Source organism: Panicum virgatum, chromosome 9K (assembly GCF_016808335.1).
Source record: "Panicum virgatum strain AP13 chromosome 9K, P.virgatum_v5, whole genome shotgun sequence".
Lineage (NCBI taxonomy): Eukaryota > Viridiplantae > Streptophyta > Magnoliopsida > Poales > Poaceae > Panicum > Panicum virgatum.
In genome coordinates this window covers 16,564,333-16,632,617 of record NC_053144.1, presented here as the reverse complement: position 1 = coordinate 16,632,617, position 68,285 = coordinate 16,564,333, and the positions used below count along the sequence as shown (strand labels likewise).

At 45.1% G+C, this 68,285-nt stretch overlaps 7 protein-coding genes, 1 long non-coding RNA gene and 2 pseudogenes across 25 annotated transcripts; 3 read left to right on the top strand and 7 right to left on the bottom strand.

Moving 5' to 3' along the window:
• Positions 1–6,230: 6,230 nt before the first annotated feature.
• LOC120650431 ((-)-alpha-terpineol synthase-like) lies at positions 6,231–10,889 on the bottom strand. Of its 4 annotated transcripts, none has more exons than XM_039927573.1 (7): positions 10,517–10,889; positions 9,965–10,223; positions 9,166–9,541; positions 8,852–9,070; positions 7,449–7,587; positions 7,068–7,316; positions 6,231–6,824 (listed from the first exon to the last, which is right to left on the bottom strand). In XM_039927573.1, exons 1-7 carry the CDS (start codon positions 10,715–10,717, stop codon positions 6,531–6,533), a joined length of 1,737 nt encoding a protein of 578 aa, XP_039783507.1. In that variant the 5' UTR covers positions 10,718–10,889; the 3' UTR covers positions 6,231–6,530. The 4 variants fall into 4 exon arrangements, with proteins under 4 accessions (XP_039783507.1, XP_039783506.1, XP_039783508.1 ...); XM_039927572.1 differs by having other exon boundaries at positions 6,231–6,827; positions 10,517–10,831; XM_039927574.1 differs by having other exon boundaries at positions 6,231–6,827; positions 9,965–10,452; positions 10,517–10,662.
• Positions 10,890–19,644: 8,755 nt separating this feature from the next.
• On the bottom strand, positions 19,645–23,518 carry LOC120650430. The gene is made up of 2 exons (XR_005665600.1): positions 23,415–23,518; positions 19,645–19,924 (listed from the first exon to the last, which is right to left on the bottom strand). It is a non-coding gene; the product is annotated as an uncharacterized LOC120650430 (long non-coding RNA).
• LOC120650429 (zealexin A1 synthase-like) lies at positions 23,324–25,948 on the top strand. Of its 2 annotated transcripts, none has more exons than XM_039927571.1 (2): positions 23,324–24,420; positions 25,037–25,948. In XM_039927571.1, the coding sequence occupies exons 1-2, from the start codon at positions 23,433–23,435 to the stop codon at positions 25,543–25,545; spliced, it is 1,497 nt and encodes a 498-aa protein (XP_039783505.1). In that variant the 5' UTR covers positions 23,324–23,432; the 3' UTR covers positions 25,546–25,948. The 2 variants fall into 2 exon arrangements, with proteins under 2 accessions (XP_039783505.1, XP_039783504.1); XM_039927570.1 differs by having other exon boundaries at positions 23,330–24,416.
• An 11,307-nt stretch (positions 25,949–37,255) lies between these two features.
• LOC120650426 lies at positions 37,256–39,204 on the top strand. Its single transcript, XM_039927567.1, has 3 exons — positions 37,256–37,555; positions 38,446–38,540; positions 38,716–39,204. Exons 1-3 carry the CDS (start codon positions 37,471–37,473, stop codon positions 38,992–38,994), a joined length of 459 nt encoding a protein of 152 aa, XP_039783501.1. The 5' UTR covers positions 37,256–37,470; the 3' UTR covers positions 38,995–39,204.
• Positions 39,205–39,420: 216 nt separating this feature from the next.
• Positions 39,421–40,424, bottom strand: LOC120650428. Its single transcript, XM_039927568.1, has 3 exons — positions 40,132–40,424; positions 39,985–40,051; positions 39,421–39,875 (listed from the first exon to the last, which is right to left on the bottom strand). Exons 1-3 carry the CDS (start codon positions 40,268–40,270, stop codon positions 39,731–39,733), a joined length of 351 nt encoding a protein of 116 aa, XP_039783502.1. The 5' UTR covers positions 40,271–40,424; the 3' UTR covers positions 39,421–39,730.
• A 276-nt stretch (positions 40,425–40,700) lies between these two features.
• LOC120650427 lies at positions 40,701–43,171 on the bottom strand (annotated as a pseudogene).
• A 174-nt stretch (positions 43,172–43,345) lies between these two features.
• LOC120650424 lies at positions 43,346–48,853 on the top strand. 11 transcript variants are annotated; one of them, XM_039927559.1, is made up of 4 exons: positions 43,346–44,496; positions 44,731–44,780; positions 45,018–45,113; positions 46,402–46,649. In XM_039927559.1, exon 1 carries the CDS (start codon positions 43,496–43,498, stop codon positions 44,441–44,443), a length of 948 nt encoding a protein of 315 aa, XP_039783493.1. In that variant the 5' UTR covers positions 43,346–43,495; the 3' UTR covers positions 44,444–44,496; positions 44,731–44,780; positions 45,018–45,113; positions 46,402–46,649. The 11 variants fall into 11 exon arrangements, with proteins under 11 accessions (XP_039783493.1, XP_039783491.1, XP_039783492.1 ...); XM_039927557.1 differs by having other exon boundaries at positions 44,731–44,822; XM_039927558.1 differs by having other exon boundaries at positions 43,346–44,500; positions 44,731–44,822.
• On the bottom strand, positions 45,020–48,364 carry LOC120647762 (annotated as a pseudogene).
• A 585-nt stretch (positions 48,854–49,438) lies between the features above and the next one.
• LOC120650423 (factor of DNA methylation 1-like) lies at positions 49,439–54,722 on the bottom strand. 2 transcript variants are annotated; one of them, XM_039927554.1, is made up of 9 exons: positions 54,573–54,722; positions 54,313–54,393; positions 52,460–53,380; positions 52,081–52,262; positions 51,860–51,949; positions 51,502–51,792; positions 51,215–51,418; positions 50,782–50,837; positions 49,459–49,651 (listed from the first exon to the last, which is right to left on the bottom strand). In XM_039927554.1, exons 1-8 carry the CDS (start codon positions 54,685–54,687, stop codon positions 50,796–50,798), a joined length of 1,926 nt encoding a protein of 641 aa, XP_039783488.1. In that variant the 5' UTR covers positions 54,688–54,722; the 3' UTR covers positions 49,459–49,651; positions 50,782–50,795. The 2 variants fall into 2 exon arrangements, with proteins under 2 accessions (XP_039783487.1, XP_039783488.1); XM_039927553.1 differs by lacking the exon at positions 50,782–50,837 and having other exon boundaries at positions 49,439–49,955.
• A 3,391-nt stretch (positions 54,723–58,113) lies between these two features.
• Positions 58,114–59,131, bottom strand: LOC120650422. Of its 3 annotated transcripts, none has more exons than XR_005665599.1 (3): positions 58,964–59,131; positions 58,770–58,854; positions 58,114–58,682 (listed from the first exon to the last, which is right to left on the bottom strand). XR_005665599.1 is itself a non-coding variant. In XM_039927552.1 (3 exons), the coding sequence occupies exons 1-3, from the start codon at positions 58,992–58,994 to the stop codon at positions 58,249–58,251; spliced, it is 441 nt and encodes a 146-aa protein (XP_039783486.1). In that variant the 5' UTR covers positions 58,995–59,131; the 3' UTR covers positions 58,114–58,248. The 3 variants fall into 3 exon arrangements, 1 of the variants encoding a protein (XP_039783486.1); XM_039927552.1 differs by having other exon boundaries at positions 58,114–58,573; XR_005665598.1 differs by having other exon boundaries at positions 58,770–59,131.
• Between the last annotated feature and the right edge of the window lie 9,154 nt (positions 59,132–68,285).

Genomic DNA, 68,285 nt, shown 5'->3' with positions numbered 1-68,285 from the left:
TAGATCCACTAGGACACCCCTAAGGCTCTCTACATAGCCCGTTGGCCCGCATTTAGGACCGCGCCTCAATGACCAAAGCAAAGAAGGTAATTGGCTTATCCTTATCATTAATTTGGATACATGGTAATATGATAAAATGTTGAAAACCAACATCATCCACGGTCCTCAAAACCCAAGCTTTACGAATGCGATCAAAGATAACCGGGTAAGTGCGATGACTCTAAACCATTCATCATTTTCTTATCAAGTGATATAATCTCTAAGCATGACTAAGCATCTATTCAAGTTGAGTAAATAATTGACCAACATGTGACAAAGATAAGGATAAACAAAGTCAACAAAGGGTAATGCATAAAAGTAGGTAGAAGAATGCAAGAAATAAATAAAATATAATAAAATATATTTTATATTTAGCACCCAGGGGGCTGAATAAGTTATTTAGCACGCTGACTACCCATCGAAATAGGCGTGAGCCATGGATCAAGCTGAAACCGAAAAAAAACGTTATCCCGAAACCGAAAAATTCTTCTTTAAACCCGAAAAAATCCAAGTCCAACCAGCATCCATCCCACAACCGGAAAATTAGGAGATTCAAACCGGAAATTATTCTACATAACCGGAAAATTAAATAACATATCCGAAAGCCAAGTTACTCCGTGATAAGAAAATTAAGTTAACCGGAAAGGTAAAAGTTCCTAACCGGAAAATTAAGGTTCAAACCGGAAAATCAATGTGATCGAGTTGAAATTTTGGAAATCGCGCCAACTCCAAACCATTTGTGGGACCGGTATGCGAAGCGGTTCTCCTGCGCGCGTCGTCCGCCACGACGCGTCGACGCCCACCTTCTCGTCTTCTCGGCGGACTCGTCGCCGCCCACCTTTTCCTCTTCACGGTACTACTGCAGGAAAATTAAACGCCATCGTGGGCACGTGGGGCATGGAGCAGTTTCGTCACTTCCCATTTCATCTCCAGATTATTTTTTCCCCTCTCCGTTTGTTTCTCATCCCTGAAGATGGTCTAGGGGGACGGGACCCTCCGTCGGCGATGAACCCATGGATCGGAACCTCGCCTCGGGTTCCTCCCTGGCTCCCTCCCTTCGGCAGTACTCCGCCGCCGCTCATGGCCCGCGTGAAGGAAGGAGTGAGATCGATCTGGCGCATGCGCCACATCAGAGGAAGAAGGGCCTGATGCGCTCTGATTTGGGACGGGGTATAACTACATCCTCTCCGTCTCGTTATTTGGTCTTTATTCACCAGATTGATGCATATTCTCGCTAGCACCGCAGCAGCTTCCTGCATCGACCGTGGCCCCGTGCATCATCTCCATCTAGTGGATCCCGATCTAAGTCTGCTAGGCATGGCGGTGGGTACACATCCCGGCGAATCACCAATCTGGCAGGAAGGAGTGGAGGTAAGGGTCTGCTTGAAGGAAGGAGTCGAGATCTGGCTGGCGCGGGGCAAGAGCAGCGAAGCCTATGGCCGGATCAGGGGAGAATGGCAGGTATTGCGCTGATTCAGTTGCGGCATTATAGTTTTTCAGTTCATCGTAGCGACTCTGGCATCTCCATGCATCCTTGCCTCCAAGATGCGGAGCAGCAGCAATATCTGTAACTGTAAGCGCAGGCTCTAATCTTTTGGTTCTGGCGTTGCAGGAGAGCTGCGTTGGACGTCCACGCCAACTACATTCATAGAAGCAAGGATTTATCAGTTGGAGTCACTCAGCAAGTACATACAGGTATATTTGGGCATTATAAGTGCTCTTAGTCCATCCCAATCCCTGTTACTTTTTTTTCTCCAATTTTTGGCTAGGATCCGCAGCAACGTAATTGGGAGCACTCCCTGTCTGTGCTCCTTCCCTAACTAGAACATAGGAGATTCGTAGACCCCATCCACAGAAATTTTTTTATTCACAATTGCACCAAATGACCGAGATTGTCTGACCTGAATTTGTCTTAGAATATGGCCCTGAAGTTGACAAAAAAATGATTCATTCTTGTTGACCAATTTTGCTGGTACTAGTTTCACCAAAGGTGTACAGCCGGCCATTACTGCAGCTTCAAATATTAATCATATGCAACCTGATAAAAACATATTGAATCTGACAGTCTAACCCATAAATTTGGTAAATGAGGCAAATGCAAAATTGTTACTCTACGATGAAGAGCTGTGTGATCAAACAATTGGAAGCACATGTTATAACTGTGTATTAGATATTTAGATATAAAGCTGCATTTGTGTACGTCGTAATTTTCTTGTTCAATATGTTACAGCAGGTGAACTGAAGAAATTCTTTCTTGTTCTATATGTTACATCAGGTCAGCTGAAGAAGTTCCTTGAATTTTACATTTGCAGTGCTGCCGCTGTGACGTCTGACTGCAGTTCAGTTGAAAGGAGGCACATTAGCACATACACTGTCAATCTTAGTTATCTTGTATAGGTGGTGTGCTGGTAATCCTGCTGATGCGTGTACAATCTTATGATCCGTGCATGTACACATTAACTGAATTTTAATGTAAATGATATTTCATTCCATGCGTCTCGGGTATTGCTTGTCTGAACGTGTTCGGCGCACTGTGACATTTTCAGTTTTCTCAGTGCCATTAACATCAAATTAATTTTCCGATTACGACCACTATCTTTTTCCAGTGACACCAATAAGATTTCTGATTATGAATTAACTATTTTCCAGATGAACTAAGGCATAAATATCCTGATGGAATAAACTAGAATATTTCCTGGCAAACATGATCTGGTTTCCAACTAAAACATTCCGGTCAAGATAAGTTTCTTTCCAGCTCCGTTTCAAATTATAGATCGTTTGATTTTGTTTGACATCAAGTTTGACCACTCGTCTTATTCAAAAAATTTATGAAAACATAGTCAAATTTAACTCATTCTTAAAGAATTTATATTGATGAAGTAAACCACAACAAAAGAAATGATATTTTACATAAATTTTTAAATAAGACGAATGGTCAAATTTAGAGTAAAAAAAATCAAACAACATATAATTTGGAACGGAGAGTACCTTGTTAACATTCGGCCAACTAACATTTGTTTTTTCCGGTCACATCAAGTTTTTTTTTTAACCAGACCGGAATACTACTTCCTCCAGACAAGAAAAGACTAGTCCATGTTTCTGATGGACCGGAACATGTTTTCCGGTCGCATGATCTCTCCTTCCTGCGTTTTTCCGGTTGCAAGTATCCTGATCAGGTCTTCCTGCCAGGAGGGTTTTACATGTATACTATTGTAAAAGTTGGCCCCGACGTCCATGCCACTAAAAAGTTTAGAGACACATCTATATCATTGCGTTTTTTCGTTTTGACATACACGTCATTCCGTCCACCTGCTGTTAAAACTTAACGGATTCTCAGTCCTGACAGTTGGGACCCCCCTATGGAATTCTATTGTGCCCCTTACCAAGAGCTTATACCAATAGCGCGGGCAACAACGTCGTCCTCTGCCTCCTCCTCCTGGCCATGAGGCAGTCCCCTGCGGCAGCGCCGACCAAGAAGAAGAAGCTGTGTCGCCGCCCAAGAGCAAGAGGAAGAAGAAGGGCGCGTCCGCGCCTGTGTCCCGGCTGCCCAGGCCCCCGTTGCCAAGAAGCACGAGGCCGCCGACGCGCCCACCACCGACGCCAAGGCCGCTGCGCGGCCCCTCCCTCGCTGGCCCACACCCTCGAATCCCGGCCACCAGGGCGGTCGCGGCGAGGGCGGCCAGGCCGGGCCGCCGCGGGGCGCGGGCGGCCGCGGCGACGACGGCCGGGGCGGTCCGCCGCGTGGGGAGGGTGGCCGTGGCGAGGGCGGCTGGTGGGGCCGCCGAGCAGCGAGGGCGGCCGTGAGAGGCCGGCCGGGGCGAGGATGGCCGGGGCAGGGCCGCCGCGCGGTGAGGGAGACCCATGGCGGTGAGCAGGGGCGGCGCCCATGGCCGGCGTGGGGCAGGGAGCAGCTGTGGCGAGGGCCCGCGTGTCCGGGGCGGTGCCGAGCTCTTGGTCGGGCCCATGCTCCTCGAAGCCGCCTTCTCGCCGCCGCCGCCCACGCTCCTCGACGCCGCCCGTGCCCGAGCCCGCCGCCGCCTCCCACTCCTCGCCTCCCTCTCCGGCGCGCGGCCCATCCTAGAGCTTGGCGCAGCTCGGCTCCGCCGGCCATGTCGCACGCCGTGGAGAGCAGAGGTCGGGCGATGCAGGCGGCCGTGGGTGCGTGCAGATTGTGCCGGTGGTGCGCGTCGGGCGGCGACGGGGCCGGCGAGCACGTCCTCCTCCCTCCTCTCCCCTCCGCATTCCTCCTTCTCCCTCGCGCCGCCCCTCCTCCTTCCTTCCTCCCTACCTGCGGCGCTGCCCCTCATCTCTCGCCTGATCCCCACGGCCATCGCGCAGCGGGGCGGCCATCATGCGGCGGCCTGTGGCTCGCTGGCCAGAGCGCGGCGGGGCGGCCTCCGCCTGCGGCCCGTGGCGCACAGGCCAGGGCGCTGCAGCGTGCGTGGCAGCCCTGGCCGACGCGCCGCTCCTCCCTCGCCGGGCGGCCTCGACCTCGCGAGCAAAGGCCGCCCGCGAAAGCATTGCGCGTGGGGGGTGTCGTGTGCGCCATCGTCCGGCTGCTCAGCGAGGATCTCGCCGAGTTCGAGCACGGGCTGGCGCTTGGTCGTGCCCTTGGCCGAACAAAAGCCATCGTCGTCGACGGCCGCGGCAAGCTGCTGTGTGGCGGGCAGCGGGGCAGGGCGCATAGCGTGCAGTCGGAGGCTAGAAGGCAAAAGGGTAGCAATGTCTTTGTGCATCTCTGTTAGTTTCAGTTAGTAGTCATTCTGTCTAAAATGGCGTGTATGTCAAAACAAAAAAAATGCGATGATATAGAGGTGTCTCCAAACTTTTTAGTGGCATGAAAGTCGGGGCCAATTTTTGTAATGGTATACATGTAAAAGCCTCTCCTATCAGAGCATGCCGCAGAGTAACTTTATTCCGGTTGCGGATAGTAATTTCCGGTCGCGGAGGTTGTTCTGGCTCGTGGAGGATCAATGGGCTGCTAGTGACGCGCTGAATAACTATTTAACACCCTGCGCTGCTAACATATTTGATGTTTTAGTTTTAGGCATTGTTATTTCAAAAGGAAACACACCCAAAGATATTTGAACATCTATGCTGCATCACAATTATTTATATTTTTAACATAGTATATAGAGAGAGAGACGCGGATGCTCGTATATATACACATGAATAATCACCCCTTCTGAATGCGCTCACGCACATCCTACCTCTAGCATCTCAAACATCTTACTATTACTAATTAGAGGCTCCTTTCGAAGCATCCGGGTGAAGCCACCTAGGATCCTAGGTGGACAGTCTAAAAAATATAGAGAAATTCTACAAATTCTCACAAAAATCAGAAACATCCAGCCATTAATTCGGAAACTCTAATCATAATAGTCATTGGATCTGTTATCTTTTTTAATAAATTACCCACATTTGACATTATAAATATAGACTAAAGTAACCCCCTAAACATGTATCTAAATTACCCACATCTGCCATTATAAAGAACTAATCTAAAGTAATCCCCTAATCTTCATGTAAATTACCCACTTATGCTATTATAAAATAATATTAAATAATCTAATGATAACATAATAAAAAGTTAAAATAAACCCCAAATCTGAATCAAAATTATGTTATTATAATAAAATCTTAAAGCCCATCAATATAAAATTCTAAAGTACTATTCATATCATTATTAATAAATTATTTATACTATTATTTATATATACATACTAACCATAATGTGTTTCTCACCATATATTCATGTATAAGAGAATAGATAAGAATACTAATTTTTATGTTGTTCACATAGCTCAAATAAAATGTTCAATTAAACACATATAGAACATATATGGAGGTGTGATGTGAAGTGAGAAAAAAATATTAGTAACTAAAACTATCACATTTATTACAATTACATAATGATAAATATGTATCTTTGCAGTACTAGATTAGAATATTTAATTAGTTAAAGAAAGTGTGAGATATATAATTATTAGATATCTCTAACTAGTCCGTGCGGGAGCACGGGTTGATAGACTAGTTAATAGTCTAGGCCGGTGGATATGGTGTTTGACGAAAATAAGTAACCAAAACAATAATCAGGAAAATGATGCCAAAACTAATTACTAAAAATACGAGCATTTGTGATAAAGTTGAAAACTCAATGTCAAGTGGTCAGGGTGTTTGACGAAAATAAGTAACCGAAACACTTGAGGTAGTAGAACCTCACTTCTCCATTGATTTATCTCTTCTTCTGATGACATTTGAGAAAGTTAAAATTACTTTGACACCAACATCTTGTTATGCATAATTGCATTGAGCCATGCACACAAGCAACCAAACGCCAACATCTTGCTGTGCGTGCAGATCCTGCAGCAGCAACCAAACAACCGGCATCCAAGGGCAAAGCACAATAATAATCGTACGTACATATAGGACCACCACGCCAGCGTCCTCGCCACATGCGAGCAATCAGGGCCAGATCTATGTGGTTCCACTCAACTGTACGCAGGCTCCAAGAACAAGTCGTTAATTTGTTTCCTTTTTACATCACTGGGCTCACCGAAGCCGTCTCCCCTGTGGTAAACGCATTGTGAGATGCGAGCCAAGTTCACGCAAGCTTTGGCGAAGGGCCTCGCGAACTTGCAGCTGCCGAATGCCTCCTGATTAATTGTCTTCCATGCCTCCATGATTAGGTCTTCCATGGCCTTACGAGAATCTTGCTCAGTGGCACCGCTCTCGGACATATGGATAGCTATGGATGATGGAGCATCTCCTCTCTGCAGCTCTGCCTGCTATTTATTTCACACACGACGTGCGTGCGTGGACACAAATGATAAGAGTATGTTGTTGTGGTAAATGTGCAAAGAAACTACTACTCCCTCCGTTCCAAATTATAGATCATTTAATTTTAGCAAATTTAGATAGATAATTTTCACTAGATAATTTTCACTATTCATCTAGATAAACAATATGACGATCTACAATTTGAAATGGAGGGAGTACTAAAAGAGAAATACGATGACCTTACATACCGAGTGAGTCGCGGAGTCGTTGCAGAGACGCAAAACTAATGAAGCAGACTGCAATAATCTTGGGTTGCTCTGGATCAGAGAAAAGGTCCTTGCGTTGAGCTCTGAATTGAGCATAGGGAAAGCATGGAGCAACAACAATGGTGCAGAGCACGACACCACCCCATTGTCCAGGTACTCTCGGAGGGTGGGTCTGTAGCTTCCATGGTGCCATTTTGCCTCCAACAAGAATGATACAGAAATATCGTGCCACTGTTTATTTCATCAAAAGCATGCATATGGTTATTAATAACATATACAATACTAGCACATACATTATTCGTGTTGTTTACTTGTACGACATGCATGCATGGTGATGTCTTATGCATGTTGATAACTACTTACCGCTTTCCCCAGAACAGAGTGCATGCTGCAACCGTGTATCTTCAAAATGTTTTCAGCAACTTCATTTGTTGTATCATATATAACGGAATAAAGTTCTTTCATGTATTCAGGAAGCTTTTCACATGGATTTTCATCCCATCTGAAACATAAGTATATATATATATATGCATAAAGAGGAGAACGTCACTCTTTTAATTACTACGATGGGTTAATTCATCATATGCAAACAGTTCATTCGTCCTTGGCGTTAGTACCGGCCACAAATTGAGCCAGTACTAACGAGTGCAGTTAGTAGCGGTCGAAAAGAACAGTGCCTTGGGGAGTCATTTAGTACCGGTTGGTGGTTCCAACCGGTACTAAATAGGCTACTCAAATAACGGTTTGGAGCCATGAACCGGTACTAAATTGTCTAGATGCAACTTAGTACCAGCTGGTGGTTCCAGTTGCTCTGACAATTTGGTATTTTCTACCATTTAAATGAATTTATGCATGCTTATTGAAAGTAATTACTATTTGAACTACAAGTATCTAGAATAATATCTATAAAAATTCCAAAAAATATACTTAAGTGTCTCTGTCTATTATAGCTCATTTCCCAAAAATGGAAGAAAATTTTAAATGTTTGTTATGGATATTTCAAACATCTACCTCCAACCTTATTGTAAAATAAAAATAATAATATTCTCGGATACTCCGGACAAGAGTTCAGACATCCGATCTATATCGCGGATACTTCGGGCGTATGCCTGGATACTCCGTCAGACATCCGATCTATACGCCCGGATACTCCGGGTATATAATTACTTTTCTTTGCTCGATACAAATACGAATGCTAGATACAAATACGAATACGAATACATAAATGGCTATGAATATGAATACTAATTAATTGAAATTGAAAAGAAAAGAAAAGAAACATAAAGGGAAGAAACAAAAAACAAATAAAACTAAGCTGTCGGGCCTGGCTCCCTGCGTGACAAGCAGTTTAGTACTGGCTGGTGTTGTCAACCGGTACTAAACGCACCATTTAGTACCAGGTGTAGTGACCGGTACTAAGTGCACACGCATTTAGTACCGAAGAGGCAGTACCGGACGCGGAGCCCGGTACTAGTGTAGATTTTTCTAGCAGTGAAATATATATGGTGGTGCGTGCACTAATAATTGTGGCAAACAAAACTAAGATATATATACGCAGGGTATTTGTCCTTACACAGTGGAACCAGTGTTGATGATCCCGTATATTTGGAGCAGACCCATGGTGAATTGAAACGCTTGCTATTGCAAGATTACATTGGGTAAAGAAGGAATTATTTAGCAAATACCTATGGTTCTTTAATTTGCATGAGGTGGTCTTTTCAATGCAATGTATTCTTGATCATATATATGTTATGTCATATGCTCACCGTCCAATGGCATCAGTGAAAAGTATGAGTTCATCTAGTGTTCCATAGACATCGTAAACGTCGTCCAAGTGAATGATTAGATTAGCAACTCTAGCAAGCATCTCCCGGCATGCTCCATGTTTCGGCTCCCAAACAATCCCGTTTGCATAGTGGAAGCACTCCATCAAACGATCCCTTGAAAACGTCAACTTATCACAAAGCCCAATGTCCCTCCACCACCTATGCAAATTTAAGTATCGATCAGTATATCATCATTTAGCTAGGGATAATCGAAACATTAATTAAAGCATCATGCAAGTTTTTTCCAAGCTTACTTTGTTAGTCTAGCAAGCTCTTCCTGATGCGCACGTTGCACATTGTCGAAATCTACCTTTGCAAATTGGAGAAGCAATGGGTGCAAGCCAATGTCTCCTGCACAGTGATCAATAAACCACCTTGTTTCTAGCCTTGGAGCCATCCAGTGCAATGGAAGGTCTAACGCATGAGCCACGCGTTTCCTTGTGTGGGGAGGCATGGATGGCATAAGATCTTTAAGAGCTTTAGTGGAAAATTTTCTTGCTAAATCTAGCATTTCTTCACCTCTGAAAGCAAGATATGAAGCTTCATTTATCGACAGAAATCTATTGACATCCCTCTGTAGCGTCCCTTTGCTGCACTGCTTTGCATATGTATCGTGCTTCAACAATAATCCTAGAATTAATGTCACAGGAGGAAGCTTTACAGATTAGTTCCTTAATTAATTTATCCGTCTGCAACTTCTACCATATGAAATGTACTCATTCTCATAATTTGAAGGCTGATTATCATTATATGGAATATGCTTAAGCCTGAGCATCTCCATGAAAAGGAAGATAAAAAACTCCATCCAATTAATTACCGTCATTAGATTCGTCGCGAAAATTTACACCCGTCCGTGAAGAAGTTTTACAAATAAACTTCATTTAGTCCTTCATGCAGCCAAAATTCTCTTTCTAGCACGTTTTGTGCTACGGAACCAAACACGGCCAGTAGTACCAATAATCCTGCCTTAATAGCTACCACCGGTTGTAGAAAATACACACTCTATATGTAATAAATTGATTAGTCTAATAGTACAATACTGATTTCCAGTACCTGGGTCAGCGGAAAACCCATTCTCTCTGAGCAGCCTAAACTTTAAGGCAATAGATGCAACATCATCCACGCGTCGATCATTGGCTATCTCCATAGAGATGGAGCTGAGGATGTTACGGATGTCCTCCTCGAAGTGGTAGGAGATGCCTAGTCGCTGCATTGTACCAATGAGAGTTGCCTTACAAGATGATTCTTCTGATTTACCGAGTAGCATATCCTTTACACTGTTCTTCAATTGATCATGGCTGAATTGGCACACCTATAATTCACCATATGGGGTAGAAATGTAAAGTCTTATTAGCAGCGACGAAGCCAGGAAAAAATTTAGATCAGGCTGAACAAAATTCTACGGAGATTTAACTCTAGTGTGACCCCTAGTATATGTAAGTATGCATAAAAAAAAGAAGGTGGGGCTTAGGTGGGGCTGTAGAGGGATGGCATCGGTAGGCAAGCCTTGAGCGCTGCTTGCCCGTCCGCTAGCTCCGTCCCTGCTTATTAGACAATTTTATTTAAAAAAATTGTAGATACAGAACTCTACATGCTCTCACCTACCAGATCACGACCGCCACCGCCGCCCTTGAGTGAGAGAAGGGCGTCGTAATCCCAGGAGCTAGGCCGGTAGTTCGCCGACCGGCGCCGCGGCTGCTGATGATCCGGTGACTCTGCCGCCGACAAGCACCACAGCTTGTGGCGCCGTGACGACCGCCCCGTGGCTGCCGCTGCCGGCCAACCGGCTGTGACTTTTAGTGACATCTCAGTGGACTAGGCACGCTTGAGACCTCCTACGCTTTTTCTAAACTAGCTAGTAGAAGTTAACAGTGCCTTCGTTGCTAGATCAAGATGGGTTTAGCTTGGTTCAATAACATACAGTGGGTGCAACTCCTATATTTATAGACAAGAAAGCACGGTGATATTCCTCGCTACCAGACCACAGAAATTTCAATCTTTGACGTCTAACTCTCACAAAAGTTCCCTCGAGTCAGGCACCATGAATAAAATAATATTTTCGTGGGATCTCTTTTCGTGGCGGGAATTCGAGGCAGCGACATCAACAAAAATGATTATACCACCAGGGCCCTGTTTGGATCTTTAACCCTTGGGCTAATTTGAGAATTAAAGTTTTGTTCATCAATTAGCTCTATAAAATTTAGCCTCTAGAGTTGTTTGGATCCATGAACTAATTTGAGGACTAAATATATATCACAATCATTGGCTATGCATGGGGTGAGGAAAAAGTAACTATTCAGTGGGGCCCAAACAGAAATAACCCTAATAAGCACCCCTTGGAGGTGCTAATTTTTTTGGGAGTGCTAATTCACTTTAACCCCAAATAGTTCCACCTGTTTGGATCCATTGGAGCTAAAATGGACTAAATGTGGAGGTGCTAATTTTTAGCACCTGGATCCAAATAGGGCCTAGGTCTCCATCATTGTTTCCATAATAGCGAACCACATCACGAAAAATCAGCCACAAATACAGGCCTATAATATCCTCATGAAAATTCATTTTCCTCTCCAAGTAGAAACCAACTCGTTCCTGAAAATAAAACGAAGACAAGGAAATAATAAATTTGCCACAAGAAACACATGCACACATTTGCCAGAATATATATTTCGTTAATTTCGATCTTTTACAAAATTCATGAATACATGACTTGCGACAGATCGTCTTCTTCTGTCTTCTGCGTCGATGCTTAAGGAGAAATCTAACTTGTAGAGATTGCATATTTCCGTGATTCCCAAAGCCTATTAGGTGTGTCTGGTTAATTACATCTATAGAGCGAGTCTACAGAAAATCTTCGATTAAGCCGCGCTTTAATAGTCATCGTCAAATCATCTGCTCATCATTCATATGCAATATATGGTGTAGAAATAACCTGTGTGAAACACATGTAAGATACGGACAGCTTTTTTTCGCCAAAACCTGGTCACGATAGTATCGTCACCATGGTGATAAATGGAAAACGTTGATGAAGAGGCGACTTTCGCCTCAGCGTTGATACAGACGAGCTTGGACGAGAACCAAATGGTGCCGGATGGTTTAGGGAAAAAATTTAAATGATGGGATAAAGTAAATAATTCATTTGTACTTTTGTTAATGTTTCACCGGATTTTAGTGTGAAGCTTGCAAACATGGTCCACCATTTATAAGAGGCCAGGTGAAGTACAGGACCTCCTGATGAACCAATAGGAGTATAGGACAACGCAAGGCAAACCCGACTATTTGAGCCTTTTTATCATCCTCTTGTGCTTATTTCCTTCTCTTGGTCTGGAAACACTTGCGAGTTATATGGAGAAATTAAGTTGATGGCAAGATAACACTTTGCAACACGTCTCGTGGGTCGTGATTCCGCTGTCCCATTGGGTGAATAAAGAATGAGCAGAGCATGAGTCAAAAAAAAAAGAAGATCAGCACATTATTTACACGTGGACGCGGACACGCAGTAGCTTGTGGCGAGGCGGCAACGACCCGGTCCGTGTACCCGCGTGGCACAGCGAGCCACGACCACGAGTCCGTGACGTCGCAAGATTCGCTTCCAGTCTTCTGATCCTCTCAACTAAAACGGACAAAGGGATCTCGCAGGTGCAGCCATGCAGGCAGCCATCATCGATCCAGCAGCGATAGGCTAATGGAAAACTCATCTCCTTGTCCCGGCTCAAAAACGAGAGAAATAAAGAAAGAAAAAACTCCTCCGCTTCCTCCTCGCCGAAAAATCGATCGGGATTCTGGACCAAACTCCTTCGGTCGCCATTGCCCAGAAACGACCCGGGTGTGTTTAGTTTGCGAAAATTTGTGAAAAAGTTGTAGTACGTTTCGGTTTTATTTGGCAACTATTGTCCAACAATGGAGTAATTAGTCTCAAAAGATTCGTCTTGTCATTTACAACCAAACTGTACAATTAGTTATATTTTTTAACTACATTTAATATTTTATGTATGTATCGTAAAATTCGATGTGATGTGCGTCAGAAAAATTTTGTTAATTTTTCGCGTAACTAAACACAGGCAGTCGAGAAGGATGGAAAACACCACCGCTGGTCCAAGCTGTTGGGCCACGTGCTGCCTGAATAAGAACATGAACGTGCTGCTAGTGCTGCGGCTGCTCGCTGCTGGAGCGAGAGGGAAACGACCCATGCTGCATTGCTGCTGCCTTTCCTGCCCGGTTTGAACGGGTCTGCTAAACTTTAGTACATCGTTGTACTCATATACATACTAAAATTTTTAAATCTCAACTGAAGTGTTGTCCATCACATTAGCACTTACGTATATAAAAACTAGTATTAGCGAAAGGGCGTGTAGTCTAATTTAGTAGTTACAAGAGCCTCGGTAGCATCTCAGGTCTTGATTTCGACTTCTCATGTGAGTGAATATTCTAAAATTTAACGGCGTTGCGCATTTAGTGGTAGACGACGTTCCCGTCGACAGCGAGATGCCTTTGGTGACTTAGTCAATCTTGAGAATTTGTCGACTCAGTCTTCGAAGATGCTCATAGGATATGATTTGTGTACGTGTATTCATAAGAATGTGAGTGTATGTGTATTGTGAATGTCTGAGTTGTACTTTGTAATCTAAAAATAAAATATATTAGTATAAAAAAATAACATTTTCATCAATTAGCAGTTGGTTCCAACATAAATGAAATCAACCAACCAGACCGTGCGCGCCACGGACACCAACCTCCTCAGGTCCGAGAAAGGCACCGGATTCGGAACCCACCGGCGGTTCCGCGTATTCCCGTCGACAGTACTGCTGCTGCATCTGACCAGAGAGAAAAATCCGGCGCTGCCCGGCCATTCTTCTTCTTGGTGGGGCACGCTGGATCTGCGTGCCTTCCTGCCCAGCCATTGTTGCGTCCCGCGACCCAGCTGGTCGCCATGGGCATGGTGCAGAACTGCAGATCGATCGAGTGGACGTCACTAATTACATTTGAACGAGTTCGAAAAGAGATTCGTGCAGACAAATGGCAACGGGGGCGTATCGCGCATTGGCCCGTAGCGCGCGGGACGTGGACGCGCTCGGGGCATTTGGAGGGAGCCAGGAAGACGGCAGCTCCATGCGGACAGAAAGGGCTCGATCTGTTGCTCGCGAGCACATCAAAAATTAAACGATCTCCGCGGCATGCTTCTGACGAACAGCGACGCGACCGCAACAGGTTAAACGGGCAGCAGCAACTCACCACCACCCTCTAAACCACTCGTCGATTTGCAAAATCTTTTTCCGCCGACCGTACCCCTCCCTCTTTTTCCTCGCCGCCGTCCCATCCCGCGCCGCTCGGCTGCCTGTCTCCCGCGCGCGACCGCCGACCGCGAATCCCGCCGGCGTGCTCTCTCTCTCCCTTTTTCTTTTTCTTCATTTTCTTTTCTCCTTTTTCTTTTTTTTCTTTTCCCTCCTCCTTCCTTCTCCTCTTCCTGCTTCTCTCCTCCCCCGCACGCGCGGCGCGCCGAGCGCGCTCAGCCCGCACGCCCCGCCTTCCCTGCCCACGCACGCACGCCCCCCTGACCCGTGCACCCAGCCGCGCCGAGCACCCACCCTGGGCCGTGCGCGCGCGCGCACGCACCGCCGCTGCCTCCCTCTTCTCGCGCCGCGCGAGCCGCTGCTGCGCACTCACGCGCTCGCCGCGCTCGGCGCACCGAGCCGCGCACGCCGCAACACCCGCTCGCCCGCGCGCGCCCTGTGCGCCGCACGCGTTCCACGCGACCCCGATGCTCGCCGCGCCGCCTGCTGATCAGCCCCGCCACCGCCTTCCTGTGCCCGCCTTCGCCGCCGGCCGTTCCTGTGCCCTGCCCACGCACACGCGCGCACTGCACCCACGCGCCCCACACGCCTGCAGTGCCCGGCGCGCCGCTCGGCCTCTGTCCGAGCCATCTCATCGCCTGTGCTCGCCTCGACACCAGCGCAGCACAGCGCCACCGCCGGTCCCGCCGCCATTAAGGCCGCCCCGACTAGCTCACCGGCCACCACCGGCGCCCCTCCTCCCCACCGCCTTCCAACGTCTATAAATAGGCCTCGACGTCGCCCACCACCACCACCACTCACCCCGCCACCGCTAGCCGCCTCCCCAAGCTCCCAGCGCCGCCGCCACACACAGCTCTCGCCGTCGACCGCTGGCCACCGTGGGCGCACCTTCTCGCTCCATCCCAGCCCAAGGTGAGAAGGGCACTAGGATGCCCTCGCTCCCCTCATCATTTCCCCCCTAGCCCTGGCCGCCGCCACGCCCCACAGCGCCGCCGTTCGCCGCCCACCGGCCCTCGTGGCGCCGCAGCCTCGCTTCGCCCTAGCCCGAGATAGGAGGGGGAATCAAAAGCCCTCGCCCCCCTCGTGCCTTTGCCCCCTCCATGACCGCCGCCTAGCCCTGGCTCGCCGGGAACCGGCGCCGCCGTCGCCCCCTCCCCCTCCTCTGTTTTGGTCGCGGGGGAGAGGAGGAAGAAAGGCGATTTTGCCTTTAGGCCCCTGCCTTTCTTTCTTTTCTTTTATGAACCCTTTTCCCTTTAGATCTTTTTCCAAAAGAGACCTCCTTCTTTTCCCTTTTAAAGAATAAACCCCTCCACCGTGTAAACTTAATTCTAAATAAACCCTTGCCCATTTTCAGAGTAACCCGTGTATTTCTAGAAATTGCAACCAAGTCCTTTCTTTTCCAAAATAATTACAAACAGGTCCCTGAATCCTTATTTAACCCTAAACCCCTCTTAAGCCTATCATTTCATGCGCCAAAAATCCTTCGATCGACCTGAAACTTTACCACACCATTTCTAATATAATTTTAGCCATGCCATTAGAAAACCACCCAAAAATATTACTCCTATCCCCATATCTTAATTGTTTCCGATTCGAGCTCAGCGATAAACCTTTGTTTCTCTTTCTTGATTGTGTGCTTACTTGTGTGCGTCGTAGATCACGGTGTGAACAAAGAAGAACCCGTCGACGAGCAGTACTGCGAGTAAGTGAATGAGGACTAGTTCCGCAACCCCGAACCCAAAGGACAGTACCTTGATCAGGACTTCCTGGAAGGTTTTGAGAACGGCAAGTTCAATCTCATCCTTTGATGCATGTTTTGTCCTAGTTTTATAAACACAACCTATTTGCCTGTTTTGCAAAATTGCATATGTTTTGACTGCTGAAAACATGGTTGGATAGCCACCCCTTGATTTGTTATAACCATTTCTTGACCACCTAGATTAATGTCTGAATGTGACTTGTTTGGACGTTAATCGCTGCTAGAACGCTTAGGACCTTAAATACGGTACAACTTGTTTTATAAAAAGAAAATGTGTGAGTGTGTGTGGGAAGGGAGAATGTGGAATTTTCGAAAGACGAGTTTAGACGGGATGGATGGCACTTCTGTGTGATTTGACAAATGGTGTGCTCGTATCTGTGTGGTTGAGCAAGGAAGGGAGATATCCATCTTGTCACAATTAAGGACCGAGTTGGTGTGTCATCTTGGCTAACTCCACTATCGTGCAAAACACTCGACCGTTGTATGGGCGACGGCTTAGCATAAATCCCACTAGTTAGTCTGATAGCCATCAGGAGAGCTGAGAGCAACAGGTGATCAAGGAGAAGGGATAAGCTCTGTGTGACTTATGCCCCGGTTAAACCTCGGTGATAGGTCGACGACCCCTTGGTGGATCCCGTGGTGGCTAGGCAGGTCTAGCTAAGGTGGGTAATGGCTTTGTTGGGATCTGCACCGACACTAAGGTGATCGTACTGTGGTACCCCGCTTGTGGGTAAAGTTGCACACCTCTGCAGAGTTAAAATCTATTCGAATAGTCGTGCCCACGGTACTGGGCGAGTTATGGTTTGGTCACACAACTAGTGTTTCTTCTGGAAATGGATGGGTTGGCGTGAGTGGTTTTGGAAAAGTGTCCGGCAGCTGTGCCGTGTGCTACGGCGGACGAGGAGTCCGGTAGCAATTTAAAACTGGGATCCTGTGTGGATCAACCCCATACGGTGATAAAAGACTGCTTTAAGAAAAATCTTTTCAAATAAACCCATGCATAAAATTAGCTTTCCGCGAAATAAACTCTAGCCTTATCCTTGGTTTACCCTGTGCATTATATTCTGTTTATACTCCATCCGTGGGTGTGGTTGGACTTGCTGAGTACGTTTGTACTCACTCCATTCTTAATTTTTACAGAGAAAGATCCAGACTTTGTTCCCGAAGACGTTGAGTAGGGGTTCTGTCCTACACCCAACTTTGTCTGTGGATAGGGTCACCAGCAGGAAGCTCCGTATAGCGCAAGACTCTGATGACCTCTTCGTACTTAATGTCGTTGTGTGGGTTTTAGTTGTTATCCTCGCGATAGTGGCACTTCACTACCCATTATCGCGTAGAGTTGTACGGTGATGTACCATCTGATGTAATAAATGTGTTATCAGCCTCCTGGGACTTATATTTGTATCACATTTAAGTCTTCTCTTATAAGTGGACGCTTCACCATGTAGATATGTTTTACTTTTTTCTTATTGCAAATATTATTCTTGAACTATTTCATTTTGATTTAGTTTGTTTGTGGCAAGTATGTTTTGTTGACTCTTATAGAATAAGTATACATCGTATGTGCAATTTTAAAAAAAAAAATCTCCCGAAGCATATGCACTACGTGTGTGTGCTAGGGAGAAAAAAAAAGCTGACTGATTTGTTTTCCCTACCGACTCATATGGTACGCATATATGCTTATAGTTCTTCATGTATAATTATTTATAAGCATGTAACTAATTTTTCATAATGCCAAATTGATTGTTTTCGTGTCGACTGATGATGTTGACTCATTTATTCACGATATTTATTTTCCATTATTTATCCTATTCAATCAAATGTTCTCTATGTTCAATATTTATCCTATAAGAACATTATTATTTGTTCATCATTTTTAATTTTTTATTCGTAAAAAACAATCATTTATTGGTGTTGTTAAAATATTTATTTCTAGTAGTTGAAAATAATTATTAGTATAAAAATTGTTTTTTCAAAATATCGTGAGGCAAGTGTGGTTGTCGGTGTTCTACCTTCAAGCCTACCTAGGGATACGCTAAGGTAGTAGATTGTTGGTAGACAATCGCCAAGATCAAGAACACGATGGTGCAAACAACACAAGGTTTAGACAAATTTGGAGCACGAATAATGTAATACCCTATGTCCTGTTAGGTGGTTTGTATCAACTGAGATGGGTATATGCTTTGGAGGGGTCCCTGCCCGTGCTTATATAGTCTCCGGGACATGATTACATAAAACCTTAGATCGATATTAGTCTAGAAGTCCTTCTCGAGCACTATTCGAATAGTTTCCATCTGTGCCGACTAGTTCTAATTGTACATGAGTATTTTACAAAACATGGTTACCATCCAGAAGCTAAATCGAGATAAAGAGCGTAAGGATAAGAAGATTCATGACTTGGAGGTTGCGGCACGAGTAGTCATTGACATGTTGGATCCCCCTCAGCCGGGTGTTATCAACTCTAGAGCGGTGTTAGAGTGCTCGTAAGGTGTACCTGCCCAGATTGAAAGATATATGTCTAGGACCTCCAAGTATGTTGTGTTGGTGATATGCCCAAGAGTCCATCATCACAATACGGTTTAAAGGCACAAGAGGATATTGATCCAAGAGGGATTAGGATTACTAATGAGCCTATGAGATAGAAGCTCATTAGTACGCCCTATATATACGAGGGAGGGGCTAGGGGGCGAGACAACCTGTGAGCCGCGCCACCTCCCTAGCCGTCCCCCCCCCCTCTCGGCCGCCGCCCATGTCGTGTGTGCGGTGCTAGCACACTGACGCCCGGTGTTTCATCCCCGTACGTGTGGACTCCGTGGAGGCGCTGCTGTGACTGCTGCGCTGATCGGCTGTTGGGATCAAGGACGAGGAGCTCGGTTCGTGGGACGTGAGCGACTACTTCCTCTATATCGACGTGCGACTTCTTCCGCTGCGCTGCGCGTCTAGTGGTAACGATCTATGATCTTTTACTCACAAGTATCTTGGGTATATGCGGTAGTGATGCTAGCGTAGCCTACCCGTTTCCCTACATGTGGCCAGACGCGTACTTGGACTCCTCAGGTCATTCTACCCGAGGCTAAATATTAAGCATCTAGCGGAGGGTCCGGAGATTGCACTGTTGTATAATTCAATGGATGCCTGCAAGAAGTAGAGCCAATAGCCTACCATAGTAGGGAACCTAGATTTGTAGTCTGATGTCGTCAATGATGTGATAACCGATACTTTTGTAAATATGTAAAATAATTGGTTATGTTTCTCTTTGTTATGATGCTTCTTTAGATATCTCTTACAACTCTTATGATCGTAAATTGTGTGGAGAAACGCAAACCGTTTGGCTTGTTCGAAGGTAGTCGAGGAGTTGATCGTTGGAGAGCTTGATTGCCCCCTCTGATGCACTTGTGCGTAACAAGTACTCGGAGACGTTACAAAAGGACGGCGAATTAGGTTTTTCTCAATGCAAGATTTAATTGCTTGATTTTCAAGAATGGCATGTCATCTATTGATCATTGAGTTGATGAAAGAAACTAGATCTCTCCGGGTAAAGTTTCACTTTACGGCTTCATATTTTAATATATCATTTAAATGTTCCATCAGAATGACACGAATAGGAGTTGTGTACATGAAACTCAAAGTCTCTCAATTGAGGAGTCTCATTTTAGTTTCACGCTTCTTGGTAACAATTATAAAAATAATAAATGTCCTACTATTTGGGATTGATGAATGTAACACGCACGTCTCGTCATCGATGAATACATCGATCACTTATACATGACATAACAACAACAATTATTTTTAAAATAAATCCAGAAAATAGGACATCCATGTTGAGAGGAAATAGACAGAGCCACTTTATTAGCAAATCACCATCACCTTCAAATTAAATGAAAAGTCGAGTTGGTTGCAACCACAATTTGCTGCAAGTGCTCACCACTGGTGATGAGTGGTGGCAAACACCGCCACTAATCTTTGCTGAAAAAGGAATAATGTACTGTCATTATTCTTCCATAAAAAACCGCCACTGATGGGAATGCTGAGCTAGTGTGAATAGCATTATTTTTTCATTACAGAGACGTTATAGGGATGCAACTAACTACGCAATTTTTTTTTATCTTCTCACATGTTTTCACACGTGAAAACCGAGAAGACACGCAAAGTTGGACAACTCGTACTGATTCCACGAGCGCCCAAAACGTTTAGATCTTGTTTACTTCCCTCCATTGTGAAATGCAAAATATTTTACTTTGTTCTAAATTAAAGTAGTCTAAATTTAATTAAATTTATATTGAAGAATGTTAGTATCTAACATATCAAATAAGTAAACTATGAAACTATATTTCATAATGAATTTAATTATTCTCGTTTGATATTCAAAATATTATTACTCTTTTCTATAAACTCGGTTAAATTTAGAATATTAACTTAGAACAAACCAAAACGCCTTACATTTTAGGCCAGGCCAGAGTGAGTATAATGCAAGGTTCTCAAAACACAAAAATAAAATATAATTTGGTCCTATCGAATGAAGAAACATAGGACAATGGCAGAATGGCCATTTAGATTGTGCAAAGAAATTGGCCGAAGAGAATGATTTGAGGAAACTTTCCATAAGGTCTAATCACATGACGCAGTCTATCCATAAGGCGTATGATCTATGGCAGAATCCTTCAAAATGATTTTTTTAACAAAACAGGCGAGAGAGCTAGGAAAGCTACCGATTATATTAAAAAATTAAAGTTTAGATTGGACAATACAACAATAGAGAAGGGAAAAAAAACAACAATTCACTATCAAGCACAACTTGACAACCACATGACGCATCACTCAAAACACCAAGCCACTACTCCAACACTTAGCTACCTCAAACTCCATAATTCTAACATTATTGTCTGTTGCCGCTTGACTGTTGCATCATGTGTATGGGTAGCATGAGCTAGTGATGGATTAATTTGGGTTAATGAATTTCTCTCATCAATTAGTCTCCATTTATGCAATTGGTTTTATAATTAGCTTATATTTAATACTTTTAATTGGTGTCCAAATATCCGATAGGACGGGGACTAAAGTTTAGTCCCCCTCCTCCAAACAATTGTCGCGCGCCTCGGCCCCATCATCATTGAGGTTGAACATCAAGTTAGAGCAGCAGTCACATCTAGTGGTAGGGGGTCATTGAACATGGATGCCAATAAACTCATGAAGCTAAGTGCAGCCTCAGTTGGTTCAGCCTCGCTCATCATTTCAAAGCCCAAGCTTGTGACAAAGGTTATGTTGCGCTTGCTATACATTTGAGTCATCGGATGTCCGGTGTAGAGACGTGCACTACACCGTACCAATGACATGTCAGAAGTGCATCGCCGGTGTTGGCGAGGAGCTGGTGTTGGTGCTAGAGCTCTCTGTAGCACTGGGGCTGAAGCACTTGGTTATAGCGGGGTGGTGAACTGGCTTAGACCTAAAGCATCATGCCGCCTTGCCAACTCGTCAATAGGTGCAGCTGCCTCACCGTTCAGTCTATTGTTGTTGTTGTTGACATAGCAACCATTCTGAAGGGTGGTAGAATCATAATAAATTTCTTATAGGATTCAAATTCTCTAAACTTCCTCCATTTTTCCTATTTTCCAATTATTTATAGGATTGGACATGCCTAGATCAGGGACGTGTCCAGCACTCCAGCCAAAGACATCATCAGGGTGTTATAGGGTCAAAGTGTAGTAGTACATGCTTAGATCTTAAAAGTGATTTACAAATTTACAAATTTCAGGTGGGGTCGGCTAACTCTGATAAACAATATAAGATCCATCTTGGCATAAATCTCTCCTATATCTGGCTACACTATTTGTTGTTGTTTTTAGATTAATGCAGGCATAGTCACATCTATGAATACACTTATGCAAACCCCCTAAGAGCATCATCGAAGACTAAGCCAGCAAATTCTCGAGATTGATAAAATCACCACAGACGTCTCGCTGTCGATGAAAATGTCATCTACCACTGAAAAGCACAACGCCATTAAATCCTTAAATATTCACTCCCATTGGAAGTCGAACCCAGGATCTGAGTTGGTTAAAATATTAGGCATCCATATGCTTTGAGCAAACAGGGATAGATGGAGGACGATTGCTGCATGTCACGTACAAAATTGATTTTTAGATAAAATGCTCGGTCTGTTTTAAATAATTGGTTATTTTGACTTTTTAAAGTAAATAGATTTTAGTTTCACTATGTGCATAGATATATGATATATTTAGAGGGCGTTTGGCAAGACTCCTCCTAAAAAGCTTCAAAGTACCGTTTTGGAGAAGTCACAATTTGTGGCTTCTTCAAAACGGCTTCGGCTCCCTCTGTTCTTCTCATATAAAACATTTGGCAAGGCTCCTCCAGGAGCCGGAGCTGGAGCCACTGCAAAAAACCCTGCCAAATAGGACCTTATCTATAAACGCTAGCTAAAATAACAAAATTTGGTGAGGAGGAAATATCATGCAATTTTTTTATCTTTGGGTCGCTAAACAACACTTTATATGGGCGCTGCATTGAAACGTGCACCGAGCTTATAGCGTGTTGTTGTTGTTGCCCATATCGATCCTCCCAACCAACCGCATTCAAGATGAAAACGAAAGTCCTTACGTACGGAAAAAAAAGCAAAATATCTCTCAACTTTCCAACGAGGGTCAAGTTAGTCCCTCAACTTTCAAATTGGCCAATCTAGTTCCTAAAATTTCGTTTTTAGGTCATATTCATCCCTTAACTTTTAAATCGGCCAATTTAGTCCTTCAATTTTTTGACCAAAGTAATCCCTCAAATTCTATTTTTATATTCATTTCACTATTTTGAAGCACCATAATTTCTCAAGCAGCTTATATTAATGCTTTATATCTATTGTATCTATTTTGGGTTATGTGCTTAATCAATCTAAGTCACTAACTTTTTATGCCCAATTGTCCACTTTACTTATCTGCTTAGACCAATTATTTTTTAAGAAATATATTTCCAATTAAGTTCAAACTCGGTAATTTGCATGATTATTCGGACTTCTGCAAGCTAACTATTTTTGACAAACTTAATATGAATGCTTACTCTAGACTTACCATATAGTTAAAAAGAAGTAGCCGTCAATCTTTGTAACAAACATACACATAAAAGTATGCAGAAGATGTTAAACATATTTAGATATTTATAAAATGAGCTCCCGAGAGATGGACCAGATCCAAAAATAAAACTTGAGGGACTAGATTAACCGTTTTGAAAGTTAAGGGATGGACTTGACCTAAAAACAAAAGTTGAAGGACTGGATTGGCATATTTTAAAGTTGAGGGACCAACTTGACCTTTGGTGGAAAGTTGAGGGACCAGGATGTCTATTTTGCAAAAAAAAAAAAGCAATCCAGAGTACAGACGCGTCGCAGTTGCAGCTGTACGTCTCCAATCAATACGAAGATTCAGCGACATACAGCTCGAGTCGGACTCACCATCGCACTCGCCGGACAATGATGGAGGCGACGGCGACGACGCTGCCGCTGCTTGGCCTGCTGCTCCTGCTACCCCTCTTCCTCATGATCAAGCTCGTCGCCAGGAGCTACGCCCTGGCGTCGCCGTCGTCGCAGCCCGGGAAGAAGCCGCCGCTGCGCCTGCCCCCGGGGCCGTGGCAGCTGCCGCTCATCGGCAGCCTCCCCCACCTCCTCCTGTCCCCGCACGGCGGCCTCGCGCACCGCGCCCTGCGGGACCTGTCCGCCCGGCACGGCCCGCTCATGATGCTCCGCCTCGGCGCCGTGCCCACGCTGGTGGTGTCCTCGGCCGAGGCGGCCAGGGAGGTGATGAGGACCCACGACGCCGCGTTCGCGAGCCGGAGTCTGACGCCGACGCTGGCCGTGTTCGGCGACGGCGGCCGCGACATCCTCTTCTCCCCCTACGGCGACCTGTGGCGCCAGCTCCGGCGGATCTGCGTGCTCGAGCTCCTCTCCCCGCGCCGCGTCCGGTCCTTCCGCCGCATCCGGGAGGAGGAGGCCGCGGGCCTGCTCCGCTCCGTCGCCGCCTCCTGCGCCGCCGCCCACGCCCAGGGCGGCTCCGCGGTGGTCGACGTCGGCGAGAGGATCTGCCGCGCCATGGACGACATCGTGGTGCGGTCGGCCGTCGGCGGCAGGTTCCCGCGGTGCGACGAGTTCCTGCGCGAACTCAACACGGCCGTGATGCTCACCTCCGGCTTCAACCTGACCGACCTCTACCCGTCGTCGCCGCTGGTGCGCTGGCTCAGCCGCGGGCTGCGGGAGGCCCAGCGCTGCAACCGGGCCGTGCGCGACATCGTGGCCGAGATCATCCGCGAGCAGTCGTCCGTCGACGGGGGACGCGAGGAGCAGGACGATGACGACGAAGACGGCGACAACAACCACCTGCTGGCCGTGCTGCTGCGGCTGGAGAGAGACGGCGACGCGCAGGGCCCGCTTACCACACACGTCATCACCACCGTCGTCTTGGTTGGTACCACACGATTCTAATCCCTCTATTATTGCGATTAGATGACAACAGCAACAAATAGCACCTAATAATAAAGGGGAAAGACTAAATTACCCCCTTATTAGTATCGCCAAAAAAAAATCTGAATAACCCAATATACTATTTTCGTTCAGTTTATACTTTGATAACAAGGTCAATTTATAGTTTTATACCCATAATAAGATTTGTTTTTTTGTCTGATTTAATTTAAATTTTGTTAGGCAACAATACACGGCATAAGTTATGTTGAAAAATATTATGAATAATACATCATTATTTTTGGCACAATTTGTATCACATGATTAATTTATTATTATGAGATGTTCTTGCCTATTAAAATTATGATAAAAATTTAATAATGTACTTTTAAAAATAAGTTATAGTTTCCGCTCTATACTCAGAAAATTTAAACTTAAATTTCACTTATGCTAGTGAAACAAAAAGATAAATCTTGTGAAAATATACTAAATGTCTTAGTTGTAGAGTAAAGTGAAGAACCAAAATAATTAATTTGCGGTTTATCTGGACTTTAATCATACGTAAGGTAATTTGAAGATTTTACTAAGGAATCCTGTTACTAATAAATACTATGCGGCCCTAGGAAATTTTTGCGGCGGGGAGCGAGACCTCAGCAACAACACTGGAATGGGCACTGGCGGAGCTGACAAGGAACCCACGAGTGATGCAGAAAGCTCAAGCGGAGCTGCGAGAGGCCTTCAAGGGCCAGCGCAAGCTGACCGAGGCCGACATGGAGAAGCTCCGCTACCTGCCCCTGGTGGTGAAGGAGACGCTGCGCCTGCACATCCCCGTCCCGTTCCTGCTCCCGCGAGAGTGCCGGGAGGCGTGCCGGGTGATGGGCTACGACGTGCCCAGGGGCACCAAGGTGCTCGTCAACGCGTGGGCGATCGCGAGGGACCCGAGCTACTGGGAGAGCCCGGAGGAGTTCAGGCCGGAGAGGTTCGAGGGGCCCGGCGGCGGCGTGGACTTCAGGGGCGCCGACTTCGAGTTCATCCCCTTCGGCGCCGGCCGGCGGATGTGCGCCGGCGCGGCGCTCGGACTGGCCAACATGGAGGTGGCGCTCGCGGGGCTGCTCTACCACTTCGACTGTGAGCTCCCGGAGGGAGGGGAGGAGCTTGAGATGGGCGAGGTGCTTGGCATCACCGTGAAGAGGAAGTCCAAGCTCGTGCTGCGCGCTACGCCACGGATCCCATGCGCGTACTGATGTTCACCCCCTAGATCGCTGTCTGTGTGTGTAGTATCACTTAATTTAGCTGATCTTGCTAGCTAGAACAATAGTCCGCAAGGGTTTGGTTTGTACTCCCTCCTTTCCCAAAATAAGTGCACTTTTAGAGTTAGAGTTAGAGTAAATAAATCAATGTTAGTGTGAAATTACATATATATATATATATATATATATATATATATATATGTGTGTGTGTGTAAAGATGTGATCATTAGTGTACCTTGTGACAAAAGAAAAAAAAAAGACAACTTGAGTGACATTACTGGAAAACTGGCCATCAGTACCGGTTTTGCAACTAGCACTGCACAGCCGAGACTAAAGTCTCGGGCACTAATGTCGGGTGCACCACCCAGTACTAAAAGAATTCTTTAGTACATTTACCAGGTGGTAATTCCACCCGGTACCAAAACGTGGAGCCTAAAAAATATTTTAAACTTGGGTGATTTTTTCACATGAAATATGTCATAAGTCACACAAAATACACACGTGTATGGTGCAAGGATTCGAACTCGGGATCTCTTAGCCTCGCGTGATCCCTTTCTTACAATAGTGCGACAAAGGAATTCCCAAAAGCCTGAGAAGCGTTGAATCCTTGACCAACGATGGAAGAAGCATTACCTCACTTACATAGTGTGCCCAAGGATCGGGGTTCCGTTCTCTCGTGACCACCATCAAGCAGCAGATAAAAGTGCTCAGCTCCACTACTACAGAATAGGCTTTTGTTCTAGGCCATTTGTCCCGGGTCCAACGGCTAACCGGGCCAACGTGGGGGACAGGGGCTTTTTGTCCCGGGTGGAGCCACCAACCCGGACAAAAGGTCCCTTTTATTCCGGTTGGTGTTATCAACCCGGACAAAAGGCCCCTCCACGTAATAGTTCAAAAGGAAGTTATTCTATACAAAGTCACGTATATTACTTAGGTGAGTTGGTAAGGAAACCATGCGCTAGGTAAGAGATCTTGGGATTGAATCCCGTGGTCTGTAAAATTTTTTTTAACGTCAAGCATTTTTTGTCCCGGTTCTGCCACCCGAGACAAAAGCCTCGGAAGCCTTGTCCCGGTTCCAAAATCGGGACAAAAGTCAATTTGGAATCGGGACAAAAGGCTGAATCTGTAGTAGTGCTCTCCTCTACATTTCAATATTTCACAATGCAGGCAGGCACGGACGACCGAGCCATCCTCATCCGGTAGCTTGCCGTGAGCTAGTTGTTGAGTGTTATACACGGCAGAGATGTTGCCGTGTGTAATAGAGCCTTTGCGGTGTGCCTCCCGTAGTGGACCATAGAGTAGCGGTTGCAAGCAGCGGAAACAATGAAGTTTCCCTCCCATCTCATTTTGACACAATGCAAATTTCCCAACACCATCATATGGACCGAATAACCAAGAGGCAAACAGCAGGTGGGGATCCCCCCCCCCCCCCCCCCCGATTTTGTTCGGAAAAAAAAAGAAAGTACGCGTGCGTGGCTCCTTTTTCTCCACTCGTCTCGGATCGCCGATGCAGATGTCCTTATTACTATCTCCGTCCTAAAATATAATAATTTTTTGATTTGATCAAAATCAGATATTTTCATCTTTGACCAATAATATCTTATAATTATTTTTAAAAATAAAATATTACATGTTGTGATAGTTGGTTTCACTATGAATAAACTAATATCATTTTTGTGGTGTCAATCTTTATAATTTTTTTACCATTACGATCAAAGTTCAAAAAATTCTTACTCAAAGAAAATCTAAAAATAGATGTATTCTGAGATGGAGGTAGTATATTACTCCCTCCGTTCCAAATTATAAGACATCCCAAAAATCTTGAAGAGTCAAAGCAATCTCGAGTTTGATCAAGATTATAAAGAGAAATATAAAGATTTATGATATCAAACGGATGTATTATGAAAATATAACTAATAAAGAATCTAAGATACTTAGTTTATATAATAAATGCTATTATTCTATTATATGAATTTGGTTAAATATAAAAAACATTGACTCTCCAAAATTATTGGAATGTCTTATAATTTGAAACGGAGGGAGTATATATGAATCAATCAAAGTCGCCAACTGCCCCTACGAAGCGAGAGAGCGATTTGTCATGCGCCAAGTGCCCAAGTCCGAACCGCGCGCTGATGTCTTTGAAGTGGACATATAATAGGTCCGTGGAAAACGATGAAAGATCGACCAAGCCCATGCACGTACATTAATTAGTTCAGAGTCAAGGTAGAAACATTGGAACTTCTCCTTGCTTGGAGAACTCTACAAGCTAAGGCATGTTTTATTATAATAATTCAATCCAAATTAGTTATGGATCCCTGATGAATCCGGGGCCTTAGCTTGTTCCGTTCGTTGCAGGTGCCGTGCGACTGTACGTACTGTTAGACTTGTTGGATCGCCTAGGAGTAGATCAGTGGGTGTATTCACTGGTTCTTGAAGAACATACCATCAATGGTCGAAGACGACCCGACGGCGATGTCCAGAATGCCGACGGCGGAGTCGTGGTCAGGCCGGAGAGGTTCGAAGTCGAGGCGGTTGACAGCGTGGATGGTGGCGCCGGTGGCGGTGACGGCGCGGCACAGTGGTGCTTCCCGTCGCTGATGGCCCCCCTCTCTAGATCGGGTTAGGGTTTGGACGGTGGGAAACTGTAGCGGCGGCAAACCTCGTTACCTGAGCCTCTAATCCCACCTCCACTTTATAGGGCTGCGCGACGGGGGCCCACCAGCCTCATCTTGGGCTGGGCGTCCCCGATCAGGACGCGAGTCAAGGTTGGCCCAGTCGTTAGACTGGCCCGGTGGAGATCAATACTAACACGTACCTGCTCTGGTGGACAGGCTCGCCGCGCCACACGATCCAGGGGACAGTGACCTGAGACGGTGAGAGCACTCTCCTAGCAAATAGGTTTTGGGATTCGAAATGCGAAAAATTTTGATCCTAACTGAGATGGGTGAATTTCAAAAAATTTGACCGGAATTCGATTGTTTGACCGGTCAACAAATTCATTTTTATATAAAATTTGGTTACGTTTATATAGAGATTTAGGATTGAGTACTCCTAGAGAAGATAGTGGGACAGAAGGGTGATATTGTGAGGAGCTTAGGAGAACGATGTTTATGTGTTCGTCGGTTGTTACAAAGTTGAAGAGGCTAAAAGAATGATACAACTAAAGTTCATTCATATCTTTATAGCTAGAAGGGTATATAGGGTGGTATAGATCTTAATGATAGTAGAAAAATTTTACTTTGGTTGATTTTTTTTATTGTTTCGGTCCTAACCAAAATGGGTGTAATTAGATGAAATTCAATCATTTCGGACCGAATTCCAGAACCGCCAGCATCAGAGTACATCCTACCCTAAGATAATGGGACAGAAAGGAGATATTGTGAGGAGCTTAGGAGAATGATGGTGAAAACACGATGTTTATGCATTCATTGAAGAGTCTGAAAGAATTATATAACTAAAGTTCATTCATATCTTTGTAGCTAGAAGGGTATATGGGGTGGTATAGATCTTAATGATAGTAGAAAAGTTCTACTTTGGTTGAATTTTTTTATTCTTTTGGTTTCGTTTCGGTCCTAACCGAAATGGGTGAAATTTGATGAAATTCAGTCATTTTGGACCGAATCCCAGAACCGCCAGCATCAGACTGCACAGTGGGGAGTGGCACTCCCCTACGAGGCTACGAGTACATCCTACCCTATCCCGTCCCGTTCTTTCAGCTGATCGAGAAGGCGAAAACGGCAAACCTCCAGCTGGAGGACGGCGATGGTGGTAGGAGAGGCAGGATCTTCTTCTTTCGACCCCCGGACCAATCTAGAGTCAGTGAGCGTTGGGTATGGACACGGCACTCACACATTGATTGCAGCATTATATTGCACCGCCAAACTTCGCATTCCTACAGCTGAAAACGTGGGATGATAAGAAACCAGAAGATTGACTAAAAAACTTGTTATGCGCCTAAATTGTGGTGTGCTAGGTTGTGAGCGCTATGCAAATACAATACTTCCTCCATTTCAAATTGTAAGTCATTCTAACCTTCACCAACCCCTCATTTTTAAACGCAATGGTGTAATCATATAGTACTACATGAAAAAATAATTAATATTTCTCTCCAAACCCAAGCCCGCCCCCATCCCGACCACCCCCCTCCCTGGCAGCAAACTGCGTGGGCAATCCTCTCCCATGGCCTTCTAAGAAAAAAGGCCGCCCCTGCATACAAATATGAGTAAAATTGTTTCTTGACCCTAAAAAGAGTTGGGCTGTCTCTTGGTCTTTTTTATTTGAACTTTGCTATCTGACCCCAAATTGAAATTCATTTGGTTTCTTAGCCAGACAGCAAAGTCCAATCGAAAAGAGACAAAAAAAAACTAAGCCCAACCATTTTTAAGGTCAAGTAACCAATTTACTCTAATAAATAATTAAGAGCGTGGCTAAAGAAACTATATCATCCCTTCCCAAAATGCATTAAATAAGCAAAAGTTTTTGTTCTCACCGTGGTGCTCTTCGTTGGGCCTTGCAGGCCGCCTGAAGCGGCGACGACTTCTTCCCTTCCCAAAGAATTGTAGCTTCAGTGTAGATAGCCCAAAAGAGCATGCAAGAACATGCGATTTTTTCTTTTTTATATTTAAAAAATCAAAATTTCAAAAATATATGTCCGTTTCGAAAAATTTCGAAAATATATCCCGGTCGCCCGCCCCAGGGGCGACAGGACTTTAATATATTTTTTTTCTTCAAATTTGCAAAGAGGTCCCTGACCGGGGGCGCGTGGGGGCAAGGGGGCCTGTCGCCACCCCCGGGCGACTGGGGGCCCCACCCACGGGCGACACGGGGGGCCTGTCGCCCCCCCCCCCTCCCCCCATCGGGCGACCGGCTCTGCCCCTTATATAAGCCCTTGACCCTCATTCCCTCCTCATTTGAGCCCAAAAATTCCACCAAAAATCCAGAAAAAAAAGATAGGGGTGAGGAGAAGGGAAGCGGCGAAGCCCTGCCGGATTGCGCACTTGTGATCTGCAGGTAAGTACATTTAACTTATATATTTTTCCATTGATATTATAGAGTAATTTAATTTAATTAGTGCGATAGTAGAACCATTTAAGTAGGAGTTTAATGATACTTTAGTTATGTAGTAGTAAATTAGTTAAGAAAATTAGTACTACGCATTTATTATTACAATTGCAGTACTATTAGAGAGGTGTTTATAAATTAATTACGATTTAGAATAGAATTTCGCATATGCAGTATAGAATTTGAGTGTCATCACGTAATTATGAATACTTATATGTTGTAGTTGAAATGCATACTTAATTTTTACGGATTATTGAATAAGGTAGTGAAGTAAAGAGTATAACTCGATAAGTATTCTGTGATATACAGATATGTCGAGCAAGATGCAGTTTCAAGTATTTTTTGGTGACTACAATAGTTTGTATGGGCCAAATGGAGTAGACCTTTCTGCCTTTAAGTGCACATCTAGCGCCATAGATAAACCTCTGGAAAGGAGTTTTGATTCCATATGTAAGTGGCTGCAGCGTGGGTTCCGTGTTGATCCGTTAACACATGTGATGACCGTCCAGTCTCTTGTTAATTGGGAGGTAGAAAGTGATTTATGGGAATTAATGATGATACACAGCACTGATGACTGGCAGAAGTACATGCAAGCAGCTCTAGAGCGTGGGTGGCCTCTGAACATTCTTGTTCAAACCCGGGAGAAGACACAAAATGAAATCTAACATGGTGTAGATCAAGCAACTTCGAGTATTCGAAGAGAGACCAACTATGTTGAGCAAGATGAGTCAGAAGATATAGAGAACCAAAACATCGGACCATAGGGCCTTGCTGATGAGGGAGAGAGGATACATAGCATTGTGGACGAGATGGAGGTAGAAGACCAAATCGCAATGGAGATGGAAGAATATGAGGGCTCATCTGATGACGAGCAGTACTCATTGCCAAAAGAGTGGAAGGAGCATGGTTTTGGCAATCATGTCGTAGAAGACGTACGAAATCAGGAGTAGGAATACAGAGGGAATGGGGTAGTGCAAGGTGCCACATATCCAAACATTGAAGCCGTAAAAGATGCTGGAGACTATGGGCAATATCATTGAAACGAGAATTTAGAGTCGTAAAGTCTGGCAGTAAAAAATATGAGGTAAAGTGTGTGAATGATGGATGTCCATGGCGAGTACATGCATTCAAGGGAAAATGGAAGTCGAACTGGAAATGTTCCATTGTGACAGAGCACACTTGTTTGCTATCAGAAGTTCTTCCCTCGCATCGCAATATATCATGCGACTTTATTGCAAAGCAAATATATGGGTTGATTATGGACAACCTAAATTATGAGCCAAAAATGATTGTTCGACACATTGAGCAGACTTACCAGTACACCATTAGTTATTTGAAGGCATAGCGGGCTAAACAAAAGGTGTTCGAGATGCGGTTCGGCACATACGAGGCATCATATAATAACCTACCTCGTATGTTATCCCAGGTTACTTCTAGAAATCCTGGAAGCTTTTATGACACATACCTCGTACCAGCCGTGACTAGGGGGCAAAGCATTCTGCAATGAGCCTTCTTTTGCCTAGGTGCCTGTGTTAGGGTATTTCAGTGTTGTCTTCCGGTGATCTGCATTGATTGCACATTTCTGACTGGAAGGTATAAAGGTCAGATACTCACCGCAATCGGGATAGATTGCAACAACCAAATAGTTCTGCTCGCATTTGCATTTGTTGAGAATGAGAACTTAGACAGTTGGTATTGGTTCCTTGAACGAGTGAAGGTTCATGTTGTTGTTGCACGTCCAGATGTGTGCCTTATTAGTGATAGGCATGCAGGTCTGCTACAATCAATACTAAAATTGCAACGTGGAACTGCGACAATGCCTCCATTGTGGCCCGATGTCCAAAACAGGTGATGCATTAGGCATATGGGTGCAAACTTCTATGACCACTTCAAGAACAAGGATCTTAAGAACATATTTAAGAGGTTGTGCACCCAAAATCAACAGAGAAAATTTAATGCATTATGGCAGATGCTTGATCAGTTGACTGCAGAGCAAGTAAAAGTAAGGGCATCAGGAACAAGCACGAGTCAGGCTGCAGAGGCTAAAGATTCAATTGAGAAGCCATTTTCACACTGGATTCGAGGTGCACCTAAGGAGAAATGGTCATTTATTTATGATACCAATGGAATATAGTATGGTATTCAGACAACGAACTATGCAGAGTATTTCAATATGGTTATGCATTCTTGTCGTGCCTTTCCTCTTGTGGAAATTGTTGAGTTCATCATATATGGGTGCATGTATGGCGGCCTCGTGGAAGGATGACCTGGAGGCCCGTTTTGCCCTGGTTGACCGCGTGGAAGAAGCAGGTCCGATCAACCCGCACCCGCGAGCAGCAGGTCCTTCGAAGACCTGGTTCCTATAGTTTACAGTACGTATTCATTGCATATTTAAGTTTAATTGTTACAATTCACATGTTGCATTGTCAGTTGAAACCATTAATCTTAATTGTTTATGCAGCCTACCCTGTTGGCTGCGGATCCCGACGAATACAGTGTGACCAGATCGCTGGAGGCGTACCTACTTTGGTTGTTTGGTTACATCATGTTCAACAACACTCATGGCAACTCGGTCGACAGGATTCTCCTTCCGTATGCACAGGAGATTGCGGATGGGGACGAGGACGTACCGCCCTACAGCTGGGGTGAGGCGGTACTTGCAGCCACTTACTGTGGATTCTGCGACGGCTACAGGAAGACACATGGGAACGCTATGCTGACGGGGTGCCCACTACTGCTGCAACTTTGGTCGTACGAGAGGCTAGCCGTTGGTCGGCCCATCGTCAACCACGAGCCTTACCACGAGGCAATGTACGGCGACGAGGAGGACGACAGGCCCACTATGGGAACTCTCTGGAACTGGCGTCAGGTACGTTCGCAATAAATCTAATTTTGTTATTTATTGTTACATGATGCATTAGCGCACTTTTAATTTTACTTATTCGGACTGCACAGGTCCTGGGCGCATGCGCTGGTTAGACGCGCATATCTTGAGTTTGTTTCGGAGCTCGACATGCTGACGCCCGAGGACGTTGTCTGGGAGCCTTACAGCCCAGAGGCTGTGGCTACCCGTGCACCAGCAGGCCTGTCTTCGCACTACTCCGCGAATGCGAGCCTGTGGCTTACTACAGCCGTCCTGGTTTACGACATCGCGGTTGAGGCATATTGCCCCTGGAGAGTCAGGAGACAGTTTGGGCAGCGCCAGGAGTTTCCGGTGCCCACCGCGTTGGAGCGTGTCAGTCGCCAGGACCACAGGTAATTATGAATGAACTTGGCTCATACATTCGTGTCAATTCTAACGATTCTTCGTGGTCCACTTTTATAGGTTGTCAAGGAGTGGCTTGCCGTGCTCTGCTGATTGGCTCAACAAAATGCAGCCGTGGGTGGACCAATGGGAATAGGCAGACGAGCACTTGGTCCATCCAACAGGACCACACACAGACAGCTCCTTTAGGGCTTACCTCACCTGGTACTTACCCCGAACTCGGGCTCGTCTGGTTTATGTTGACACTCACACGCAGACACACCAGGCGAGGCCTCAGGATGGCTATGCCCGGCACCACATGGAGGCACTAGCTGGCGTGGTGAGTCTCTTGATCATATTTGCATATATATATATATATATATATATATATATATATATATATATATATATATATTCATAAGATAATTCATGTGTTACTAATTGTTCCTTTACTCAATAGATGTAGTTTCGCCTTTGCAACATGATGGAGACGGACTGCTCGACTTACCTGACGAGGGTACGTGCCGGATCCCAATGACCCAGTTTGAGCAGACAGAGGCATGGTCGAGGCAGCGTGACCAGTTGCGTTCAGTACTGCACAACTTGGGAAGCCGTGTGTAGTATGAAGACAGCCACGAGTCGTCCCAGGCCTCGTCATCGTTCCCGTGTCCGGCGACCGTGCACCGGCCGACGTCTCAGTACTACACAACTGCAGGTAACGTAGATATCTCTTTAAAATTAGATCAAGTGTTGCTACATATTTACTAATATCACAAACAGGATACGATCCAGCTACTGCGTTCGGCCATACTGGAATGTTTAGAGGGGCACCACCAGTTGGCGGACCATATCCAGGGATGGTACCGGGGCCACAGATACCGGCCTACACAGGTTAGTTTATGTTTCGTATTTCGGTTTCTACATGTCATGACGAAAGACACGAGCGTAAGCTAACATCCGCATTTTATGCGTAGAATTCTACCCCGATGCGGGCGCCAGACCTTCTTCCTCCTTTCAACCTGGTACAAAACACTCTCTCAATACACTCACTAATTTATCACGCAACATATGTTGGTTTATGTTTATATGTTACGCGGGGTTTGTTTTGAGTACGTTCGTTCCAGATAACGAGGGCGTCACCTTAGACGAACTCGACAGTTTGACTCCAGACTCACCTGGAGCGCACGGTGACCCCGATGTCTTGGGGTATTCACAGCTAAGAGGAGCACCACTTGGGATCTCTCAGCAGCAGACACCGCAGCCCTCTTTGCGTCCTGAGCGACAGGTGAGGTCTCCGGATCGTCACACCTACTCCAAGGGCCATGTCCGTGCCCAGCAGAGGACTAAGTGGGTCCGACGCCTTAGGGGTGGTTAGATATATCCGATGTTTGTATCTCTGATATTTATTTGTAATGAGATAGTTGTGGACCGCTTATTTATACACTTCAACGTTCACCTCTGATCACTCTCATATTTCCCATTACATACGATAGATGGTATGTTTATGCTTCGATGCTCCATTACGACTAAGTACGATTCAAACTCGACATTATGTACATATTCAGTGAATGCAAGTTAGGTACGAGACATACATACAAGCATAATACAACATTAACAATACTAAATGCGAATACATCTTCAACCGATGAATATCATATGTTATAGATCATGGCATGAAATCATCTAGGTCGTCATCCCAGTTGACAGATGGTGGTGCTGCAGGTGGTGTAGTATGGCTCGACGAACCTCTTGTCTTCCCCTTTCTCTTTTTTCTGTATCTACGTTCATGTACAGGGGGAGGAACATCATGTGTTGGAGGCCATGGTTTGGGGGGCATGAAGTCATCCATGTCGTCATCCCAGTTAACACAAGTTTGTGCTGCAGGTGGTGCAACATGACTTGACGAACCTCTTGTCTTTCCCTTTGTCTCTTTTCTGGTTCTAGGTTCATGTAAAGGGGAAGGAACATCATGTGTTGGAGGCCATGGTTTGGGGGGTCATCCATGTCGAATCCCAGTTAACACGAGTTGGTGCTTGAGATGCTGCAGCATGACTCGACGAACCTCTGGTCATTTGTTCTTGCGCAGGCCAAGTACTATCACCCGAAGATCTTATCCACCTCCTTCGTCTAGTTTGCGGCATAAGTCCACCGAAGATACATACTAATTTACGGAAATTTGGTATCGATTTGTTAATCAACTCCGTGTCCTCGGGGTAATCCTATCATATAATTAAACAACAATGTTACTGTTTCATAAATATGGATTCCAAATGACGGACGGGATTAGAACTGAATGGGAGTTACCTTAATGTGCATCGCATACACCTCTGGCCGCATCCATATCTTACAAGAACTTTGTAAGAATCCAATGATATTAGAATGATTCGCTAGTTCACATACTCTCATGTATATCTTCCGACGTTCTAGCTGGTGTCCCTTTACATCTTGCGTTGTAATACCTCGAAATAATGTGAAATCTTTAAATTCTACTACTTTGGACAACACCATCTCTATCGTACAATCCGCTAACGAATCCAACTTCTTACTGATAACAAGATGGGTCATGATATCAAGTATTATACTAGATTTTTCTTCGGTCCATGAAAATCCTCCACAATTGGAGGCAGTCATTGCCTTATGCTGCAATATCAATATGGTACTGTCATAATTCTATTCGAATTCATAATTAATTTAAAAACAAGTCTGTAATAGTACTGAAATTGTAATACTAAACGAGTGTTCTAAAGCACCAAATCTAATTCAGCTAATCCGCTAATTAAATTAAATTGTTATACAATATCAATGGATTCATACGGAAGTTACCGGTAGATCACAAGTGCACAATTCGGCAGAGCTTCGCCCGCTTTTCTTCTCCTCACCCCTCTCTTTTTTTCTGAATTTTTGGTGCAATTTTTGGGCTCAAATGAGAAGGGAATGGAGACATGGAGGCCAGGGCTTATATAGGGTGTGGAGGGAGGGGGCGACAGGACCCCCTCCCTCCACACACCCCCAGTCATGGACCACTTTGCAAATTTAAAAAAAATACATTAAGGTCATGTCGCTCGTTGCTTGGGCAACAGGACCCCTGTCGCCCCTAAGGCGGGCGACCGGTGACCATTTTCGAATTTTTTCAAAATAGACATATATTTTTGAAATTTTTATTTTTTTTAAATATAAAAAAGAAAAAGACTCCAAGAACATCTTCTTGAATGGGCCCAGTAGCCCACAGAATTGCTTTGCCCCTCTACTGTGCCGGCCTCTTTCTTGGTGGTGGTGGTGGGGGGGGATCAGATCATCGGAACAGACGGCGTATCTCAAAAAAAAAAAAATCAGAACAGACGGCGGAATCTATTCCCAAATCCCAACTCCCAAAGGAAGAAGATTCGAAGTGAAGCGGAGAGCCGACGAGAGAGCGCAGCGGCAATCCAAACCCCAGGGGCCAGGGCAGGAGGGATCCATCTCCGCCCAGTCGCTCGGGATCCTCACCTCGCGGACCACCATGGCCGCGCCTTCCCCCTCGCCGGCGGAGGCCGCCCCGCAGCTTGAGGCCGCGGCCGCCGCCGCCGACGAGGAAGACGAGTGGGGTGAGTAACCGTGACGCGCCCTCGTCTCTTGCCGTGCTTTGCTTACCGGTAGCTAGCTTCTGGTGCGGGTGGTTTTGCCATGGCACGAGTAGACAAATTTTGAGGAACGGATGGTATAGTATAGATGCTGGGTTGACCTCTTGCTAGTAAGGCGCGCTCATCCTTGTCGGAATTTTGTTGGTGTTGAGGGATTGCCTGAGACATTGTGCAAGCATGCTCGTTCTATGCGGGGAAAAAGTCTGATGATTGTAATTCAGTAAGCTATGGGTCACTGCGGGTAGAAGCCAATCTAGGGGCCATTTGAAGAGCGTATTATGCAGAATCAATTAGATGATTTTTCAGGTAGCCACATGGCAGGGACCTAATGACCCAGGGTTATAAACTGCAAGCACATTTGCCCATTTGAAGGAAATAAACTGTGAATTTCACCTTACTTTTCCTGCTTGATTAAATCAGCCAAGACTATGCATGACAAATTTCAGCAGAGTATATGCCTTCCTTGCCAATCCTTTGCATTAGTTATTCAACTCGAGTCAATTTCCTGTTGAATTGCTTCTCTTTGCTTTCATCAGTTTCCCTGTTGGATATTAACCCTTTCTTTACTTAGAAACCTTTTGAATTGCATGGTTAAACTAGGATATATAAAAGGACATGAGGTTATGAACCAACTCAGGCAAACAATGAACTTCGTTGAGTGAAAAACGAATGGTATAAATCTTACTAACATATGACTTGGGGTTGTTGATTGTTATATGCAACTACAATTTAGTTGTCGGAATCTCAGATTGTGGTATGTATGGTAGTTGTAATCCATGAATTGCATTCTTTGCTGAGCTCCATGTAATCTGCCCTGCTACACATCCTTATATAATTTAATTGTGCAACCACAGATGCGGATGGATATGTTATTCCTAATTTGCCCTCTCAAGATAATGATGTGATTGAGCCTAGTATCCCCGAAGCAAAAGATCCTGAACCCCTACAGGTATTTTCTGGAATGCTTTTTCTGAACTCTTTTCATAACATTTACTTGTCTGAAACTATTTATCGTAAGATTTTAGTCTGTTCTACGCCCCTTTTACAACAATGTTTGAGCTCTATGAACCACTGGCCCATTGATGTTTGTTGTCTCATGGAGATGTAAATTCATTCTTGATCAGGCAAAAAATGAGAAGATATACTTGGGACCTCATGGAGCTCCACCATCTCAAGTAAAGCAGCAAGAGCTGAACACCGTTGGCCGAAAGCAGCGGTTCAGGAACAAGCTGGAGGAAGCAGATAGAAAATTAACTGGCAACGCTCAGGAGAACAAGGTGGAGAGCCTCAGGGAGTTGATGGGCGCCAGGGCAAGTGGTACCAGCATACCAAGGAGCTCTCCTCGTGATTGGCTTGATCCACACTGCCATGAATCTGAATTTGATAGAAAACCAACTAGGTGATTGGCAAATGATGCCGCGTTTGCCTAAAGGTTGATAAACTGTAATACGGGAGCTATTCCCCAATAATAGATACTCATAATCGACTAATAGATGAAAGAAACATGTTTCCTGGGGTGTAATTCATCCGAGCTCTGCTGTTCTCCGTGATGTTGAAATTCTGTGGGTTCAATTTCCAAGTCTGATTTCTAATTAATTTCAATTATGTGTCTATCCTTTCGTGTGTGGTTTGCAATGGAGAAACTGGCTGTTGCAAAAGTAGATCTGTGACATGTAAGTCTGAGTACACTTGAAATCTTTGTACACGAAATCACACTGGGATGTATTTTCCGTTCTCATGTCTTATCTTGGTTATTTTTCTGTAGCTGCTGCTAACCCAGCTGCATCTTGATCAACAGTTATCCTTTTACACCTCTTCTGGGCAATTCATTGACCTTGAACATGGCATGGACTGAACATTAGTTTATTTTAGATACAGTATATGCCATTTGTATAGCAGAATCAGTTGAGGTGTTCTGGAAACCAAGAAATAGTTGGACAAGTGATTGCCTGACTACTGCTGATGGTACAAACCTTGTCTTGTGTGAAGAACGGAAGATTGATACTATGCTTACAAAGCGTTGACTCTTTATCTCTATGAAGGTAAAAACATGCAGGTCTCTCGCTGGAGAGGATGCAGAGGAAGTGACAAGGTGTTTGGCTGGAAGCTCCCAAAATGTGATCGCGCAATGACATGGTTTCATCGTACAGGGACCTTGATCCAGCCATTGGCAAATGCGATGGCAAGGATGACGAAGGGGGTGGACATGCCGAAGATGATGATGTAGGGCAGGGGCGTCTTCATGGGGTTCTCACCCTCCCTCTCCCCTGCAGTCTGCCAGTACCTGCATTCCATCATCTCACATGGAGTGAATCAGTCACAGCTCAAAGGCTGCTCTGAGGAGAACGCAAGGTTGCATAAGCTTTAATGGAGAAGTGAGCTTCACTGCTTACTGTTCGGGCTCCTCATCCCTGGTGATGAACTTCTTCTTGCCTGGAGGCTTCAGCTCCCCATCTCCACCTGCGTGCTTCAACCTCCCAATCAGCCTTGTTTCACAGAGCAAAATTAGAACTAGGGAGGATTGAGGAACCATACCATACCAAGCTTAGCTGATATCCTGGCACGCCTGCTGATGACGCGATCACGGAACAAACTGGCACCTTTCCTGGCCGATGGCTGGGCAGTGAAGGCAGCGCCGCTGTCGACGACGGCGAGGAGGGAGGGAGTTACCTTGGCCATGGCTGGGTTGGTGTGGAAGAGAAAAGAACTCTCCTACCTCATGAGCATCACATGATGTAGTCGTGCATGTGACGGCGTCCAAGAGGACAGGATAAGGCGGGTGCTATCCTGGCTCATTCTCTTCCAAAGCACAGGCCAAGGTTCACAGGTTGTGGTGACGTGGCCCGGCCATATGGCACCACCTCTCATGCCATCCAGTTGGTGGCTGACAATCACAAATCGGAAAGATTCTGAATGGCAGACAGAAGAAACCAAAGTGTTCACTGCAGTAGGAATGCTTCATTTCTTTTCCATTCTAAACAGAACAGAAAACATTAACTTAAATTGAATTCAGTATTCTGATTAGCAAATGTTTCAATCATGATCAGCACAAAAACCTTCCCTGGTAACAAACACGACCTGGCTAAAATATTCTCACAGCACAGAACCATATGAGAAGTCGGAAGAGCTTTTTTTTTTCATACTGGCAAAACAATTAAAATGAGACATGGCATAAATTCGTCCATTTGAGAATAAAAAAGAACTTTGCAACCGCTTTCATTTGCACCTCAGGAGCTACCAGCATTTTTATTATTGGACTGAGATTCCGATATGATATATTTTGCAACATCAGCACAGCAGGTAAGCTTATCAGCCTTGTCATCAGGGATCTCGATGGAAAACTCTTGCTCAAAAGCCATAACAAGCTCCACCCGATCTAAGCTGTCCAAGCTCAGGTCCTTTTGGAAATCTGCCGTCTCAGTCACCTGCAAGCATTTACATGGCAAATGTGAACCAGAGCTTATAGACACAAACAACACAATCATACTGCAGTAGATGTACAATTTGTAGAGCTGCTTAATAAGCGAATGCTAATTTTCCATGGCCAATCATCTGTATTACCGGTAGCACAGACTTAAAGAGGAATTAGGTCCCATTGCCCGTACCACTCACAAAACAACATAATCATAAATATGTTCTCTAAAACTGATTAGTGCTTTTACTTTTGAAAGCATTTAACAAACAAAACAGCAATTAAAAAACTCCTATGATAAACACTCTTAACATTGTCAACCATTGTTACGTACTTATGCTGTCATGAATCCTCATTGCTTCCCCAATGTGCCCTTTTTATTCATACACACCGTCTCATGAACCTAATTAATTATGTGGAGGGATCCAGGCTTAGAGTTGGAATGCTGCTCTTCTCAATGTAGATCTTGGATTTAAACAGGTTAGCCAACAACTTATGACCTTGCCGAAGGACCAAGTCATCTTTGATTACATTTCCAAGTTAAAAGTTTTGAAGATACCCTATCCAAAAGAAAATCTTGCATATATTATATTACAAGCTTTCAGGACTTTATCTCTACTTGAAATGGTCAGGCAATGACAGAGAATATCCATGCATGACATTGTGGAAGTAATCTGTAGAGTATCCATGATTCCAGCATGACATTATGGAAATAATCTGTGACAGAGGATGATGATCTATTTGTATGCTCCTTGCACTTCCATTTCTACTAGAATGTGTTCTGTTACACTCAGTGACTTGGATATCCAGCTAATTCAGACAACAGATGGAATGGAACATCATAACTTAACATTTTACTACAGATTCACAGAAAATATCACGGCACATAAGAGCATTAGCCTACCAAGAAAATATGACTAAAGAGGAGCTAGTCATGACTGTTATAAGCAAGTCCTGGAATAGGATATCATTCTCAAGAAGGTGATTCTTTTCTTTTTCTCTTATGGAGGGACGCATGCATCCAATCACTAACAACAATACTTGGAATAGGATATCATTCTCAAGAAGGTGATTCTTTTCTTTTTCTCTTATGGAGGGACGCATGCATCCAATCACTAACAACAATACTTCCGGAAAGTAGATTGTTAGAAGCATCTTTCTTGAACTGAAAAAGGTGTTAGCATATCATTACCCATAATCCATTCTAGCTGCTCAGTTTCTGTACTATAGAGTTAGTTATGAGTCCATTTCAGCTCACTTTCCCATTTTATTAAGAATTGTTCCAAAAGCCTCAGCCCCAATAGTTCTGTACCATGATATTTCGTTCTTGAATGCCACTCACAGCTGTAAGACCAGAATACACAAATATCAACACACCCATGCCAATCTAAGTAAGCAGGAATTAGCAACACCCACGAGGCCACAAGTGACAAATGCGCTAGCATCATTATATATCGTAAGGGCATTGGATACAAACAATCTTTTGAAGGTAATATTATTGTTTGTTGTTAATGACTACAACTACCATCCTACCAAAACTAGGAGCTTAAATTGGACTATTGATGTATAAGCACTGACATCCACTATGCATCCATTCCATTCACACATTGCACAGATGTGACTGCAGGAGGCAGGAGCAAAGATGCTCGTGAAGAGACAGAGAAAAGGGCGATGATACATTGATACTAGCAGAGCAGACAGCAGAGGCAAGAGCCCACCTTGTCGGCGTCGATCTTGTCGAACCTCCTGACCAGCTCGACGACGCGCGCCCTGACGGCGCTCTCGGAGCCGGAGCCGCCGTCTCCGCCGCCGCCCGCCGGCGCGCTCATCCCCCGCGCGAACCACCAGCACTGCGACGGCGGGCGGCGCGCGGAGCCGCAGGTGCTGCAGCACAAGGGCTTGCGCCGCTTGCATCTCGCGCTAGATAGATAGACGAAGATGGAACGGTGGACCAGGTGGAGGCAAGCAAGAAGAAGAGTTTGGAAGCCGCGGCAGCAAAAAGGGGAGGCGGCGGCGGCGGCGGCGGCTTCTCTCACGTGCGGCTCGCGTCGTGGTGGACGCTGGAGAGCCTGGAGGTGACGACGACAAGGAGACCGGGCCGGCAAATTGTGAATGTGATTTTGGGCCTGATCATGAAGCCCAAGGCCCGATGTTTCTTCCTCGCGGGGCTGGACCTCGTTCATTTTGACCGATGGGCCCACGCGACGGGGGCTCGACTTTCAGCCCAGGGGTATGTGTGTGGTCGCAACAGCTATGATTTGGGCCCAGGTCGTCCTGAACCTTATTCGTGGTTCTCTGAATCTAAGTTCGTCATCATCAAGTATTATCTCTTGAGTATTTCTATTCAAAAACTTCAACTCCCTTTCGTGGGTATGCAAAAATCTGTCAGATTCAAAAACTTTAACTCCCTTTCGTGATCAGATTCCGGAATTCGTATCTGGAATCAGTGGGTAAGAGAAAACCGATAGGCAAAAGAAACAAGGAAAGTTGCCATGGCGACGATGGCGCTGCCGGTGCCAAATCCACTCCCAAGCAGGATCAGCAGCCCAATCCTCCGCCCCCGCTGGCGCTTTACCACCGCCGCCGCAGCAGCAAGAACCCCTGGCGTCCAACCCCTCCCCGACGATCTCCAGCTCGTCGCCGACGTCCGCTCCCCGCACAACCACATCCGCGTCGCCGACGTGTCCCCGCGCGCCGCGGGCCACCCGCTGGCCGGCGCCCGCCTCCTCCTCCTCGACGGCCCCGGCAACATCCACTCCCTCTCTTTCCCCCGCCGCGCCCACCGCTGCCCGCTCACCGCCACCTACCTCGACGCCTTCGCCGCGCTCCCGCCGCTCCTCCCGCGCCCCTCCCTCGCCGTCCTCGGCTTCGGCGCCGGCTCCGCGGCCCGCGCGCTCCTCCACTTCCACCCGGGCCTCTCCGTGCACGGCTGGGAGCTCGACCCCGCCGTCCTGGCCGTCGCCCGCGACTTCTTCGGCCTCGCCGAGCTCGAGAGGGAACACGCGGCGCGCCTGCGCGTGCGCGTCGGCGACGCGCTCGACGCCGAGGCGCCGCCCGGCGGGTTCGGCGGCGCCTTGGTCGACCTGTTCGCCAACGGGAGCGTGCTGCCGGAGCTCCAGCAGGTGGGCACGTGGCGACGGCTGCGCGGGATGGTGGCACCGGATGGGAGGATGATGGTGAACTGCGGCGGCGGGTGCGTGGAGGCGGAGGAGGAGGGGAGGGATGGCGAGGCGGTGAAGGACGCTACCTTGCGGGCGATGGCCGCGGCGTTCGGGGAGGGGATGGTGTCGGTGATGGACGTGGACGGGAGCTGGGTGGCGATGACGGGGCCACCGGTCACGGCGCCGGATGCGGCGGCGGCGTGGAAGGCGCGGCTACCTCCAGAGCTGCGAAACTTTGTTGATATGTGGAGGCCGTATGATAACAGGAGTGGCGAATGAACTAGCCGGGAGATTCTTCACTCCTCTCTTCTGTGGTTGGTTTCAACATTTCAGTAAGTGAGCACACATCTGAAATTATACTACTTTGTTTCAGTCAATTTTATTGACCTTGTGGTTGGTTTAAGGATGCTTACTTGGTGTGTTAGTTTTGATTTACCAGCCAGTCAAAAGGTTGTAGGCAAGCAATTGAAACCATACTAAAAAAAGGAAAAAGAATTTTTGCCGCTACAGGGTTGCCAAGCAACGCCAACCTCCTCAGAGGAAGTAAGTTCTACAGCGTATTTCAGGCTTTCAGCTGTGGCAGCAACAAGAGAGGCTCGGCAGATCTAGCTCAGCGGTATGTGTTCTTGTTCTTGTTTGTCTTCCACTGCATCACCAGGTACGCCACTGCCTCAGGAATCATTGCTTTCCGACCATCCTTCTGGTTCCACAGCTCGGGTACGGGATCCCTCTCGAAGGGACTGTACTCATGCATTTCAAGGAGGGCCTTGACAACTAAACCGTGTGCCTCCTCACCAAATTCAGATTTTAAAGCTTGCAGCTTCTCATGATCTTCCTGAATTTTTTCCTGTAGGGTCAAATGAAAATTAGACCACAAGCATCTGTCACCAAATCCCTATCACCGTAAACAGAAGTTCACCAATGCCTACCCAAAAGAAAATGAGTTGAGGTACTTTTCAATTAGTCCAATATTGTCACGATAAGGGAATGTTGAGCTCGCAGTGCAATCAATTCGGTTAAGGTTCAAACAGCCACCCAATCTGGGAACTGTTTCTTAAAATACTCATATTAGAAGGAACAAAGCACAAACATGCAATTTAGAAGGAACAAAGAACAAACATGCAATAAATCATGATTTACGAAACGAGAAACAGTTGTCAAAATAAGTAACAAGTAGGTGTAACTGTGCAAAGAACAAGGTTAAAGCCAGTATCCATCTGGAGCAGCAGATAATATCAAGCATTACAAATACACGAAGGTTTACCTTCTTCATTCCTTCAGCATCAATATACCATTCTTGCTGTTTAATCTCATGCTCCCATTTTGAATATATAAGTGCGAACTCCACGTCAAAGTCATCTTTTGCTATTCTTTCTTTGCATGCATCATGAAAAGCTTTTCGATCAAGCTTGCCCATCCTTTTGACACCAAAAAAGCATATTCGATCGAGCTCCTAACTTTCCTGACCTTTGTTCCAAGGCCTGCAATACGAGTAATTTGTTCTCAACAAACAAAGACTCAACATACAAGTTAACACAAATAGAAAACCAAGTCAATAGTCATGCATACCCTTATCATCTCTTTCTTGGCCTCTTCCAGATCCTCACTAGCCATTCTTTCATTATCAAAACAGGTCTGGTTAGTATCCTTAGCATACTCTATTTCCTCGTCTATCTCTACCAGTTTTTTACGCATCTTATCAAGCTGCTCCTGCAATTTTGTATCTTCATCAGCTCCCATATGCTTCCTAACCTCTAACTCCCCATTCAACTGTTCTCTTTCCAATTCAAGTTCATGTTTAGAATCCAATTGCCTTTCCAGATTGGTTAACACCCTCAAAGCATCATTTGTGTCTCCCTGCAATTCTTGTTTCTCAAGGAGATGGAAAAGTTCACTATGTGCCTCTATCTGCTTCTGCATTGCTAAATTAAGACTCTCCTTCTCTTTTGCATTCTACAAAAGTTTAAACAGCATATGCTGGTTCAGATCCAATTCTTTAGTGACAGAGGAAAGGTTCTAACTATTCATATTAAGCTCCATAAAATCAAATAGGATGGGAAGATAGAAAGAAACCTACCTTTTCTATGTCTTCTTTGAGCTTTGTTTTGTTCTCAGTATTGCTTTTGGATGCCAACTCTTCAAGTTGCTTACGTCTAATATCATTTTTTCGTTGCCAGATCATCAGCTCTTTATCCAATCTACGACTGTCCTCAATCATTTTGCTCATTTTTTCACAGGCAACTTGTTGGATCTGTGTTATCCCTGTTCATCAATCAAAGGATATAGTGTCAATAAATTCGGTGAACAAAAGATGAACCATGCTGCGATAAAATTTAATAAGCTGTGCTGTGTGGTGTGTGGGTATATGGTGTGCATTGTACGCGTTCACTTTCTTCTCTCTACTGCAGTGATATACAGTTCTCTTACATCCTTATCGAAAAAGTTGTCTCACATATTCAAGAAAAAATGCTGATGATTTTTTGCAGATTTACATGTGGAGAGTAAATGGTCATTTTCGTATGCAGTATGCTCTAAAGTAAAAAAGATTTGAAGTATTGTACTAACTATGATTGTGTTCTTGAACCCATCGATCTTTCTCCTCCATCACCCTACGAAGTTCAATGGCCTTTTGATCTTTCTTCTGCTCCGGTTTCCAGATATCTTGGTTCTTCTCCTCTATTTGGCAAACATAATTAGCTATACAGCTCTTGATTTCTTGTTGTCCTTCACGTTCCCAGTCACCGGCGCTTCTTAGACATCCATTTTTCCTTAAATGCTCCCCAATTGGCCCAGGTGAGTGATAATCGTCAAATTGCAAGCCATCCATAAGGATAGCCCCTTCTACAGTCTTCTTTGTTCCAATCTGCCTTACCATATTTTTTCTGTATGAAATGGGTTTCAAAGTTCAATGCATCATTGAATCCACTCCAATCCGTAGCAAACTTGACAATAGCGCAGAGTATTTGGTGGTCATTGGGATTCCCAAGAATTGCAACTTCAAGATGTTTGAACTGTGAGAGCTGTTTGCTTAGCCTATCCTCGTCTGTCAGACCAGGAGGTAAAGTAACCAGAATTCCCATCCAGGGCCATACAAACTTATCTTGTTCATTCTTTAAATTCTTGGGCACGACAGCCAGTTGCGATGACTTCTCTGATGAGCTGGCTAAATTCCTCTCCAAATACATAGCAAGTGCAAGATGTGCTGCCCTCTCCTTGGCCTTGCGCTTGAAAGCAGATCCTACATCCGATGCGTGCTGCAGCAGCTCGTTCAGTTTGTAATCCTGCTTCTTTTTCCCCAGGCAAAAGGGGCAACGAAAAGCTTTCTCGCCATACTTAACTTTCATTTTTCCAGCCTGCAGTCGGGCATGGATCTTCTCCTTGTAGTCGGTATGTCTGAATCACTGACATCAGATTCCTCAGCAGAGCTATTCTCCATTGGAATTTGAAGATAGTGAGAAAAATACCCTGTGGATGAACAAATAAAAAAAGCAAGATGTTAGCGTTATAAACTGATTTAGTGGTAAAATCGGTAAAGCAAACACTTCCTGTTACAAATTGAATGGAAAGCTAAGCTTGGAACTTTATGTTTCCTTTTACCTTTCGAGTCTTTGTCCCAACAGGAATATGTATGCACCCTACAAATAGACTTCTTGACACAGATAGCAACCACTGTGATCTGTGCAAGAATGGAACAAGTACACTGTATATATGGAACATGAGGAGGAAGACTATACGTTTCCACATTGAATCTGGTGAAATGCTGCAACATATGCGTGTGGTTCATAAAATTTGCTAGTCCTCTACTTTGAATATTGTCAAGTTCCGCGAAGAGATACCATCTCAAAATGAAAAGAAATCCCCACGACATGAAGTTCTCAGACCATTGCGGACGAACCAACATATGCAAACCGCATGCGCACAAGAAAGAAAGGGGGGATTCCATCGAGAAGAAAAGCCGTCGTAAAGCGATCAGAATAATTTACCACGAGGGCTGGTGATGTGGATCGTAAGAAGTCGGAGAACAGCCAGGAACACGACGATCCCAGACCCTGATCAACCTGCGGATTGAAAAGAAAAAATTTAGGGGGAGCATTCAAGTACAGCAAGGGGAAAGGGGCCTGGGGCTTTTGGTTGGACTGAACAAATAAAAGAGCCCGTTCCCCCGTCATCTAACGCTGATCTTTCGTGATCTTTTGCAGCAGCGACCGTCTCCCTGGGGACGGAGCGGGAGGAGGAAGGGGAGTCTTTGTATTTCTACCGTGATGAGAAGCTGCTGGAAGGAGGAGGAAATGCGACGCGAGTTACCAGGCGGCGGCGGTCGCTCCGTCTCCCATTGCCACTGGGGCTCGCAGCGGCCGGGAAGAGGAAAAACCAATCGCCTGGCTTTGCGAGAGGGAGAGGAAAAGCCCCAGCGAGCGAATGCGGCGCCGCTGCTGCCTGTGTTGATGTCATGAGGCCAGTCTCGATATACTCCATCCCGCGAAGAGTGTAGTTTTAGAAAATTTCGAACACATTATTCATTCAAAGAAATGACTCATTGCTCATTCAAAAAAAATGGCTTTGTTACATCTAATTGCTTCTACCAATTGTAATTGAAAACCATGTTGTTTATTTAGTTTTCTGGACCTCAATAAATACATATGCATTGGAACTTAAAAGTAATATCTACTAAATATTTGATTGGCTCTATGTGTTTTTCTATACAATGTTTTTTTATATTTGGTATTACTTTAATTAGATGGATCTCATTACCAGCTAAAATTACACTCTTTGTTGAACAAATTTTGAACGCTAAAACTATACTCATTGTGGGTCGGAGGGAGTACAGTTTTATAATGCACAGTTACCAAGACCGGGAGTAGTAGGTAATCGTATGTAATACCGTAATGGATGTGATGTGTTTTGGAGAATTGGCCTTTAATCACAAAGAGGTGAACAATAAAAAATGTATCGAATGCTGCAATCTCCAAATGCGGAGTCTTTATAAACTGAGAAGTAAGAAGTATTTTATCTCTTCAACTGAAAAAACTGTTGTTTTCAGGTACTTTGTGGTTTATGAAAACTGTAACACACTAACACCCAAATAGGGCCTTGAAATTTGCCATGATTCTCCTTGTGACTGGAAGTTGGTGGCCTAGTAACTGGAAGTTGGTGGCCTAGTAACTGGAAGTTGGTGGCTTGCCCGTATAGTATCTCAAACGGGGACAATACCATTTCATTCGAAAAGGGAGAAGGGCAATAACAAACCTGAAATCGACTTCTGTAGCAGCAAAATAAGAACTAAAATCACAGTATGTTTGCATTTTGCCAAGAACATTTGATTGTCCGAATAATGAAGAGAACAGGTACTCAGGGTGGTTACAGTTTTTGTCTTTTAGAACAGAATCTAAGGTACCACATAGGCACAGTATGTTGCCTAATGATGCTTGCTAATCGTGCCCGGAGATGGGACGAATGAAGTAGTACATTACAGAATGTTTCAGCAAAGAGGTCAGGGACATGAAGACATCAATAGTTGCACATGGTCTAGCAAGGCCCTTTCAGGCCACACTCATCAGGTGTAGGACTTTTTCTTCTTGTTCGTCCTCCACTGCTTCACTATGTACGCTGATGCCTCACCCATTGGTGCTTTGCTGTCGTCATTGAAGTTCCACAGCTCGGGCAAGGGATACCTACCGCTGGGATTATATTCGTTAATCTCAAGGAGAGCCTTCACAACAATATCGTGTGCCTTCTCGCCGAGTTCAGCTTTCAAAGCTTGCAGCTTCTCATCATCCTCTTTAACGATTTCCTGTGCAGTCAAATGAATGAATGTTAAGACACTGCAAACATGCTTTGCCAAAGATTAGCTAAGGTAAGCATTTCATTTTAGTCAGCTTCAGCTTCTGAAAGGATTTTGTTGCAACAAGTTCTCTTTTTTTATTTCCTATGGAACTCTACTATGTATATATTGGATTTGGGTACTTTCTCACCAATTTCTTCCACAAGATTTACTGGAATGCAAAGTGTAGGAAGTATGTTGAGTTAACATTGACAAATTTGCTGCCAAAAGATGCTGTTACTGGATAACATAGAAGTACAAGGAAAATTCTATAGGCAATGAATTGATTGTTTCAGCAATGTAAATGATTCTTTACTCAATCTTAATGCACAAATGGTAAAATTGAAAGTTGATAGATAAACTCGGTGAACTTAAACTGAGAAGAGATTGATATTATTACGGAAGAACGGTAACAGTTGGCTGCAGTAAAGCTATAAAATTTTGAAGCTACGTTTTTTTCAACCTGCATTTCATAATTCCCAATCTGAACGTCCTATTCACATGAATTAAAGGTATTCATGGTTCAATCAGTACAGAAGAGCATTCAGCTATTTTAATGTCAAAAACGCACTATAAATTGCAGTAGGTGGCATTTGTAAAGTCAGAAGAGGGGTTGTGAACAAGAGTTCCATAATGACTACCTTAAAAAATGTGTTTTCAGTACATACTTCACATTTAGTCCCACGACGTTGAGATTATAATTTAAAGACCCTTTCTTATTGACGCATCAAAATCAAAATGACAGAAACAATACACAAATAAGCAAGAAGTAATGGTATCTAAAACAGAAAAGAAACTATTTCCCAGTCTTCACAAGTTTAAAAAATAAAAAACACATTGCTTCAGGAATACCTGAAATGATGCACATTGGTTCAACAATTCTCAAATGTATAAGTGGGAATTTAATATGGTTACTAAAGGAAACAAGCATCAATTTGGCGTAAAAAGAGTCCAGAGTCTGACTCTTCTGAAGAAACAAGTACAAGCCGGTTGTTGCTACCCATTTTCATAGGATAAGTCCACAATCTACCACCGAATAACTGAGTTCACAATATACCACTGAATGTTAGGCTGACATGTAGGTCTTGGGCCCATGTGCCAGCCTCACAAGTCACACCAGTGGTATATTGTGGAACTATGGTATTCAGTGGCAGATTGCAGAATGGCCATTTTCTTGCCACCGCATAAACTACATAAAAATGGAACAGAGAAGTGAGAAAAAGAAGCACCTTTGCCTCCCCATCAACATTGATTACTTTGAAAGGATGCCATTCTGGTTGCCTGATCTCATCCTCCCATTTTGAGCACAGAAGTGCCAACTTAACATCATCTGCTATCTTCTCTTTGCAAGCAGCAACAAAAGCTTTCTGGTCAAGCTCACCCATTCTTTTGACACCAATATGTGATCGAACTCTAGACATCTTTTGTAGGTCCTACATAGCAAGTAAATTGTTCTCAGAAAAAAGGTTCAGTTAACAGAAGAAGCTGAGTCAGTAGCTATAGATCTTATACATACAATTATCAGTTCTTTCTTGGCTTCTTCCAGCTCATCGTTGGTTCTTCGTTCCTTAATAATCAGGGTCTGGTTAAGAGAATCGATATCCTCCAGTTCATCTTTTTTCTCTTCCAGTTTTTTACGCAATTCACCGAGCTTCTTCAAATTTGTATCATCTTCTGATTCATCTCGCATATGGCTCATTACCTCTAAGTTCCCCTTCAACTGTTCTATATCCAGTTCAAGTTTTTGTTTGGAAGCCAACTGCATTTCTAAATCATATAGCTTCTTCAAAGCATCTTCTTTCTCTTGCTGCAATTTCCGGCTAGTGAGAAAGGATTTCACCAGGGAAATGCATAAGATAGTAGGAATGCAATACCTTTTGTTTCTCAATAAGGCGCAAAAGCTTCTCATCTTCTTCATTTTTCTTTTGGGTTGCTAAACTAAGAAGCCTGTTCTCCATTGCATTCTGTAAAAAAAATTTACAGCAGACATATGCATAAATCCACTACATTAGATAAGAAACAGATAAAGGCTTGTCGATTCTACTTGATAAATTCAGGGACATCAATCATGCTGGAAAACATAACGAAAGTCTACCTCTTCTTTTGCCGCTTCAAGCTTTTCTCTGTTAGTGTTGCCTTTTTCGGCCAACTTTTCAAGTTGTTCACGTTTCTTGTCAATTTCCTTTTTCCTAGTCTCCAGTTCTCCATACAATCGAATATTTTCATCGATTATTTTCCTAGAATTCCGACAAGCATCTTTCTGCATCCTTCTTATCTCTGTTAATCAAAGAAGTGAAATAAACTCAGCCAATTCAGTGAGCACAAGATGAAATTATGCTGCGGCAAAATATATTTAGCCATTCTGATTTTGTTTTACAAACCTTGATGTAAACAAAACAGGTAACATCATTTAGTAGTTAGCATGCTATATGATGTAAAAACATGTGCAAGATTGAAATATCTGTAGTACATACTTTCATTGTGCTCTTCAATCAGTCGATCTTTCTCTTCCATCATCCTATCGAGTTTCATGGCAATTTGATTGTTCCTAAGCTCCAATTCGCTCATGTGATAGTTTGTTAACCCGATTTGGCGTGCATAATGAGCTACACGCTTGTCAGTTTCTTGCATCCCCTCACGTTCCAGGTCACCAACACTTCTAAGATCTCCATTATCTCTTAGATGCTGCCCAATTGGCCCAGAAGAGGTATAATCATCAGATCTTGCAAACCATCCATAAAGATCATCCTTTCTGTGATTTATTTTGATCCAATCTGTCTTACCATACTGCTCGACTCTGAAATGCTTTTCAAAAGCCAATGCATCCTTTAATCCACTCCAGTCCTTAGCAAACTTGACAATGGCACAAAATGTCTGGTCCTTGTCATCCCCAAGAATTGTAACTTGGAGTGGTCTGAACCGTGAGAGCTGTGCTCTTAGCCTTTCTTCACTTTCCCTAAAAACTTCTTCGCCCTTCAACTCATATTGTAAGTTAACCACAATGCCCATCCATGGCCATACGAAAACTTCTTCATCACTCTTTGTCGTTTTTGGCTTGTAGACCACAACTTGCAATGGTTTCTCCAACGAGCTGGCTATATCCTTCTCTAAGAACATAGCAAGCCCAAGGTGTGTTGCCTTCACCTTGGCACTGCGCTTAGGAGCAGCTCCTATTCCTGTGGCATGCTGCAGGAGATCCTTGAGGTTGTAGTCCTGCTTCTTCTTCCCAGGGCAGAAAGGGCACCGAAAGGTATTCTCACCATGCTTCGCTTTCAATTTTCCGGCTCGCAGTTGGGCATAGGTCTTCTCCTTGTGCTCAACAATATCCGAATCACTAATGTCTGAATCTTCTGCAGAGCTATGTTCCATTGGAATTGAAGTGGGGGGGGGGAATCCTGAGGGTGACACAGAAAAGCAGGCAGTGTTGCCTTCTGATTAAACAACAGTAACGGACAAATGCTCGTAAAATAACCTTGCCAGTTGGATATCGAATGAAACACTACTGTGGGAAACTTTGCAATTAGATCCAGCATACTAAGCAGAAGATAAAGTTTCATTTTCTTTAGACCAAGCAACTTGCTACTTGTTTGTAGGGTGCAAATTTTGGTGATACATACACACCTCTGAAACAGGCATAGCAAGTTGTTTGACTGGTTAAAGTGGAACAAGTTTCTTTGCCGATAAGTAGAAAATATAATCAGTCTAAGAAACATAAAGCATGGCATGTCAAAAAAAATTTGTCCTTGGCACAAAACATTGGTATGAAGGGTGAAAGAAGAATCCATATAACTACAAAATCGATGGTGTCATGATTTGGAGACTTCATCGTGAACCGTGTTATTGCAAGGCATTTGCGCTGCAAGATGGGGCGGAGCTGCGGCGGGATTAGACAGAGGAAGGCAATTTATGGCTGTGATTGGCGTGTTCTTATGGTGTCCAGCGAAATATTGTGATCCGTGTGGACCAACAGGATTCGCTCGTCCCTGCAATTTGAAATGGCTTCGAACCGCACTAAGGAAAATTATATCCAGCTCGCATTGCCTCTAAACAGAATAATCTGTCCCGCTATAAAAGCAGCCCCCTGCTTTTACCATCCCTTTGAAAGAAGCTGGCAAGTCACTTGGCAGAAGCTGGTACGATCTTCTTGTCACGCAACGAAATTTGACTCAATAATAACCTGTCTAAAGGCAGGCGAGAAAACCCTAAAGATTGGTGCTTCGGCTCGTTTCTCCGGTCCCAGTACCAAATTCCTTCGAGAGCCAAATGTTCAGGGTTGAACGAATCGGCATATGAAAAAACCCTGCTTGACCCGGAGGAGCGTACGTACCAAAGATGAGGAGGCCCGGCGCTGGAGGAAGCGGGGAGACCCGATCACAGCGGAGCGAGCAGGCGGCGGCTTCACAGAAACCTGCGGATTGAGGGAGAGAAAGGGGGCGGCGAGAGGTTAGGTTAGGGCTTTTGGCTGAGTGCTATAAAACCCCAGCCACGAAGAATCTTGGCCGGCCAAGCAAGAAAACACGGCGACGACGAGACCGATCCTAATCGAGCAGGATAATATGGACAGTAATCTCGGTAGTGTGGGCTCACCTCCGCCGCCTCCGGTCGCTTCGCATTGGCTTTGCGCCGCCAACCAACGGGCCGAGCGGGGGCGGCCACGAGAGAAGCGAAGCGTCGCGAGCCGAGAGCGAGGGCGAGCATTCATTCCCTCCCCCGTGATATCAGCTTTCCCCTTCTGCCTGCCGCCGAGCTGCCGCGTGCCTGGCTTCGGGGGAAAAAAGCAGTCACGTGGGCCCGGTCTGCGGGCACCGCCCCGCCGTTGGATCTTCCTTCCCTCTCTCCATCTCTTGCATTCCCCCTGTTCGCGCTCCAGAGCTTCGCCAGATGCTGGGACTACCGCTTCCGCAATCGAGACTCTAGACACCAAAATTGCATAATAATTCAATGATGACAATAATGATCCCTAGACACCAATCTAAACTCTAAAGCCTCGAGGTTCGAGCCGAGCATAATTCAACACTATTGTTAAGATTATATTTGATATTAAATAATATATCATAATCTAAAAAACATAATAATGATCCCTGTATTTTTAAATGTATATGTGCATTACCTTGTCTTGAGCGTTATATATTTATAAATATAAATTAAGCATCTAAAACAATACTCCTAATATTAAAAATATAATAATAATAATAATAATCCGATCGAGTCCTTTTTTTTATGTTTTGGAAAAGAAGAAGCACTAACTGACAGGGCCCAGTCGTGTCAGAAAATGAGAAACTATAGTCATTTTGATGGAAGTGATGAAGTAACTTAGACCTCGTTTCAATGTGCTAAAACATAAGGGCTAATTAAAGTTTAGCCTAAATATGTTAATCGCTTAAACATGAGTTAATTAGGTGCCCATGGTTTCTAACTACCAATTAGCCAGTGTCTATGCAATTAGCTCATATTTAATCTCTTTACGTTCAACAACAGGGCTGAAGTTTAGCTCCGGAATTCTAACAGGACCTTAACTTGGCCATCCAATGCCAGCTACTATACCGCTTTGATCCTCGAAACAAAATGCGTGCGCAAAGAGTTTTCAGTCCGCATTGTGATCTTGCTCGATCTTCCTTTCCTGCCACAAATAATAGAATCCAGATGCTGCTAGTACGTTGAACAAAATGTCAAGACGTGCCGCTGCTGCTGGTTAACGATGCCACGGCGACGCCGTATGCCCCGTATCCGGCATGAGCCTGGACACGACAGGATCATCGTCTGTCGGGCTGCCTCTATCACAAATCCACCCTGTACGCTCAAGATGTCGAGACCTGAGTCAGCAAGCCACCACAAAAAAAAGGTCCTGTAGATGCTGCCTGTCTCCTGTCCACGTGAGCGGCGCCGATCTAGCGTCGCCAGGTGTCGCGAGCGCCACTACAAACAGATGGAACATGACCTGAATCCTCAGAAAATGGAGTGTACGGTAGGGAGCTGTTCGGCGACATCTTCTGTGATTCCAACGCTTAAGATATACTTCATCCGTTTCAAACTAGTAGTAGTTTAGAAAAACCAACTAATAATTTAGAACGGTGGGAGTAGATAAATTTCATCACCCGGGCCCTCCGGGATGCTGATCGACGATCATGAAGCAGCGCCTGTGCTCGACGATCCGATCAGGCAGAGAAAAGACGCGAGACACCTTCAGGCTTCTGCAATCTGTTGGCCTTAGCTTTGTGGCGCTGTTAAGTCGGTCTGAACGTTCTCTGAACTTTCAGTCTCGTCTCGTGCTCTCTCAGGCTCCTTAAGGCTGAAGCTTTAATTTCTCTGAATTTCAGCTCTCGGCACGCGAGGACGTCACCGCCGCTAGAATTCCAGGAACGGCGGCCTCTGTGGCGTCAGCGATCGACTTGCATTGGACCGACCCAACGGATTTGCAGGTTGGCTGGATTTCACCGCGTAGCATACAGCTGCGAATCACAGCGCGTGGAAACCTGCTGTGCCTGCAGGACACGGTCTGTCAGTATTTGATGATTTGCTCCCTGACTAAGCATGCGCCGGCAGGTTCCGTGACACTTCCCAGACAGATGGCGAGGCATTTGCATTAGGCTCTCCGCACTCGTCACTCTCTAAATTCACTCTCTAAAAAGAATATTTCTACCTGGTCATCAAAATTCTCCTCTCTATATTCAGTTTCTCCGCGTTCATTCACTCTCTAAATTTCTACTCTATACCAACTACCAGGAATGGGGCCCACGTGTCATAATTATTTTTCCTTTTTTTACCCCCCTCCCTCCCCACTCTCTCTCCCACCGCGGCCCCTCTCTCTCCCTCCGCCACCGCGCCCCTCCTCCCCCGACCACCACCGTCGGCCACCTCCTCCGGCCTCCACCGCTGTCCACCTCCTCCTCCCTCCCTCCTCCGTTCTCCTCCCTCCCCGCGCCGGTGACACGACGGGCGGCGGCGTGTCGGGCCACTCCTCCGGCCTCAGCTCCGCGCCGCCACGGCCTTGGGTGGGCGCCGAGCCCCTCCCCTCCCGGCGGCCCCTCCTCCCCGGTGCCCCTCTTCCTCGGCGCGGTGGCCATGGCCCGCCTCGAGCTCGGCGGCCCGGCGGCCATGGCCCTCAAGCTCCGGCTCCCCGCTCCCTCGCCCGCGAACCGCTCCCTGCTCGGCGTGGTGGAGCGGGCGCCGTGCAACCTCCCTCCTCGCCGGTGCACCCCTCTCCTCCCTTCCTCGCCGCGCCGGCCGTCCTTCCCCCTCCCCTGCTTGGCCGGCGTGCGCCACATCCCCTCCCCTGCTTGGCTTGCGGGACGGCGGCGGCGGCCATGGCGTGCGGCGGCGCAGAGGTCCTCACCGCCCCCAGCAGAGCGCCGGCCACCCGCGCCCCAGCAACCGGCGGGCGAGCGAGCTCCGCCGCCGCTGCCCTTCTTCCTCCTCCCTCACTCGTTCTCCCATGGCCGTGGCGGCGACAGCGCGTCGGCCGGTGGTTGCGATGGCGCCTAGGTGCGCGGGCCCGCGCGTGTAGCGTTGCTCGCTATCTGGTCGCTACCTACTCTGGATTTGGAGAGCGGAGGCATGATCTGAAAAATACAGTTGGAGATAGAGAGCCCCGCTGCAGCACATTTTCACGGTAAAACGAACTCTATCCCACGTGCAGTTCGCTTTAGAGAGCCCGCTGCGGAGAGCCTTAGCATTAGGTAGCGGCGCTGCATAGATTATTCAGCAGCTGGGAAAGTACGCCGGCAAGAATCTGAAACTGCAGTTCGTTTGCACATGGAGCTGTAGCACTGTCACTCAAGCCTGTATAAGGCCCCGTTTGGTTGCAGTCTGCAAAAATTTTGAAAAGGCATCTTTCTACATTTAAAGTACTAAATATTGACTAATCACAAAAATAATTACAGAACTGGTCTGTAAATCGCGAGACGAATCTAATGAGACTAACTAATCTGTCATTAGAGGTTATTTACTGTAGCATTACTGTAGCAATTTAGCATCTAATTACAGCCTAATTAGGTTCATTATATTCGTCTCGGCATTTACAGATAGCAGTCGCAATGCGTTTTTTATTTCGTCTAGATTTAAGTCTCCATCCAGGTGCCGGAAAAAATATTTGGAATTTGGAATTACTCAACCAAACACGGGCTAAATCCCCCGACAGGCTGCTGTCCTTGAGGACCCAGCAGCCCATCTCCGTCATCGGATCACATCCTTCCCCCTCCTCTAATCTGTCACGTGAGCCTCTGCGACCCACCACTACCACCTGCAAGAGCACTGACAGCATGGATCACTTGCTGCAGCTGCACGTCGAGCACCATAGCAGCCTCAGCCTGGAGAGCCGCGACTGCGATCCAGGCGTCGGGAGGTTGAGGAAGGGCGTCGACGCCTCGCGAGCCGCCGTCCTCGCGTTGGGAGCCGTCGCTTCCCTCGCCCTGATCCTGCCACCGGCTTGGCTCCTCGCGGCTGCTGGGAGCCTGGTCACCACCAGGACGGCGCTGTTCTTGCTCTCCAACGCCATCCTCGCCCTCCTCGCCGCCGACTGCCGCTGGTTCTTCGCCGCCGGCGCGTCCGCGAGCGACGTCGCCGACGCTTGCGAGCTACCCGGCGGTGCCCTGGAGAAACAACAGGCGCAGCGCCATCAGGAGGAGGCGCGGCGATGCGCCGCGAAACCGTGCGTCACATATTCAGACTGTCCTCTTCAGGACAAGATCAACAGCGGCACTGCGTCAGAGGAGGCATTCACAGAGCCAGTGATGACATCTGGCAGCACGACGACATTGGAAGTGCTAGAGGAGCAAGAAGATGTACCGGCGATGACGAGATCGGAGCTGCTGGGGCTGCTGGAAGGAGATAGCATCACCGTGGAGTTGGAGACTGCTGCCGGGGAACCAGCCTGTGAAACAGGGGGAGGGCTGGACGAGTTAGAGATCGACGAGCTGAACAGGAAATTTGACGAGTTCATCCAAAGCCGAAGAAACAAGTGGATAAAGGAGGCGGCCTACTTGCAGTGGAACCAGGCCTGACGACTGACATGCTGACGATTGAGTTGAGCTGAGAACTTCGGTTTCCTTTTCTTCCAAATTTTTTTCCTGTCCGTGTAACTAGTTAGCTACTCTAGAATCCACTCAGCAACCCTGCAGTGTCAGTGTGTGGTGATTTGTGGTGCCAGCTAACTTTGGTCCAAATGCAGAATCTGCAACAAGATAACTCAAATATCCCAGTGTAAAAGGAAAATTGTTTCACCTTCAAAGGAAAGACTCCAGCCAACTCTATTCTATATGAGGTCGAACTTCTCCCACCACTCTATTCATCAGATCAACTTCGCTGGCAAAATACAAATATGCCCCCCACACGAACATAAAGTCATATTGCAATTTGCTGCGGCGAAGCCAACCTCCTGATTCATCGGTGTCAACATCATTTTCTACTGGTGTCATTAACCTGGATACAGTAATTGAACAGTATTTTACACTAAATTTTCTAAAATCCGTGGTTGTCAGCTGACAACGACAACAAGATGTAGCTCCACCCCTGGCAATTCGCCAATTCGTCACGTGATAACCACCGCAAATTCTACCGAGATATGGGATTGCACTAATCATATAAAAATTTAACAGAAGAAAACCCTCATGTAAACCACAGAGAGAACTGAGAAAGTAAAGAAAAAGCGACAGATGGATCGGTCATAATATATTATAGTGAAGGAAAAATAATAATCTCACCCTATAGAGTCGCATACTATTTAGAACAATTTTAGAGTTTCGGGCTAGCGTGAACTAATCATCGCAGGCTGCCACGCCAGCTTAAGCCCCCTCATCAGTCTGCTTTGGAGGTGTATGGCGTTCTACATTCCCAAAACAGGGGACATTACCGATGGCATCGACTCACAATAATTAACACTGTCACAGCAATAAGTATAAGGGGTTGTTTGGTTATAGAGACTAAACTTTAGACCATATAGAATTTTAGTATTTAGAAGTATTAAATAAAGGTTAATTATAAAACTAACTGCAGAACCTTAGGGCTAAACTGCGAGACGAATCTAACGAGGTATATTAATCCATAATTAGCGAATGGTCACTGTAGCATCACTGTAGCAAATTATGAATTAATTAGGCTCATTAGATTCATTAGATTCGTCTCGCGAATTAGCACTCAGCTGTCAAAAAAACATTTATAAACAGATTTTATTTGATACTATAAAATAATAAGATTTCTTTTGATGTGACAGAGACTTAAAAAAAAGTCTCTTTAACCAAACAAGCCCTAAGGCTAAAGGGCTCGAGCCTATTGGCCCTCGTCCTACTTGATACTCTGGTTCTATCTTGTCAGCGTCATCATTTTCATATTAGTCACCGTCTGCCTCCTCTAACTTCATCAGCTCATCGCAGACGGTGAGCTTGATAGTTTCTTTCCTTGAGCACAGTAACACACCGTGTTGAAGTCGACCTTCTTTAGAATTCCAACTACGGTATTTTGCAATTCATCCTTGCTGGGAAGAGCTTTTTCTGCTTTGTTTGTCAAGTTGTCAACCCTTTGCCAAAGCACACCATTAGAGTTCATGCCAGAATCTGAAGTTCATGTTTTATAGATTCCAAGCATGTTATATGTGTTTGAAACAAAGCTAACTTCCAAGTTCATGACACATGACAATAAGAAATGTTATAGAAAAATATCCATCTAGCTTATGAATATGCAGAACATTCGGTTGTTGTATGTGTAGGAATATGGGGTAGCAAAAACAAAAATTTTCTACCGCATAAATCAGGATTACTGCAGTTATAGATCACGTGATTACCACTAGACGCGCGGTTGCGGAACTTCTGTAGCGCGTCGGTGCAGTGCAGATGGAAGCCGGCAGTGCAATTGCGTGAACCACCTCACGAACGGCTCGTTCTTGTGCAGCAAGCGCAGCACCTCCATGAAGTCCACACGTACGGGAAGAAGCGCCGCAATCCGGACTGCTAGGTCCGCGAGGGCGACCTAGGGCTTGGCGCACAAGAGGGGCGGCCAGAAAAGGGGGCGACTACTGTAGCAGGTACTGTTCACGCGTGTGAACAGTAGCTACTGTTAGGGTTTTTAGGCACCCCTCCTCTGTTTATATAGCCCCTTGGGTGGGGCTGCCTTGGGCCCCACCTTGGGTGCCCCCTTTTGGGCCTAAATGGCCCATTAGGGCACCTAAGCCCAGTCTAATTCGGATCTCATCCTTATCAGGTTTCTTTCCCTTAAGTGTGTGACCCTATGGGCTCACATGCGAATAGACATGGCCCGAGTACTCTTATTCGGCCTAATAGTAGACAGTGGCCTCCAGAAAGACATGTCAACTCCTATACGCACACAAAGATCATATCAGACGAGCCGCCACAATATTATATACATGCTATTCTCTTTGCCTCACGATATTTGGTCTAACTTAAAGCCGACCACTCTTTCTTGATCCTGTGATTCGGAATCCTTGGTTAACTCTTAACCCCAGCATGGCCATGCATTTCCTGATCCAAATCACTCGAGGGGCCCAGAGATATCTCTCTCTTGTAGAGAGGGGCAAATCTCATCTTGACCGACTATGACTCACAGCATGCTTCTTGACAGACCCGAAAGCCACCTTTATGACTATCTTATTACGGTGCAGCGTTTTATGGCTCCTAAGTAAGTCGGTTCACATCTTGAGTACATACGACGATCTCAGGTCTTAGGACACAACGTACATATTGTGTAATGAGAAGTCATCATCTCGTGTTGGGTCAGTTCAATCTCATGTCTCACATGAGCCCACATTATTAGTTTGATATCACCATGTCCATGGCTTGTGAAACGTAGTCAATCAACTAATACATGTGCTAGTCTAATATTCATGTGTGTCCTCACATGAACTCCGACTAGGAACACTTTAGAATATTCATACAAGTAAAGAGTTTCACAAATACTTCACATAAGCATTAATCAATGCAAGTTGTCATCCATGAATATTCAAGGAACACTTTATTAATCATGAATACAAGGAAATATGATTGCCTCTAGGGCATATTTCCAACAGTCTCCCACTTGCACTAGAGTCAATCCAGAATGTATCTAATACCCATTGCTCTTGTGTGCCTCTCATGCTTGGGTTGTGGAAGGGGTTTTGTCAACGGATCTTAAATGTTCAAGTCCGTGTGTATTTTGCATATCTGGTGATTCCTTGGCTCCTTAGCTTGCGCAATGGCTCCACTGTTGTCACAGTAGAGATCCAGCGGGCTAGAGGCATTAGGGAACACACCAAGCTCAATAAGGAACTTCCTTATCCAAACACCTTCCTTCGCAGCTTCCGAAGTTGCGATGTACTCAGCTTCTGTTGTAGAATCGGCCACCGTCTCCTGCTTGGAACTCTTCCAGCTAACAGCACCACCATTTATTGTGAACACGTAACCTGATTGGGACTTTGAATCATCTTTGTCAGTTTGGAAGCTAGCGTCGGTGTAACCCATTACAACAAGCTCTTCCTCACCTCCATAGACCAAAAACACAATCTTAGTTCTTCTTAATTACTTAAGAATGTTCTTCACAGCTGTCCTGTGACTCTCACCCGGATCAGACTAGTATCTGCTTGTAACGCTTAGAGCATAAGAAACATCTAGACGGGTACTTATCATTGCATACATAATAGATCCAATTGCCGAAGCATATGGAACTTTGCTCATGCGATCCCACTCATCAGTTGTCGTAGGACACTGACTCTTGCTAAGATGTATGCCATGTGACATAGGCAAGAACCCTTTTTTCGTCTCTTCCATGTTGAACTGTTTCAACACTTTGTCAATATAAGTATCCTGGCTTAATCCTATAAGCCTCCTTGATCTATCTCTATAGATCTTGATGCCCAGTATGTATGCTGCTTCTCCTAAATCCTTCATCGAAAAACTATTTTTCAATGAAGTCTTTACGGGCTCAAGCATAGGAATATTATTTTCAATCAGCAGTATGTCAGCTACATACAAGATTAGAAATGCAACATAGCTCCCACTTTCCTTCTTATAAATATAAGCTTCTTCTTCATTTTTAATGAAGCTAAACCCTTTGATTACTTCATCAAAATGAATATTCCAACTCTGAGATGCTTGCTTTAATCCATAAATGGATTTTTGAAGCTTGCATATCTTTCCAGCATTGGTCGGATCGACAAAACCCTCGGGCTGCATCATATACACATCCTCAGTCAGATTTCCGTTAAGGAAAGCTGTTTTGACATCCATCTACCATATTTCATAATCGAAATATGCAGCAATAGCTAGAATAATCCGAACAGATTTAAGCATCGCCACGGGCGAAAAAGTCTCGTCGTAGTCAACTCCTTGAACTTGTCGAAAACCTTTTGCGACAAGTCGAGCTTTATAGATGTGAACATTTCCATCTATATCTTTCTTCTTCTTATAGATCTATTTGCACTCGATGGTTCTCACACCATCAGGCGGGTCTATCAAGTTCCAAACTTGATTTTCCTTCACGGATTCTATTTCGGATTTTATGGCATCTTGTCATTTCTCAGAGTCAGGGTCTGCCATCGCCTCTGCATATGTTGCAGGCTCATAATTGTCTAACAATAATAATTCCCGCGTTGCGCGGAGCCTTGCTGACCTTCGTGGTTGCGGAGGTGCTTCTGTTGCCATAGGCATCTCAACTTGTTCAGCTACATTAGCGTCACTTATAGAGTCTTGTCCTATTGGCTCATCTCGAACTTCTTCGAGTTGCACCATTCTTCCACTTTTCTCTCCTTTGAGAAACTCTTTCTCTAGGAAAACTCCATTCCTAGCGACAAACACTTTGCCCTCAGATCGATTGCAGAAGTAATACCCTAAGGTCTCCTTTGGGTATCCCACAAATATGCACTTATCCGATTTGGGTGCAAGCTTGTCAGACTGGAGTCGTTTGACAAATGCTTCACAACCCCAAATCTTTAGAAAAGACAAACTGGGAGTCTTGCCAGTCCATATCTCATATGGTGTCTTATCTACGGATTTTGATGGCACCCTATTTAATGTGAAAGCTGCTGTTTCTAGAGCGTAACCCCAAAACGATAACGGTAGGTCCGACTGGCTCATCATTGATCGAACCATGTCCAACAGAGTTCGATTACGCTATACATATACAAGTTGCTACCTGTATTATAGATTCTATTTTTATGGTAATTTTTTATTTTAGATGCTATGCACTTAAGTTGATACTTACATCCAGACAACTTATATGTATATCGTCGCAACAAAAAATGGGCGACTACCAAAATACTCGACTGTGTGTTGTCGTGCATCCGATCGGATATGGCCTAGCACATAATGACTCGAGATTTATACTGGTTCAGGCAAGAATGCCCTACGTCCAGTTGGTGGTTTGCTGCTTGTATTGCTCAAGCCCATATGCTCAAGAGGGAGAAAGAGATGGGGAGTTACAACTGAACGAGTAGAACTGGAAAGGTAGAGCATGGAGAAAAAAACTTCTCCTTCCTATGTGGAGTGCCCTCCCTTTTATAGACCAAGGGAGGCTCCTTACAGAAGAAGCTAACGTGTTGTCCAAGAAAAAAGGCAGTACTGCAGACTCCTCCGGACGGGGCTTCTCAGTCGGGCTCGTCGTCTTTATCAGTCGGGGCAGTCTTCCCGTAGGTGGGTACGGTATAGCAGTCATGATGACTCTGCATGAAAGAAAGTGACAAGATGGTTCCCTCCGTTGCCCATCTCAGAGGACGGGTAGGTGAAATAGTATTCACTATTGTGGTGTCAGTAGGCACTGTTGCCCTCGTGGGGGAGTGGTTGGCTAGTACGGTGGTTTTGACTTAGAGTGCTCTGCCTTCTCCTCCACACCTTGCCCATGTGGTCCTGTCAGTGCTGCGGAGGCCATGCCCTCAACTAGCGGCGGAGGAGGTGGACGGCATTGGCGACGGCGGCCACGGCTCGGTGCCGCGCAGGGGGAGGTTAGACGGAGCAGTCTGCAGGAGACCGAGCCATGGCAGCACTCGGACTTGGTGTGCAACGAAGTTACCGAGTGACCTTTGGTTAGCTCCCGAGTAAGCACATGGGCCACGGCATGTTAAGTCATTCGGGAGGTCCTGCTCTTGTGGTGAACTAGTAAGTTGGCCCGTGCTAACGCTACGGGTAAGAAAAACAAACATATTTAAGTGCAGCATCACATAATTCTACTCAGAAGCAATGTATACAGAGTTGTGATAAGATCAGGAACCCGAGCAAATAGCTTGCATCTCTTCTCTTGCAAATCCATCTATACAATTGCACATATTGACTGTGCTTTAATTTAGATGTCAATGGGATATGTTGATAAATTAACTGAAACTAACATCACATGCATGGAAGAAATATGCAGAAACAAAAAAAACAATGTAATGGCCATATGTACAGATTACATTTTTGATCGATCAGTTGAGTGATGGATTGCTGATGCTCAAGTGGAACCAAGTTGGTGACTAAATCAACTGATGCTTATCTAATAATACATGCATGAGAAAAATGGGTGTTGTATGCATTTTCACCAAATCTGCATTTGATTATACTTTAATAGTTGAAAGCTACAAAGACAACAATTGAAATACCTAAAATCTCGTATCCGGCGCCCATGAACTTCAAACACACCAAGAGCACCATTGACTAATGCAAAAACAAAACTTTCACATGTTTCATCAGAATTTTCTGCACCAGAAGCCTCTGCAAACAAGAATAGATCCTGACATCTCACAGTATAGAGTTCAGAATTTCTCTTCAATAAGACAGTTTCAAAAAAAAAGATTAAGAAGGCAATCTATTCAGTTTATATAATTTTGCTAGTTGCAAACTGCACCTGATGATCGCTCCTTGGAGGTTGAGGAGCATTGTAACTGAGGAGCAGTTGTGTCAGTACAAAGCAAGCCAATCAAGAAATATTTATGTTGTAAACTCACAAGCTCATGATTCCAGATATCCAAAACTGGATCTACAAGCAAACCAAACAATAGGATCCAATAAAGAAGAGCAGAAGAGTATAAAAGAAATTGAAGTATACAGTGCTATTTTTAGTTGTAGAAATTAAATGACAATTGAAGTATACACTGCAATATCCAGCAAGAACCTTCCTACAAACAAATCTAACAGCCATTTTAGAATTTGAGGTGCGAAGTGAAACTAAAGAGAAGCTCGAAATCTACAAACAAATCTAACAGCCTGCCTCCTATCACTCTATCAGTAGTGAACCTATCTCTGACTTTGAATCTGAGTCTCTTTCTGAACTGCTTGGTAACATTACCCTGAATCATACCTACTGACCAACAACACCAGACTCTTCCTTTTCAGGCTATCTCAGTTGCTCTGAATCATTGCACTGAATTCTTGTATCATGATAGCAACATTCAGCTAACATAAGCATTATAACTTTCAGGCTCAAATTTGGAACGCAATTGCTTTTATAAAGCTTAGAACACCAAATTCTACGCAAAGCATTAAGTTCCTTACCCAGTTGCAGTTTTGTATGACAGCAGCCTAACCCATGTCCAAGCAGCATGTAAAGATCCATTACCACTCAAATTGCCAAGCCTGCAATACTGCGACAAGATATGAAGCAGCAGCATCTCAATGAGCAATTGAATTCAACTTTCGATGGCCTGAAATTGGGACAACTGCATTGAAGTTCCAAAACTTCAAATATCATCAGAGCTAACAGGTCGTTGATAATAATTCCATGAACAAGCTCATATGGTCATCATGAGAGAGGAATAGGTTGTCCACTGGTCATAGTGAATCACATTCATGGAATACATGAACTTGCAAATAGAAAGTAAAGTGTTCAGAGTTTCAGAAAAAAATGCTAATGATATATCACTGGTCAGAGCTCATATGGCCCCCACCACCTCCCAAAAAAAGATCATGCTAACATATTGCTAAACCAAGAGGAATACTTCATTTACAAGTAAATTTCCAATTAATCCTGAACCCATCAAACAACTATTTGCACCATTCACAGACATTGATTTTCACCATTCCTTAAAGAAAGAAATAGACAAGGTGCGGATTGGAGGACGAGCTCACAATTTTGAGGCCACTGAATTTTGAAATAATTTAGACAAATTTTGCAGCAGGACAGTTTGTTATATGGTATCTTACATTACAGGTCAAAGACCTGAAGAGGAAACATTAAGGGTGTATTTGAACAAGTAAAACTCTGAGGTGCGGACTGCTCCAAAAGCTTTAGCTACTTCTTAAGACTGAAACGTGCAGTAGAGAAACAAAAGCTAAATACATCAGTCTAAAAGGTCTCCAATGGTCCAAGCATTGAATCGAACCGAAGATCTTCATTGGTACTGATGATCCTTGAATTCAAGGCACAGTCGAGACAGACGTCATAATAAAGATATGAGAAAGGATATTTCAACAATTTTGCTTCCTCGGACCATCCTGCAGAATTGAAAAGACAGTTTTTGATTGCCCATGAAACATGGAAAACTGCATGAAATGTATTCTGACACAGCAGTTTTAGAACACAGAAGAAGGCATGAAGAGCATAAATGAGACACCTCTCAAATTGAATGGAACCAAATCTAACTATAAATGAAGCTCTAAGGTGGTTGGAGATGATCTTTGGCTCTTGTATACTTCCTTGGTCTCCAGCACTCTCAAATGAGCCGTGGGGTGGCATATATATAGCCCACACACCCCAAACTAGCCGTTGGAAAAGGCTGACAAAAAGCGCCATCACCGGTTAAACCGATGCTCCCGTTTTTGTCATCACCGGTTTAACCGGTGAGTGCATTTTCCAACTAGCCGTTATACTTTAACGGCTACCTCAATCGACCGACGTAATCAACTGATGCAGCGTCGGTTTAACCGGTGAGTGTAGTTGCTGAAAAACTAACTCTCTGGACAACTGCACCGACGTTCACCAATATCTAGCGTCGGTTCATCCGGCGTATAGATTTTGCCTCAGCTGCTGAGTTCATTGCACCGACGTATTCAACTTTCCTGGCGTCGGTTCAACCGGTGTTACCAAAACTCCCAAACGTGCTCCAAGTCAATGCACCGACGTATGTAATTTACTTAGCGTCGGTTCAACCGGTGATACTAAAATATCTCTGCCTTGATTGTTTTGACTTGGTTTTTTCACGGTCTCTTCAATCTTCGAATCCTTTGGACCGAAGAGGTTTCAGGGCGCTGCCCTGAGACCCACGAGGGGCAGCCCTTCGGGCCTAGCTACGCCTATCTTCTCTTTGTCATCACTTGAACCTAAAAGCCTGAGAATGGTAAACTTAACAATCATATTAGTCCAAGTGTTGTGTTGTCCATATCAATCACCAAAACATTATATTGAAATATGGCA

What these genes read in the sequence shown, in the direction of transcription:
- LOC120650423 (XM_039927553.1), bottom strand. Translation starts at nt 54,687, where the DNA reads ATGAATGCTCGCCCTCGCTCTCGGCTCGCGACGCTTCGCTTCTCTCGT. An exon ending in TTGAAGCGGCAAAAGAAGAG is followed by an intron (nt 51,950 to 52,080) that starts GTAGACTTTCGT and finishes TTTTTTTTACAG; the next exon opens with AATGCAATGGAGAACAGGCT. An exon ending in GCCTTATTGAGAAACAAAAG is followed by an intron (nt 51,793 to 51,859) that starts GTATTGCATTCC and finishes CGGAAATTGCAG; the next exon opens with CAAGAGAAAGAAGATGCTTT.
- LOC120650428 (XM_039927568.1), bottom strand. Translation starts at nt 40,270, where the DNA reads ATGGCCAAGGTAACTCCCTCCCTCCTCGCCGTCGTCGACAGCGGCGCT. An exon ending in CAGGATATCAGCTAAGCTTG is followed by an intron (nt 40,052 to 40,131) that starts GTATGGTATGGT and finishes TGAAGCACGCAG; the next exon opens with GTGGAGATGGGGAGCTGAAG. An exon ending in AGGGATGAGGAGCCCGAACA is followed by an intron (nt 39,876 to 39,984) that starts GTAAGCAGTGAA and finishes GATGGAATGCAG; the next exon opens with GTACTGGCAGACTGCAGGGG.
- LOC120650422 (XM_039927552.1), bottom strand. Translation starts at nt 58,994, where the DNA reads ATGTCAGTCGTCAGGCCTGGTTCCACTGCAA. An exon ending in CAGGCCTGGTTCCACTGCAA is followed by an intron (nt 58,855 to 58,963) that starts GTAGGCCGCCTC and finishes CCTGTTTCACAG; the next exon opens with GCTGGTTCCCCGGCAGCAGT. An exon ending in CTCCGATCTCGTCATCGCCG is followed by an intron (nt 58,574 to 58,769) that starts GTACATCTTCTT and finishes TTGTTTCTCCAG; the next exon opens with GGCACCGCCGGGTAGCTCGC.
- LOC120650424 (XM_039927565.1), top strand. Translation starts at nt 43,496, where the DNA reads ATGGCGACGATGGCGCTGCCGGTGCCAAATCCACTCCCAAGCAGGATC.
- LOC120650429 (XM_039927570.1), top strand. Translation starts at nt 23,433, where the DNA reads ATGATGGAGGCGACGGCGACGACGCTGCCGCTGCTTGGCCTGCTGCTC. An exon ending in TCATCACCACCGTCGTCTTG is followed by an intron (nt 24,417 to 25,036) that starts GTTGGTACCACA and finishes ATGCGGCCCTAG; the next exon opens with GAAATTTTTGCGGCGGGGAG.
- LOC120650426 (XM_039927567.1), top strand. Translation starts at nt 37,471, where the DNA reads ATGGCCGCGCCTTCCCCCTCGCCGGCGGAGGCCGCCCCGCAGCTTGAG. An exon ending in CGACGAGGAAGACGAGTGGG is followed by an intron (nt 37,556 to 38,445) that starts GTGAGTAACCGT and finishes GTGCAACCACAG; the next exon opens with ATGCGGATGGATATGTTATT. An exon ending in AAGATCCTGAACCCCTACAG is followed by an intron (nt 38,541 to 38,715) that starts GTATTTTCTGGA and finishes ATTCTTGATCAG; the next exon opens with GCAAAAAATGAGAAGATATA.
- LOC120650431 (XM_039927572.1), bottom strand. Translation starts at nt 10,717, where the DNA reads ATGTCACTAAAAGTCACAGCCGGTTGGCCGGCAGCGGCAGCCACGGGG. An exon ending in GAGCTTGCTAGACTAACAAA is followed by an intron (nt 9,071 to 9,165) that starts GTAAGCTTGGAA and finishes AAATTTGCATAG; the next exon opens with GTGGTGGAGGGACATTGGGC. An exon ending in ACGACTCCGCGACTCACTCG is followed by an intron (nt 6,828 to 7,067) that starts GTATGTAAGGTC and finishes TGAAATAAATAG; the next exon opens with CAGGCAGAGCTGCAGAGAGG.